The following is a 72,089-nucleotide window of genomic DNA, read 5'->3' as shown; positions in this document are numbered from 1 at the left end:
TGGCTGGAGGCACATTATGCAGTCACAGAATAAATATGTAACTGTCAGCCAGTACAGGCCCCAAAAATTAGGCAATAGGCATTCAACTGACAGCAAAGAACTTTGGATTCTGTGGTTGGAGGTACATTAGGCAGTCACAGGATAAATATGTAACTGTAGGCTAGTACAGGCCCCAAAAATTTGTCATTCACCTGACATAAAAGGCCTTTTATGCTGCTTTAAATACATCATGCAAGGACCATTCTTTGTTCTGTGTAGTGGCGGATATGTGTGGGCTGGCATGAGGAAATTCAATTACACATGGTCATCACAGGTGTTGAATTCCTCCGAGATCCATGCCTCATTCATTTAAAAAAAATGTGAGGTAGTCCACACTGTCGTGATCTTGGCGAGTGCTCTTTTCGTTTATGATCCCCCCTGCTGCACTGAACGTCCTTTCGGACAGGACACTCAACGAGGGGCAAGTCAAGAGTTCCTTGGCAATTTGTGCCAGCTCTGGCCACAGGTCAAGTCTGCACACCCAGCAGTCCAGGGGTTCCTCGCTTCTCAGAGCGTCCACATCGGCTGTTAACCGGATGTAGTCGGACCCCTGTCGGTCTAGGAATTCCCTGAGGATGGATCCGGAGGGTGGCCGTCGATGGGTTGGCTGCAAGAATGATCTTATATCCGAAGTGCCCAATACATCTTCAACCCTCCCTCTTTTTGCAGGCGTGATAATTGGTACCCGCACCTGTTTGGGCTCGTCTGCTGTCTGAAAAATAGCAAAGTTTGGACCAAACACGGTTCGGCCCAAACTGGTTCACACATCCTTAATTCTTATCAGTAAGATAAGAATTAAACACTAATGAGTGTTTATAAGGTCAGAGATCAGAGATAAGGAGTCGTCAGCTGAGCTTCCCGATGGAACAGAGTGAAAATTCAGATCCTGCTGCTATAGAAAGACAGTGGTTTAACATTTCTAATAAAGACCAATTGAAAAAAAATATATTTTTAGCCCAAAAAGAGTACAATACAATAATACTAAAATTGTCCCCAAAGGTGTACATAGCCTTTAACCTTTAGAGGACCCTGAGATTTTCCATTTTTGTTTTTCACTCCCTGCCTTACCATAGTCCTTTTTAATTTTTTCATTCACATAGCCTTATAATGGCTTAATTTTTGTGGGACAAGTTGTACTTTCTAATGGCACCATTTACGGTTGCATATCATGCAGTGGGAAGCGAAAAGAAAAATCCAAATGGGGTAGAAATGGGAGAAAACGCAATTCTGACAACGTTTTTGTTTTTTTTACAGATCAGTACCGTTACAACGATACCACACCTGTATAATTTTTCTTGCATTTTAATACTGAAAAAAAAATTAAACCTTTGAGAAAAAAATAAATACATTTTATCACCATAATCTCACCCCTATGACCTCTCCAGATGGCAACCAAAATGGTCGTAAAATGTGACCTACAATTGCTAAATGGCGACAAGACTTTGTAGTCTTGTCAGCATTTGCGCCTAGACCTCTGCCGCTTTCACATTACTGACATGGCTGAGAGCAGCGCGTGCCATGTTCTTCTCAACAGCACAGGGGAGAAGGAAGCAGTCCCTCCCCCCTGTACTGCTGCTGCCACCAATTGGCTGATAGCAGGGAGGAGGAGGGGAGGGGCTATGGCCACTGCGCCACCAATGAATATCGTTTATGCTTAATACAAACGCAGGCTGGACATATCCCATACCCGGCACCCAGCCTCTATGTCTGCACGCTGCGATCCGCTGCTATTAACCCCCCAGGTGCGGCATCTGAGGGGGTTAATGGCGGCGGATCGCAGCGCACAGTCATAGAGGCTGGGTGCCGGGTATGGGATATGGCCGGCACCCGCAGCCTGCGTTTGTATTAAAGAGGACCTTTCATTACAATAAAAAATCTAAACTAAGTATGCGGACATGGAGAGCAGCGCCCAGGGATCTCCCTGCACTTACTATTATCCCGGGGCGCCGCTCCGTTCTCCCGGTATAGGCTCCGGTATCTTCAGATTTTCGGCTCAACTGGGAGGAGCCTGCTCTGGTTCTCCTGGGTGTCTCCTTCTCCCGGGCTGGAGTGCTGGCCAATCGCAGCACTCAGCTCATAGCCTGGGAGAAAAAAAAACTCTCTTTATGCTGTCTATTAGACAGGATTAGTATATCTACCCCATCATCTCAATTACAACACTGCACCTGACAAAAAAAACATAAAACATGGCTTGTTATAGCAATACTCTTGTAGATTGCATTTATCTTTCTAACTAGTGATGTATTGAAAAATTCAGTTTGGCTGCTTCGCGGAATTTTACAAAAAGCTTGGTTTGTGACTAATTACTTTGTCTCTCAGTGTATTTCTTTGTAAGTAGTTGGTATAAAGACAGGGAGCTGCAATTGCACCGCTCCCCATCATTGTACCACTCAGATGCCGCATTCACAACTGATAGCGGCATCTGACATTGATATTACAGTGTAAAATTTTAAAAAAATTATAAAATCATACTTACCTCAACTGTTTGATAGCGACGAGCTGGCCACCGCCATCTTGATTGAAGATCTAACACAAAATCTCGCTCGGCATGGGATTTTGCGGGGATCTTCAATCAAGATGGCGGGGGCAGGCTCTTCACGTTCAAACAGATAAGGTTAGTATCTTTTTTATTTTTTACTGCCACGAAGCTCAAGGAAATTTGCGGAGAAACGATTTTCCCCAAAATTCGGATCGTAGTCCACTTTGTGAACTTTGATTTACTGAACACAATTTTTAATCTGTAGCAGTATATTTTTTATACAATATTGCATATTAAACTTTATAAATACATAATGTGTTGCCTTTGAATGATATAAACAACTAAAGCCTAATTATTATAAATTATACAAATGCATAGGACATGCAAATTAATAAACTAACATGTGAGGAAGAAGTAAAAACAACAAAAAAAATATTTAGCATATGTCATAAATTCAGTCTTGGGAGTAACTGCTAATTAAAAAGTTAGAGGTACTAAGTGTTTTTCTTAATGAGTGAACTAATTAATTATACCCTTGGGAGTAATTTTTGAATATAAAAGTGTTGCTTTAAATTCCATAGATAATTTATTGGCCTTTTGGCTAATTAACAGTTTAATTTTTTTATTCCACAAAATAGTAATTTACATTTTCTATTGCTTGCATAACAGTTCACAGAAAAATTCTCTTGAGTGACAAGAGATAGACGTTGATGTTCTGATTTGTATTGTTAATAGCCAAATTCTCTGAAGTCATTATATTTTAATACATTTTCATTAACGGCACTACAAATATTTCTCCCCTAAGTCATACAAGGAACAAAAAAGATGTTACTAACCCCGATAAATATTATTTATAGTAGTGTGTGATCATTTTTGCTGCTCCATCCCCAAGATTCTAAAAACTCAGAACTTTAGATGATCATGCAGTGACCCACTGGATCACTGCGACAAGAATTGTTTGCCAAAAGTTAAATGTTTTGATTTGTTGTCAAAGTTTTTATTTCTTCATGCACTATGTTCACCTAATGGTTATGTATAGGCAATAAGGGGATCACACTAGCAGTCTTAGCCTAGTTTCCCGAGTGATGAGCTGGACCCATCCCATGGTTGAAGAGTGTCGTCATCAAATCTTGAAGCAACACGTTCATGTGTGATCTCCTGAGAAGTAGGTCTGGAAAGAAGCCTGGCACAGGAAATTGTTATTCCTGTGTCTCAAACTCCTGTAGAGATGACTAGAGCAGCAGTGCTCTCTATCGGCCGCTTTTTTAACTAAAAATATGTACGAGAGGGTGGATTTCTGAAATGTGATGGGCAAGGAGCCCAATACAAGGACTTACGGTCGGGTTTATGTTTGTCACATTTAGGCCCCTTTCACACGAGCATGATGGATTAGGTCCGGATGCGTTCAGGGTGCGTTCAGTGAAATTCACACCTTTTTGCAAGCAAGTTCAGTCAGTTTTGTCTGTGATTGCGTTCAGTTCAGGGCCGTTTCTTGGGGCGGGCGGGCCGGGGTGCTGTCAGAAGGGGGGCGCCGGCAGGGCACAGCAGGAGATGAGCGCTGCGCTTCCATTGTGGAAGCGCTCACTCATCTCCAAAGTCATCTCATCTGTATCGCCGCTATGTCTAATGCGGCAGGGCAGGGAGAGGTGTGTCCCCTCCCTGTTCTTCTGATAGGCTGCCGGCCTAGTGCTGGCAGCCTATCAGAGGCCGGTGCAGGCGGCGCGATGACGTCATTGCGCCGCCTGAGCCAGCTAGTGACACAGGCCGGAAGAGGCTGCATCGCATCCTGGAGGAGGTAAGTATAAGTTTATTTTTATTTTTTATATGTATAAATGACAATCCTGGCACATAAGGGGGTCTGCTGGGCTGGCACAGACATAAGGGGGGCTGCTGGCACAGACATAAGGGGGGATACTGGCTACTGGCACATAAGGTGGGCTTCTGGCACATAAGGGGGGCTGCTGGCACATAAGGGGGGCTGCTGGCACATAAGAGGGTCTACTGGCTACTGTCACATAAGGGGGGCTTCTGGCACAGACAAAAGGGGGGCTGCTGGAACATAAGGGGGGCTACTGGCTACTGGCACATAATGGGGGCTGCTGGCACAGACATAAGGGGGGCTACTGGCACATAAGGGGGGCTACTGGCACATGAGGGGGGCTACTGACACTTGATAGGGGGCTACTGACACTTGATAGGGGGGCACTCAGGCTACTGGCACATGATTGTGGGGGGCTCTTATTACTGGCACATGATTGGGGGGCATCTATGGGGGCACATTTTACTGGCACATGATATGGGGGCACATCTTACTGGTACATGATTGGGGGGTGTTGCGGAGCTTCAAGGTATACCCTCAATATCTTCACTTAAATCCCCTTGTAGCTGAAGAAGCAGGTCAATATCCAAGAGACACACAGTTTGGGAGTCAACTGACTTTACTAGGCATGCGCACCTGGTTTCAAACCTCCAACAGCCTCATTTACATACAATACATAGATTACTATGGTACAAGGAAAGGTGGGGTCAGACAATAGCAAGGGCTGATGGGAGGTTGAGGGGGGACACTGCAGCTAGTTTAAACTGGTCTCCCAGTGTCGCTGAGACAACACCCTGCTGGGGAAACAATGGGACAGAAAAAGGGGGGAGGGGAAGAGGTACAGACAAGAAAGACATCCTATAAGTGGCTAGGTTTGCCACATGGGGCATCTATTGGGGCACTTTTTACTGGCACATTATTGGGTGGCACTATAGGGACATCTACAGAGGCTAAAAAGAAGGGGTATTTTATATGGGGGCATTTTATACTGGGACACATTATGGTGGGTACTATGGGGAAGGCGGGAGAGGAGCACTATGGGGGTCATCTACGGGGGCACTGAGAAGGGGTATTTTATATTGGCACATTATGGAAACATTAGCTCAATTGGGGGCATTTCAAGAGGGTATGTTTTGCACATTATAAGGAGAATTATTACTACTGGGGGGGCATTATGGTGGGCTTTATTACTCCCCCATGGTATGACCCCCTAGTAGCAGCACTAGCCTCTCTCTGCTCTGCTATCCCTCTGCCCCTTAATCCTTATTATGAAATCTTTCTCATTAGGACAAAACACATCAGCTCTGCCGAGCCCCCGGCCAAGTGGTGAAGTGGTGTCCGAGATCCCCAAGGGCCAAGCCAAGTAATTGTAAGTTTTCATGTGAAATATGTTTATGTTATACACACATAGCATACATAACATACACTGTGCCACACAATATACAGTATACCTCTACACTGTGTAAGGGTTAGGCTCGATTCACACGTTCGCAAAATGGATCAGCATGCGTTCTGCAATTTTGGGACTAATATAGGGGCAGGGAGTTTTTTTGACACTCGCCCGAGAGAAATTCTACCTGGAAACTGCACTGGTTCAGTTGTTCAGTTTTTTTTCCGCGCGGGTGCAATGCGTTTTGATGCATTTTTCACACGCGTGATAAAAAACTGAAGGTTCACAAACAACATCTCTTAGCAACCATCAGTGAGAAATGCATCGCACCCGTACCTGATTCCAGATGCAATGAGTTTTTCACGCAGCCCCATTCACTTCTATGAGGCCAGAGCTGTGTGAAAAACTCTGAATATAGAACATGCTGTGATTTTTCACGCAACGTAGAAGTGATGCGTGAAAAACAACACATATGTACATAGACCCATTGAAGGATTCAGTGCGGGTGCAATACGTTCACGTCACGCATTGCATCTGCGAGGAAAACTCGCTCATGTGAAAGGGGTCTTAGAGCCATAAGTGGCCACTTAATCCCAAACCATCATCTGTTTTGTTCCTATGATGACCTTCATCAGTGACAGGTTTCTGTAATAGATAACGTACTATGCTAGTTACCCAGAAGAAAAATAGTAAGTAAAAAGACAATGGAATAAATGAAAAATAAAATAAAATAATAGAGTCAATGATTCATAAAGTGTAGCCCAGGATTGTATTTCAAATGATCTCCTGTATTCCATGGAGCAGTCATAAGAATATCTCTTTAATGAAGCCTAGAGCAACCAGTGATATTCGCCATGAGTAATATCATATATGTTGATCATATAAATTAGTTATATAAATACCTGTGGCTTAGTGGCAGGAGGTTCAGATAAAACCTTGATATATCAAAAGTAATGAGGCATCTGTGGCTGAAAGTTGCCATAGATCGGCTTAACTGAGAGATTATACCTAAGGGAAAGAGGGCGTCGATTTATAACCATTGAGGCCATGCAGGATTCAGACAATAAGGTATTGCACATTTATGGCAATTAAATTTTACTTCTTGTGGAAAGGATATGAGATACATTTTGAGATGGATTGGTCATCTGGATCTAAAATATGCAACTCACAGTCTGGGAATTGCAGAAAGTATTAATGAGAACAGAATTGCATGCCTATGGTTATTTGTGAAGATTGCAAGTGTACCTGGACTGAGACTAGAGAAGATTGCTACCATCTTTGTAGCTGCGTATACACAGCTATTGGGAAAATACTATACTGCAAAGCACTTTAGAACTGTGCTTATTGCTACTATTGGTACTACTACTACTCCCATCTGCCCCTGCGTTGCAACCATTTGGCTAGGGATCACCAATAGGCAGGAGCCCCCAGAAAGTCCAGGGTGTGCCCTGAGGGAACAATGGGTGCACTTAACAGGCCCAAGGAACACTGGAGTTAGGACAGCCGCCGTGAACCACTACCACTCCTATCAGTGCCACAACTACTTCTTCCCTCCTCCCGGCTCTCTTCCTGTGGGTAGCTGCAATCATAATTATTATAAATACTCTGCAATGTTCCACAATCAGGGAATACAAAGTATATGCAAAATGTTAGATCTTATGTGGAAACATAATAGGGCCTTTATAGTCATGATACTGGGGGCAAACCTGTACTTAAAAGTGACAAAAATGCTTGAAATTTGCAGTCATTTTTTTGTAAAGTGTTCCACGTGACATCACTTCTAGTCTGTATATATGTACAGATTAAGGTTAGGGGAATGGTATGTTTATACGGTACGTGGAGAGAGTGCCTGCAGAGTGTACTGCAGAGTGAATTTGATACAAGTACCATTCATCAGCTATGTACAGCTCAGAAGTGCTGACAGCAGAATGCAGGAGAAGGGAGGATAATGGGTAAGGGTGGGTTCACAGTTAATTTACAACTGACCCCTTGGCAAAAGCAACGGCGTAATCCCAAGGAATTTATTTATTTACAATTAGACAATTGACTACTAAACGCCTTTGTTTTGTTTTTGCCTCCTTTGGATTAAAGCTTAACTTTTATTAGTAATTTTTATTAGCAGCTTGTAATATAACATTGTTCATAAGACTAGTTTAAAAATATCAGCAGGTGGTGCAGTATAGTTTTATTTTTTATATTTCATCTAGTAGATTTTCCCCTCTTATATACAAGACAAAACTGCTTAGATGATGTTATTTTTGAGCTGGAAAGTAAAACATTGTACCAAAGATTCTTAGCTTGGGGTTGCCGAAAAAAAGACACAAAGCTTACAATAGAGCTAAAAATACTGAGAGAAATACTCTTTTACAAAACACATATAAAAAATAAAATAAAATAATAATCCGTTGTATTGGTACTTACAATGTACAACATGAAAGAGTCTAGAGAAGCATGCAGTGTCATTGGCATGTCCTGTAGGCAGACAAAGAACTGAAGGAGGTAATTTCAAATAACCCCACTATTACATATAGGAGGGGTAAGAATTTAAAAGAAATGTTAGCGCATAGTCATTTCCAACAAATAAGGAGCACAGGAACATGGTTATCCACTAAATGGTCATATCCCTGTGGAGAATGCTCTGTTCCTCTATGACACCCACAAAAGAATTTTCAAATCCTATTGATGGACAAAAATAACAAATAAAGGATTCTATAAACTGTAAATCTACCGGAGTGGTGTATATAATCAGATGCAGTGGCGTAACTAGAGTGTTATGGGCCCCAGTGCAAACATTTTTACAAAGAAGCGGCAGATTTTCTTACTAAGGGCTCTTTCCCGTGCGGCTAGTCCACTGCGTGACCGAGTGCCAAGCCCCATTCCTGACAGCAGAGACATGGAGCAGTAACATGATTGATAATGCTCCGTGCCTCTCTGTGACCTTTTTACTACAAAATCACAGTGAGATAAAGTTGTCACTGTGATTTTGTAGCAAAACGATCACAGAGAGGCACAGAGCATTATCAATCATGTTACTGCTCCATATCTCTGCTGTCCGGTGCGGGGCTTGGCTCTCTTTCACACAGCGGATTAGCCACACGGGATCCGCTCGTGTTAAAGAGCCCTAAGCCCAATGCATGGCTACACTCACCAAGTCCTAATAAAATCTGGTCCTACCTCATCCAGGGTGTCGCTGGCGTCGGCGTGATGTCCACTGGATCCAAAACAAGGTCCCTGTGGTGATAGAGAAAAAAAAATAAAAAATCACATAAGGAAGGGATGGTGACTGTCCCTATGAAACTACCAGCAGGGGGCGCTGTGCTGGCCTGGTAGACTGAGCTATGCCAATGTATAGCAGGGTAATTTAGGACATTTCCCCTAAGTGCTTCCACACAGTACTAATGCCCACCTTGTGGCCTTTCGCAGTAATTAAGCTCACCTTGTGGTCCCTTCACAAAAGTTATGTCCTTCTTGTGGCCCCTCACAGCAGTTATGCCCCTCACAGTGGATATGGCCAGATATGTGGCCCCTCACAGTGGATATGGCCAGATATGTGGCCCCTCACAGTGGATATGGCCAGATATGTGGCCCCTCACAGTGGATATGGCCAGATATGTGGCCCCTCACAGTGGATATGGCCAGATATGTGGCCCCTCACAGTGGATATGGCCAGATATGTGGCCCCTCACAGTGGATATGACCAGATATGTGCCCCCCTACAGTGGTTATGCTAGATTATGTGCCCCCCCTCACAGTAGTTATGCCTTCATATGTGCCATCTCATAGTTATCAATAAACTAAACAGTCAATAGATCGGGACAAAAATCCCTTTAGGGGTCTCTACTAAATAGTGTGACAAAATTAAAATTAAATATCTTTATTATGACTCAATTAAAATTATAAGAGTGAAAAGAAAAACTATGTCTTAAAATTGTCAGTGACAGTGAGGTTGAATATTTTATTTTAGTAGCTGCCAGTAATTACTAGCGGCAACTAAGGGATTCGTGGTATCCAATTGCACTACACTTGAGTACGGGTATTATTAACCCCTGTAACCTCTACAAATTATTACTTTTGTGTGAATTGGTAGACCTCAAATGGTTACATAGATATATTAGACCCTGCTATTTGCTGAGCTGCATACGGTCCATAAGCGTGTGGGTTTATTTATTGGCACTGTGAGGGTGGCCACATATGCTTCGTTATCTAGTTGTGTATGATCTATATTTTACGCTTATGGACCGTATGCAGCTCAGCAAATAGCAGGGTCTAATATATCAATTTAACCATTTGAGGTCTACCAATTCACACAAAAAAGTAATAATTTGTAGAGGTTACAGGGGTTAATAATACTCGTACTCAAGTATAGTGCAATTGGATGCCACAAATCCCTTAGTTGCCGCTAGTAATTACTGTCAGCTACTAAATCAAAATATTCAACCTCACTGTCACTGACAATTTTAAGACATAGTTTCTTTTCACTCATAGTTTTAATTGAGTCATAATAAAGATATTTAATTTTAATTTTGTCACACTATTTAGTAGAGACCCCTAAAAGGATTTTTGTCCCGGTCTATTGACCGTTTAGTTTATTGATTTAAACATCCCGAGGGTCTCTAAGAGGGCCCCCAATAAGATTTTTATCTCATAGTTATGCCTTTATATGTGCCCCCCTCACAGTAGGTATGCCAGATATGTGCCCCCCTACAGTGGTTATGCCAGATTATGTGCCCCTCACATTAGATTGGCCCACATATGTGCCCCTCACAGTGGTTATGCGGTTATGCCAGATTATGTGCCCTCCCCCTCACAGTAGTTGATATATGTGCCCCCCTCACAGTAGTTATGGCAGATTAGGTGCCCCCTCAATAGAGATGCCCAATTTTTGTGCCCCCAAACACTTTGCAGAGTCCTGGTGTTAATTTACACCGCAGGAATTCCTTGTGTTATTTCACATAGGAAATGTCCACAGAACTCAAAAAACACATCACCTGGCAATCCACAGCAGGCTTTAGGGTGCCTGGCGTCCAGCTGGCAGCTCTCACGTGGCTCTCATGCAGCTCCCAGAAACACAGAGCCTTCACAGCTTCACTTTCACTTGGAGGAACATACCATACCACACCCAGCTGAGCTGCTGGCTAGGCTTTTAAACCCCAGCCCAAAACCTGACCTGGACATGGGGAACAGCCACCCACCCTGCTCTTTGGCTGCTCCCAATAAGAACTGACCCGGATTGGCTTTACAGCCACACTAAGTAAAACAGTGTCAGCGAGCACTAGCTGCCGCTGACACACAAAATTTCCGGTTCTTATCTCACCGAGGCCAGGAACCTTGGTGACACGTACCTTCCATCAATGACGGACCCCTGCGCCTTCCTACATACCTCCCCCTTTGTTCAACCCTGAGGGGGTGAACACACGCCAGACAGTGTACTCGGAATAGGGCATCCGCGTTTCCCTGTAGCCGGCCTGCCATGTGTTCTACTGTGAACTTAAAGTTTTGCAGAGACAAGAACCACCTGGTGACCCGAGCATTCCACTCCTTAGCCTGGCTCATCCACTTGAGAGGGGAGTGATCGTTCACCAGACGGAACTTCCTCCCCAACAGATAATAGCGGAGAGACTCGAGTGCCCACATGATGGCCAGGCACTCTCTCTCCACTATACTGTACCGGGTCTCAGCTGGAGTGAGCTTATGGCTAAGGAAGACAAGGGGATGCTCTTCCACATTAACTTCCTGAGACAGCACCGCACCGAGGCCCACTTTGGAGGCATCAGTCTGTACCACAAATTCCTTCTTGAAGTCGGGCGTCACCAAAACCGGGGACCCACACAGGGCCGACTTTAAAGCGGAGAAAGCCTCTTCCGCCTGGTCATTCCAGCAGACTATTGAGGACTTCCGTCCCTTTAAGAGCCCTGTCAACGAAGGCGCTATAGTGGCAAAATGGGGGACAAACCTCATGTAATAGCCCACCATTCCCAGGAACGACTTTACTTGTCTAGAGGTGGCAGGTCAGGGCCAATTCCGTATCGCCTCTATTTTGCTCACTTTGGGTTTAATGACTCCACGCCCAATGACATACCCAAGGTATTTAGTCTCCTCTAACCCTATCGCACATTTCTTTGGGTTAGCTGTTAGTCCCGCCCTTTGAAGGGAGTCCACTACGGCCTGTACTTTGGGCAGGTGACTTTCCCAGTTTGTACTGTGAATGATAATGTCGTCCAGGTAAGCCGAGGAGTACCGCCAATGTTGACGAAGTACAATATCCATTAGACGTTGGAAAGTGGCGGGGGCGCCATGCAGGCCAAAGGGTAACACCTTATACTGGTACAGCCCCTCTGGTGTAATGAAGGCAGTTTTCTCTTTGGCAGCCTCCATCAAGGGTACCTTCCAGTACCCTTTGGTGAGGTCCAGAACAGAAAAATACCTGGCTTGACCTAATTTCTCAATTAGTTCATCCACTCGAAGCATTGGATATGCATCGAACTTTGATATTTCGTTTAATTTCCCGAAAATTGTTACAAAATTGTAACGTCCCGTCCGGCTTAGGAAATAAGACTATAGGACTGGCCCACTCACTTTTAGACTCCTCAATGACATCCAGCCGCAACATGAGTTGCACTTCCTCCGAGATGGCTTTTCACCGAGCTTCGGGTACTCGGTATGGCTTTAGCCGGATCTTTGCCTGAGGCTCAGTGACAATGTCATGTTGGATTATGGAAGTGCGTACAGGGAGGTCTGAGAACACATCCGTGTTCCGACTAACAATCTCCCTGGTTTCCTGAGCCTGTTTAGAGAAGAGGCTGTCAGCAATTTTTATTGTGGCAACCGCTTCCCTTGCATCAGACATAGGAGCCGGAAACTCTTGTCCAAGAAAGCCCGGCCGCGGACTGTCTTCCATACAGGTTACCCTATCCTTCCAAGGTTTTAGCAAATTAAGATGGCAAATCTTCTCCGGCTTTCGCCTCCCCGGCTGGTGTACCTTGTAATTTGCCTCTCCAATTTTTTCACGTACCTCGTAGGGCCCATGCCACCTGGCTAGGAACTTACTGTCCACCAGAACCAAAACCCGGTTTAAAGTTCCGGACCTGAGCCTGCCGATTATTGATCCGACTCTGGGCTCTCTGAGCGGCCTCCATGTTCCCTGACAAGAGGCAAAACGGTCTCTATCCTCTGTTGCATCTTGGTAACATATTACAGGATGCTTTTATGTGGAGTGGGTTGTTGTTCCCACGCCTCTTTGCCTACGTCCAACAAGCAACGAGGATGTCTGCCATATAGCAATTCGAAGGGCAAGAACCCAGTAGAGGCCTGGGGCACCTCTCACACTGCGAACATGAGATAAGGCAGAAGAAGATCCCAATCCTTTCCATCTTTGGTCACCACCCTTTTTAACATAGTTTTTAGAGTTTTGTTAAACCTTTCAACCAGTCCGTCTGTTTGTGGATGATACACAGACATCCGTAACTGTTTAATACCTTTGACATGAAAGGGGTCCCCTGGTCAGTCAGGACCATTTTAGGTAGCCCCACTCGGGAGAACATCTCCATTAGCTCTTTAGCTATAAGTTTTGCCGATGTATGTCACAGTGGCACTGCCTCTGGGTACCGAGTAGCGTAATCAAGGACAACCAAAATGTGTTGGTGTCCCCTAGCGGAATTCGGTGCAGGACCTACCAGGTCCATAGTGATTCGCTCAAACGGTACCTTGATGATTGAGAGGGGTACCAAGGGACTGCAAAAAAGGTGCTGGGGGCTAGTTGCCTGGCAGGTCGGGCAAGACTTACAGAACTCGTCCACCTCTTTAAACACACTGGGTCAGTAAAACCGTTGTAGTATCCGGTCCTGTGTTTTCTGCATTCCCAGATGACCCCCGAGAACATGCTGGTGGGCTAACTCTAACACGAGTTTGCGATAAGCCTGGGGCACCACCAACTGTTCAACGGAATTATCTCACAGCTGATTTACCCGATACAACATATCCTGATGGACCACAAAATAGGGGAACACCGACTCTGCCCCTGGTTGTTGTGGTTCACCATTTATTATTAGTACATTTTCCCAGGCTCGGGACAAGGTTGGATTCCGGTGTCGTGCGGTACCAAAATTATCCCCGGAGACATTGAGGACTGCCAGCTCAGGCCCCGGCGGCAAGTCCTCCATGTCTCCCACCATTACACTCAGCGGGGTTGTCTTCTCCTCTTCCACCGAAGTGGCGGTCACCCCTACCGCTGGACCTTCGGACTCAGGTTCCTAGGTTCTGGTCTCCCCCCTGAGCCGGGCCACTCTGCTAGGGTTACATCTGTCTCATGTGTATAAGTCACTCTCTGAACAGGCCACAGTGCCATGAAACCCAGGAAGTCTCTCCCTACTATAAGTTCAAAGTGGTGGGTTGAAACAGCCAACTCGTGGATCCACCTGCCGGAAACCGTAGACCGAGACACCATAGCAGTAGGGTAGTCTTTTAAGTCCCCATGGATACACATGTCTCTGACCTTACGGCTGGTGTACTCAGAGGAGCGTACCAGGGAAGCCCTTATCAGGGTCACCAGACTTCCTGAGTCTAACAGAGCCTCCGCTGGTGTGTCTCCCACCTTAACCTGGCACAGGTGGTTCAGAGACTCCGGAGCACCCACTGCGCACAGTTTAATGGCATATAATGATTGACGGAAGCCATAGTTCGTGTCCATGGGTTTCCCTTGATGTAGACAGTCTGCTGGAACATGGCCTGGCTCCCGACACCGCCAGCAGATTATTGGAGCGGGGTCCACAGTGGTTAGATCCCGGGCGGGTTTGGTGGTGACCGGTTGCTGGGTCCGGGTTGGAGAGTTACGGGATCTGACTGCCCCCCTCCTAACAGAACCCCCCTGTAAGTTTCGGGTAGCCTCATAGCGCTCCAACAGGTCGACCATCTCCAGCGCATTACCTAGGGAGACCTGGCTAGGGGGTGGCAGAGCCTTCCAGAACCTGTCTGCTAACAACCGTTCCAACATAGCAGTGGGGCTCAACATGTCAGGTTGTAGCCACTTTTGCAACAGGTTAAGCAGGTCATAATACTGGGGTCTCCCGTGCTCTGCCGGGTTGAACCCCCACTGATGCCCCCTCTGGGCCCGGACCAGCACATTTACCCCCAGTCTTGCCAAAATCTCCCCCTTTACCTTTGGGTAGTCGGCAGCTTGATCGTCCAGCAAGTCGAAAAACACCCGCTGGGACTCTGGCGTCAGAAAAGGATCGATGACCTCAGCCCACTGGTCTTAGGGCAGCTTTTCCCTGGTGGCCACTTTTTCATACATTGCCAGGTAGGTCTCGACGTCGTCTGCGGGGGTCATTTTAGGGATCGCTGCACGTACTGCTTTCCGGCATCGTGGACTCTTGGGGTTGCTCCTGCTGTCTGCAAAGCCATTACATGTTGTAGCAGCAACGGGTTGGTCTCCTGCTGCTGCTTATTAGCCTCACGTTTCTGCAGGTTAGCCTCCACGAGGGCCTTTATAACAGCCTCCATTTTGTCACGTGACACCGGTTTGAATCTAGCCGGTTTGATAAATTACATACAACCGTGTGCAAATCAAAAATATTTCATCGTTCATGCCAGCCTCACTGTGCTTGCCCGCTCCAAGCCACCAATTGTAGAGATTTGCTCTGGTAGGCAGGGTAAGCGGTCGCAGTACAGAGGCAAGAACACGGTAGTAAAGCAAAAAGTTCAGTGTTTATTCACACAAAAGGAAAAAAGTAACACAAACACTTTGCAGAGTCCTGGTGTTAATTCACACCGCAGGAATTCCTCGTGTTATTTCACACAACAAATGTCCACAGAACTAAAAAAACACATCACCTGGCAATCCACAGCAGGCTTTAGGGTGCCTGGCTTCCAGCTGGCAGCTCTCATGCGGCTTCCAGAAACACAGAGCCTTCACAGCTCCACTTTCACTTGGAGGAACATACCATACCACACCCAGCTGAGCTGCTGGCTGGGCTTTTAAACCCCAGCCCAAAACCTGGCTTGGATGTGGGGAACAGCCAACCTGCTCTTTGGCTGCTCCCAATAAGAACCGGCCCAGATTGGCTTTACAGCCACACTAAGTAAAACAGTGTCAGCGAGCACTAGCTGCCGCTGACACACAAAATTTCCGGTTCTTATCTCACTGAGGCCAGGAACCTCGGTGACACGTACCTTCCGTCAATGACAGGACCCCTGCGCCTTTCTACAATATGTGTCATTTCTGTAATCTGTCACCACAGAAAAAGAAGTTAATAACTTTGACAATATGTAGTATATATAAAAGTAACAATTAAAGAAAAAAGATCAGAAAAGGAAAAGAGACAGGGACCACCAATAAGAACAAGATATGTATTACCCATTGATCAACCCCTTTTGGAAAATGAAAATAATAAAAATAGCTATATATGATATTTAAGAAGAAATATATGGGAGCAATGAGAAATAAGATCTAGTAATTAGGGACAATTGATTCCAGTGTAAATAAAACAAAGATGATAAAAAAATAAAATATAAAGTAAGAATGAAGCCCCACTATTTGAGTTTTTTTTTAAATCTTTGTAAACAGTAATAAAATGAAAAGAAATTAAAATAGAAGCAAAAATGAATATATATCCTCCTCTCCCTTCTCTTCTGCCCCCCTTGAAAAAACTATATGTAGCCAAATATAAATAATATTATAATATATAGCATAAATAGATATTATTAATATCTCAAAATAATTGCATATATAAGAACTAAATATGTTGGAAATAAAGAGTTGGAAATAAAATATAAAGGAGAGATATAATTATAGAGGGGAGAAAACACTGAGGCCTGAGAGACATTGCCAAGAATAGTAAAAGCTGCCAAAGACAAAGTCAGAACGGATCGAAGAAACATCCACATCATAGGAGCGGGCGGAGAAGTAAGGAGAGGTAGTCAGAACGATTATGTCTGTTTTTTAGGCTCAGTAAGGGACGCAGTCATTATGAAATAACAGAGTAGAGGACGCTATATAATTATAGTGCAGGTACAATAGGAATGGTGGGAGCGCGCACCAACCGGTATCTACCTAATGCTGCACATCTATATTCCCCAGTGGAGAAATATATAACAGGGGAAAATCTACTAGATGAAATATAAAAGATAAAACTATACTGCGCCACCTGCTGATATTTTTAAACTAGTCTTATGAACAATATTACATTTTCTTTTAAAAGAAATGACTAATAAAAGTTAAGCTTTAATCCAAAGGAGGTAAAAGCAAAACAAAGGCATTTAGTAGTCAATTGACTAAGTGTAAATAAATAAATAGGGTGGGTTCACTTCACGCTTTATGCCTCCATTTGACGTATAGGTTACAAAAAAAGGATATAACGCAGTACACCACGTTCTTGTATTCTGCACATTCCAGTAAAAAAGTATACTTTTTTTTTACAATGGAACTGTATTATGAACTATACCACTGTATGGCATCAGTCTGAGGCATGGGAAAAACATGATGTGAATCCAGCCTAACACTGAAGAGTTGGTCAGGAGTTGAGGTCAGTGTTGAGGCAGCTTGTGAAGGGGTGCTAAAAAGACAGGAGGTGTGGATAGTGTCTGCTAACTGATGTCACATGATATGTAATGCAGATTGGGGGCATTACGAATTATTTAAATGACATATCCTAAGGGGGAAAAAGGAAGTGGTCAAGGTTTAGACACTGTATGTAATACAGTAGAATCCTTGGGGTCACATGATTAGATGACATTGTGACGCAAAGAAGAGAAAGCTGTTTCTAGTTGTGTCGAGAAGCAAACAGCTTCAGAACTTCCAGGCTATGGGCCATGGTACCAGAATACAGGGAAGGCTATGAATTTTTAAATCAAGTTATGTTGGTCAAATGCAGTATTGTTTTTCTTTCCAGACTCGTTGACCTTTTTTACACAATTGAACAAAGTGGGTGAGATTTCTCTTTCCCCCTCCTTCCCCCCTTACTCTCTTTTAGTTTAGTTATGTTAATGACGTTATTTATATAAATTTTTATATTTATATATAAATGTCTGACAGATGTCTAGTACTGTATTTATTGTGTTTACTGTATTTGTTGCATGTATTATTATTTATTTATTATTTTTCATTTTGCTCTCTCCACTTACTCATATATTATTGCTGTTAATATGTACACAGATAAAATGTCTTTATGTGGGTAAGTAACTTAACTGGCTAAGTGATATAAAACAGAAGGTAGTTATTAATGTTACACACTCAGATTGTGTCACTGTCACTAATGGGGTACAACAGGGGTCAGTACTGGGCCCTATTCTCGTCAAAAAAATTATTAATGATCTTGTAGAAGGCTTGCACAGTAAAATATAAATTTTTGCAATGACTGTGTAAAATAATTAACACAGAAGAGGACAGTACACTGCTACAGATGGATCTGGATAGATTGTAGGCTTGGTCAGAGAAGTGACAAATGAAGTTTCACATTGACAAATGTAAGGTTAAGAAAATGGGAAGGAATAATGCAAGTCACCAGTACATACTAAATGGTAAAACACTAGGTAACACTGACATGGAAAAGGACCTAGGAATTTTAGTGAACAGCAAACTAAGGCTACTTTCACACTAGCGTTAATATTTTCCGGTATTGAGCTACATCATAGAGTCTCAATACAGTAAAAAAAACACCTCCGTTTTGTCCCCATTCATTTTCAATGGGGACAAAACGTAACTGAACATAATGGAATGCTCCAAAATTTATTCCATTCCGTTCTCATACCGTAGAAAAAAAACGCAGTATGCTGCGGTTTGCTTTCCATCCTGGGATGCGGAGCAAAATGGATCTGAGATAACCCACAATGTAAGTCAATGGGGACGGATCTGGTTTTCTCTGACACAATCTGACACAATAGCAAATGGATCCGTCCCCCATTGAGTTTCAGGCAGCTGCTGCCAAGGCCAAGAAGATAATGGGTTGTGTTGTGGAAATTTTATTATGCGGACATTTTATCTGTGTGTGTGTTTTTATAGATTGTCATCTGTCTCCCTGTGTCGGATTTAGCCAAAAGAACGCTTTGGGTTGAATCGGGACCAATGGTAAAACCATCAGTATGAAAACCTTCTCATGGGCTTGGAGATGTGTTCTTAGTGTGTAGGGGGGCGTTTGCCGGTTTGTGAGCACTAAGCGCAATGCACTGGACTTCTTCCCTTCAAATATCTATACACATTAGAGAAGTGAAGTCTGCATAACGAGAGATACATATTATACCTCTGCTGCGGCTTCGCTATCCCTTTCTGGATACATATCTGCTTTTAAGACATGCATATCTGCCTTGTCGGTATACTCGTACTGTATACTGACAATAGCCATAGCAATGTCTTGCGGATAATCTCAAACCTATAAGAACCAGTAGAATGATCTTCATTAGATACTGGTCACTTTTGAGCAGTATTGAATGAGGTCCATGCTGACAGTGAGGGGGGGGTGGGCGGCCACCTGGCTGGTAAGACAATAGACATGACTCATCCTTCCTTATACAGGGATGGGGTGTGTGCATTGTCTGTCCAGCCACATTGATTAAGGGTAATCAATGTGGCTGGACAGACAATGCACACACCCCATCCCTGTATAAGGAAGGATGAGTCATGTCTATTGTCTTACCAGCCAGGTGGCCGCCCACCCCCCCCCCCCCCTCATTGTCAGCATGGACCTCATTCAATACTGCTCAAAAGTGACCAGTATCTAATGAAGATCATTCTACTGGTTCTTATAGGTTTGAGATTATCCGCAAGACATTGCTATGGCTATTGTCAGTATACAGTACGAGTATACCGTAAGGACCCTGTCCTTTGACATGTCATCACTTCCTGTATCCTTGGGGCCCACAGCCCCTTTTACACCTTTTGTAAGTAAATAAAAGAAACAGACTGGGCAGGGAGGAGAGGAGTTGCTCAGAATTTCAAGCAAGATGGTAACACCTGGGTCTGGCTCTGACTGCGGCTAACGGAATAGGGATTTACCTTTTTCCATACACAAACTTTGATGCGAGCTGATTACAACTATTAATATTTCTACAACAGTTGTATCAAAAGAGGCAGAGATGCCCTTGATGAGAACATAGTCCTGCCACTTTCCAAATCACTAATCAGACTACACATGGAGGAGTACTGTGTACAGTTCTGGGATCCTGTGAACAAGGCAGACGTACAGTCAGGTCCATAAATATTGGGACATCAACACAATTCTAAAATTTTTGGCTCTATACACCACCACAATGGATTTGAAATGAAACAGTAGAGGCCTGGCAGAGCATCACCAGGGATAAAACCCAGCGTCTAGTAATGTCTATGCGTTTCAGACTTCAGGCTGTAATTGACTGCAAAGGATTTGCAACCAAGTATTAAAAATTGAAAGTTTGATTTATGATTAATATTCTGTCCCATTACTTTTGGTTCCTTAACAAGTGGGAGGCACATATGCAAACTGTTGTAATTCCTACACCGTTCACCTGATTTGAATGTAAATACCTTCAAATTAAAGCTGACAGTCGGCAGTTAAAGCACATCTTGTTTGTTTCATTTCAAATCCATTGTGGTGGTGTATAGAGCCAAAAATGTTAGAATTGTGTTGATGTCCCAATATTTATGGACCTGGCTGTGGCATAGCTGGAGAGGGTTCAGAGAAGGGCAACTAAAGTAATAACTGGAATAAGTGGACTACAGTACCATAAAAGATTATCAAAATTAGGGTTATTCACTTTAGAAAAAAAGACTACTTAGGGGAGCACTAATAACTATGTATAAATATATCAGGGGTCAGTACAGAGATCTCTCCCATCATCTATTTATCCCCAGGACTGTGACTGTGATGAGGGGACATCCTCTGCGTCTGGAGGAAAGAAGGTTTGTACACAAACATAGAAGAGGATTCTTTACGGTAAGAGAAGGACTTTTTTCCCCCTAAAGTGAGTAAAATTGGCTTCTATCTCACAGTTTTGTTTTGTTTTTGCCTTGCTCTGGATTAATTGCAGGATAACAGGCTGAACTGGATGGACAGATGTCTTTTTCAGCCTGCATTTACTAATCTGAAATATGTCTAAAGACTTAGACTTTTCCACGCTCATGCCAGGTCTAAAATTGTGGGCGTAGTGTGGTAGGGGAAGGGACAGGTCGGCAGGCACATCTCATTTACCATTTTCTAGGCCTGTTTTAGGCGTAGAAAAAAGTCTAAATGTAAGACAGCTTGGAAGCTGTGTTACATTTATAACTGCCACTGGATGTGCCGAAGTTATGGAGAGACCGGCTTCTCTTCATAATTTTGGTGATCCATCGCCAGCTATGGGCCTTTATTAAGACCGACATCTAAAACTTTGCTCTTAATAAATGTGCCCCTATGTTACTATGTTACTAGAAGTTCTCTCCTTTGATTGCTAAACATATGGGCACCAGTTGTATTATCCAATATAGATATTATCCCTCTTTAGACATGTATGTGTGATATAGATGCTCCATTTACCCATGCTTCCATTGATTGCTGTGTCATCACATAAGTGCACAGGAGTGTCTCTCTTTAATAACTACATTGCAGCTGCTTTCCTGGAGCCTGTAACGTTTTGTCTCATTACGGTGAGTGACATCATGCTGTCACTGCGTGACAACACATGAGCGGACGTGTGTGCTCTACATTTATGCCGACGCGGAATTACTTATGATATATCCAGGCTTTCCCTGAACCTCCTGCCACTAAGCCACAGGTATTTATATAACTAATTTATATGATAAGATACATATATGATATTACTTATGGCGAATATCACTGGTTGCTCTAGGCTTCATTAAAGAGATATTCTTATGACTGCTTCATGGAATACAGATCATTTGGTATAAAATCCTGGGCTACACTTTATGAATCATTGACTCTTTATGTTTTATTTTTCATTGGTTCTATTATCTTTTTACCTACAATTTTTCATCTGGGTAACTAGCATAGTACGTTATCTATTACAGAAACCTGACACTTATGAAGGTCATTATAGAAACGAAACGGCGGTTGGGATTAAGTGGCCAATTATGGATCTAAATGTGACAAACACAAGCTCCATCATAAGTCCTTGTATTAGGCTCCTTGCCCATCACATTTGGTAAATCCACCCTACATATTTTTAGTTAAAAATGTGGTCGATAGAGAACACTGCTGCTCTACTCATCTCTACAGGACTTCGGGACATAGCAGAGTACAGCACTTGACCATTTTGGAATTTCCAAAAGAGATGATTGGAGCCGCAGTGTTTATGCCCAAACTGCCATTCCATTAGTTTTAGGGGTTCCTAATGGTTATAGGGTCTCCATTCTCGTGACTGATGAGGGTCATAGCGGTAGGACCCCCACCGATCTAATAGTAATCCCCTAAACTGTGGATAGAGGATAAACTGTCATGACAGGAAAACCTCTTTAAAGAGAATGTGTCACCAAACTTTTTTCTGCCAGTTAAATCCAGATACTGACATATATCCTTTTTTATAATCTGTTTTTATTTTCGGAGTGTCAATTTTTATTATTTTTTCCTGAACATGTTTATGGGGGCTGCCATCTTGCCCAAGCTGTTTGTAACAGCATTTAGAGATATTTTAGATGGTCATAGAAACAATGGAAGAGAGGGAACCTCACTGAATTCTGTGAGAGAGTTCTCTAGCCATGCTCTGTGACCTGTGCAAAGGTCAGGAGGGAGTAAATAAACTTTGACAATTACCTATTGCAAATGGTGGGTCTGGTGTTATCTATATTTAGAGGTGATACGTGTCTTTCTAATCTTACCTTTAACGATAGATACATGAAGTAATGTGATCTGTACAGACCAGGCAGTGGCTCCAATTATTAGGCTTAGTGATGCTTGTGAAAACTATAGAATTTTATGGCTGTTGTTTAATATAAATGTTAACATGGAAAATTAAAAATAACATCATCAAAAAGACTTTAAAAATATGTTTAACATGAAATTATTATTTTAACAATAGATCATTTTCTGATGACACATTTGCTTTCAATTCTTTTATTCTATCAAATATGTGATGCCGTAACTGGAGCATAGTACAGTATGTATTGTAAGAAGGTACAAGGAATCATCGTGGATGATAGGTACGTGTCACCGAGGTTCCTGCCCTCAGTGGAGTAAGAGCCGGTTTTTCTGTGTCAGCAGCAGTTGCTGTTTGACACCTTAATACTTAGTATGGCTGTATAGCTTTTCCGAGATGGATCTTACTGGGAATAGATTACTGAGAGTAGTGATTTTTCCTATGGACTTTCCATTGTGTGTGAACTAACACCAAGACTTCAAAGTGACTTTTTGTTTTTGCTTTGTGTAAATAAACACAGAAGTTTGATTTAAGAACTGGTAATTTGCCTCTGTACTGTGTCCGCACACGATGTCTACCAGAGTGAATCCCCACAATTGGTGGAGGATGCGGTCAAAAGCAGTGAGGCTGGCATGAATGCCACTATTTTTGGGTTCTGCATTTTTCCAGGCACGGTTGTATGTCGTACATTAAACCAGCTGTATTACAACCAGTGCCCCACCACAAAATGGAGGCTGTTGTGATGGCCCTCATGGAGGCTAATCTGCAGCAGCAAGAGACAAACCTGCATAAATGTGAGGCTAATAAGCAGCATCAGGACACTAACCAGTTGCTGCTACAACATGTGATGGCTTTGTACACAGCAGGAGCAACCTCGAATGTCCGCGATGCCCGGAAAGCAGTTTGCGATTCCAAAGATGACTCCCGCAGACGACATCAAAACCTACTTGGTGATGTACAAGAAAGTGGCCATCAGAGAGCAGCTACCCTGAGACCAGTGGGCTGAGATCATCCCTGCGTTCCTGGCATCCGATTCCCAGTGAGTGTATTTCGACTTGCTGGATGATCAAGGGGCCAACTACCAAAATGTAAAGGGTGAGATTTTGGCAAGACTGGGGGTAAATGTGTTGGTCCGGGCCCAGCGGATACATCAGTGGGGGTTTAAGCCGGCAGAGACTGCAAGACCCCAGTATTATGACTTATTCCACCTCTTGAAAAAGTGGATACAGCCTGATGTGTTGAGTCCCACGGCTATAATGGATAGACTATTGGCTGATATGTTCTGGAGGGCTCTGCCACCCCCTCTCCAGCATTGGATCGGCCAGGTGTCTTCTGGCAAAGCCCTGGAAATGGTAGACCTGGCAGCGCGCTACGAGGCTACTAAGAATCTTACGGGGGGTTCTTTTGGGAGGGGGCAGTCAAATCTCCATAAACCTCTATCCCAGACTCAGTGACTTGTACTAACCAAACCCACCTGGGATGTACCCCCTGCGAACCTGGCTCTGATAGTCTGCTGGTGGTGTCAGGAGCCTGACCATGCATGGCTGAATATCCACATCAGGTGGAACCCATGGATTCTAACTATAGCTACCGTCAGTTGTTATATGCCAGGACGCTGTGTGCAGCAGGTACCCCAGAAACTCTAAACCACTTGTGCCAAGTGGAAGTGGGAGACACTCCAGTGGAGGCTCTGCTGGACTCAGGGAGTCTGGTGTCCCTAGTAAGGGCTCCCCTGGTACGGTCCACGGGGTATACTGCCCGGAAAGTCATGTGCATCCATGGAGACTTAAAAGACTATCCCACTACCCTGGTGTCTCTAACCACAGGGGCAGGCAGGTAGACTAACAAAGTGGCAGTTGCCACAAATTTACACTATGAACTTATAATAGGGAGAGACTTCACGGCACTGTGGCCTGCTATGAGAGTGACTGATACCTATGAGACAGGGGTAACCCCAGCAGAGTGGCCTGGCTCCAGGGGGAGGCCAGAACCCTGGGAACCCGGGGTTGAAGGGCCAGCGGTAGAGGTGACTGCCACTTCGGTGGAAGAGGGGGGACAACCCCACTGAATGGAATGGTGGGAGATGCCACCAGGGAATAAGCTGGCCAACCTTAATGTCTCTTCGGATAATTTTGGCACTGCACAACACCGAGACCCAACCCTATCCTGAGCTTGGGGAAATGTATTAATAGTAGATGGTGAATCACAACAACCAGGGGCAGAGTCGATGTTTCCCTGTTTTGTGGTTCATCAGGATATGTTGTATCGAGTAAACCAACTGCAGGGTGAACATATTGAACAGTTAGTGGTGTTCCAGGCTTATCGTAAACTGGTGTTAGAGTTAGCCCACAAACATGTTCTCGGGGGCATCTGGGAATGCAGAAAACACAGGACCAGAAACTACAATGGTATTACTGGCCCAGTGTGTATAGAGAGGTGGAAAAATTCTGTAAGTCTTGCCTGACCTGCCAGGCAACTAGCCCCCAGCACCTTTTCCGCAGTCCCTTGGTACCTCTCTCGATCATCTAGGTGACGTTTGAGTGAATCGCGATGGACCTCGTAGGCCCAGTACCGAAGTCCACTAGAGGACACCAACACATTCTGGTTGTCCTAGATTACGCCACTCAGTACCCAGAGGCGGTGCCACTGTGACATACATCAGCTAAACTGATAGCTAAGAAGTTAATGGAAATGTTCTCTCCAGTGGGGCTACCTAAAGAGGCTCTGACTGACCAGGGGACCCCTTTTATGTCTAAGGTCATGAGGGAGCTCTGTAAGATGCTGCACACCAAACAGTTACGGACATCCGTTTACCATCCGCAAACAGACAGTCTGGTTGAAAGGTTTAATAAAACATTAAAAACCATGTTAAAAACTGTGGTGTCTAAAGATAGGAAGGACTGGGACCTTCTTCTGTCCTATCTCATGTTCGCTGTGCAAAAGGTACCCCAGGTCTCTACTGGGTTCCCGCCCTTCAAATTTCTATATGACAGACATCCTCGCGGTATGTTAGATGTAGCCAAAGAGGTGTGGGAACAGCAACCCACTTCACATAGAAGTATTCTTAAGTATGTTACCAAGATGCAACAGCAAATAGAGATCGTTTTGCCTCTTGTTAGATTGCATATGGAGGCCGCTCAGCAAGCCCAGAGTAGGATCTATAAACGGCAGGCTCAGGTCCGAATCTTTAACCTGGGTGATCGGGTTTTGGTTCTGGTGCCGACCGTGGACAGTAATTTCCTGGCCAGGTGGCAGGGGCCCTACAAGGTACTTGAAAAAATTAGAGAGGTAAATTGCAAGGTACACCAGCCAGGGAGTCTACTCAAAGATAGGGAAACCTGTACTGAAGACAGCCCACAGCCAGGTTTTCTAGGGGCAGCAGTTTCAGCCCCTCTGTCTGAAGCAAGGGAAGCGGATGCCACAGTAAGAACTGCTGACAGCCTCTCCTCTAATCAGGAGTTTGTTAGTCGAAACAGGGATGTGTTTTTGGATCTCCCTGGACACACTTCCACAATTCGGCATGACATTGTCACTGAGCCTCGGGAAAAAGTCAGGTTAAAACAATACCGGGTACCCAAGGCTGGGCGACAAGCCATCTCAGAGGAAGTACAGATGATGCTGAGGCTAGACGTCATTGAGGAGTCTAAAAGTGAGTGCTAATCCTATAGTATAGTGCTAATAACTAAGCCGGACGGGACACTGTAACAATTTTCGTAAACTGAACAACATTTCCAAATTCGATGCGTATCCCATGCCCCGGGTGGATGAGCTTATCGAGAGGTTAGGGCAAGCACAGTATTTTTCTGTTTTGGACCTCACCAAAGGGTACTGGCAGGTGACTTTAACGGAGGCTGCCAAAGAGAAAACTGCCTTCATCACACCTGAAGGGTTGTATCAGTACAAGGTGCTACCCTCTGGTCTGCATGATGCCCCTGCCACTTTTCAATGACTTAATGACATTGTGCTGCATCCACAGCATCAATATGCTTCGGCTTACCTTGACGATATTGTCATCCACAGCATCAATTGGGAAAGTCTCCTACCCAATGTACAGGCTATAGTGGACTCCTGTCATGGATGTAGTAGAGGAGAACACCAAAAGACAACAAGAAAGAAGGGAAAATACACTAGGCCTCACCACTAGGGAAGGAAAAGGTTCACCACCTATAAAACCCTGCTCCTGGCCCTAACTCCTATCCGTATGGGCAACTCTCGATGGTAGAGATGCCCATACAAGGTAACTTAGAAAACCCTGGTGGCCTTCCAATGCCCTAATGGTAATGAAAGGGCAGAGACTACCCGCTACTTCCCTGGTGAAGGAACCAGCATCTCGCTGAGGCCTAGTAAACAACAAAGGTGGGGGGAATACAAAATACAAAAAATGGAACAATTAACTTCTGAGGCTGATGGATGATGGATGAATAGGACTTCAACTAGAACCACACTCCAGCTCTTCCAAAAACCAAATGAAGCTATCCAGAGCATGGAGTGATGGGTAAAGTCAGACTAAATAGGGGGAGGTAAAGGTCACATGATCCACACCTGAACAGGTGGTGTGGACATACAAACAACACACAGACAAAGTGAAACCAAAACCAAAAGGGGCTGTCAGATCACTAATGTGCAGATAATCTTTCAGACCTTCTAAAACCTGTCACCGGTGTGACAGTACCTTCCCCTTCTACGTGTGACCTCTGGGCACCCAGGACTGACCTTATCAGGATGAGCTCTGTGGAATGCTCTTACCAGACGACTAGCATCAACATCGGTCGCTGGAACCCACATCCTCTACACTGGTACGTACCCTCTCCAATGAACGAGATACTGGAGGGATGTGCGGAGAACTCGGGAGTCCACAATCCTGCTGATCTGAAATTCTAAATTGCCGTCCACCATGACAGGAGTGGGAGGCAAGGAGGACGGTTCAACAGGTTTAACACATTGCTTTAACAACAATTTATGAAAAACTTTATGGATTTTCAATGCCTGAGGAAGTTCAAGACGAGAGGCTACATGGTTAACAATGGCAGTGATCTTATATGGACCAATAAATCTTGGTCCCAACTTCCAAGAAGGTACCTTAAGTTTAATGTTTCTTGTAGACAGCCACACAGAATCACCCACTCTCAGGTCCGGACCACTCATACGTTTGCTATCAGCCGCACGCTTATACCTGTTGCCCATCTTTTCCAGGTTATTTTGGATTTTCCGCCAAATAGAAGACAAAGAAGAAGAAAATCGTTCCTCCTCAGGAATGCCAGAATTATGAGCACCAGAAAATGTACCAAACTGTGGATGGAACCCATATGCCCCAAAAAACAGCGACTTATTAGTGGATTCCTGTCTACGGTTATTTGTAGCAAACTCAACTAACGACAAAAATGAAGACCACTCTTCCTGATTCTCTGAAACAAAACATCTCAAGTAAGTCTCCAGATTCTGATTAGTGCGTTCCGTCTGTCCGTTCAACTGAGGATGAAAAGCCGAAGAGAAGGACAATTGTACACCCAGACGAGTACAGAACGCTCTCCAGAATCTGAAAACAAACTGTGTCCCTCTATCGGACACCACATCAGAGGGAATGCCATGTAGTTTCACGATGTTGTCGACAAACACCTGCGCAAGAGTTTTAGCATTGGGTAGACTAGTTAATGCAATAAAGTGTGCCATTTTACTAAAACGACCGACAACCACCAGAATTACGGTCTTTCCCAAAGAATTCGGTAAATCCGTGATAAAATCCATGGACAAATGGGTCCAAGGTCTGGACGGGATGGGCAATAAAGGGGACTAGGGTCATTAGACTCAGCCCCCCCCCCCAGGAAAGCTACGTGACAAAGCATCCGCCTTGACGTTCTTAACCCCAGGGCGGTAAGTGACTAAGTTAAATCTGGTGAAAGAAAATGACCATCTGGCCTGCCTTGGGTTCAGTCGCTTAGCCGACTCCAAGTAGGCCAGATTCTTGTGATCCGTAATTACTGTAATAGGATGAATTGATCTTTCCAACCATTCCTCAAATAACAACTTAATGGCCAGCAATTCCCTATTCCACACATCATAATTATTTTCGGCAGTCGAGAGTTTTTTTTTGAGAAAAATGCCCATGGGCGCCATTTACTGGGTGAAGGAACCTGCGACAATATTGCTCCTACCCCTACCTCAGATGCGTCAACCTCAACAATAAATGGCTGAGACAAGTCCGGTTGCACCAGAATAGGGGCCGAAGCAAAACATTCTTTCAAAGCAGAAAAGGCCTGTAATGCCGCATCAGACGAGATAGAAATATCAGCACCCTTCCTAGTCATATATGTTAAAGGTTTAACCACTGATGAATAGTTCAAGATAAATTTACGGTAGTAGTTGGTAAACCCCAAAAACCGCATAAGCGCTTTCAGATTTTCGGGTCGATCCCAGTTCAACGCGGCACAGACCTTCTTGGGATCCATACGAAAACCTGAGGATGAGAGCAGGTAACCCAGAAATTGCACTTCCTGTGTACAGCAAATACACACTTTTCCATCTTAGCATACAACTTATTCTCTCTTAGGATCTGTAACACCTGTCTCACATGATCCTGATGAGTCTCCATATTAGGCAAATAAATTAGTATGTCATCAAGGTATACAACGACAAACCTCCCCACCAGATGATGAAAGATGTCATTGACAAAGTGTTGAAAAACTGCAGGAGCATTGGTTAACTCAAAGGGCATGACCAGGTTTTCAAAATGACCCTCAGGGGTAGTAAATGTGGTCTTCCACTCATCCTCCTCCTTGATCCTTGCCAGATTATATGCCCCCCTCAGATGCAATTTAGAGAACACCCTGGCACCGACAATCTGACTAAACAAATCTGGAATCAAAGGAAGGGGGTAAGGATCACGGACGGTAATACGATTTAGCTCACGGAAGTCCAGACATGGTCTCAGAGTACCAACCTTTTTCTTTACAAAGAAAAATCCAGCAGCCACTGGGGACTTGGATGGTCTAATATGTCCCTTTGCCAAACTCTCGGTGATATACTCTCGCATAGCCTTTATTTCGGGTTCTGAAAGATTTTACAACCGAGATTTGGGCAATTTAGCTCCGGGAATAAGATTGACGGGACAGTCATACTCCCGGTGCGGAGGCAACTCCTGATTACAACTCTCAGAAAACACATCAGAAAATTCAGAAATGAACGAGGGTACAGTTTTAGTGGTAACCATAGAGAACAATGCATTAAGACAGTGGTCCATGCAAAAATCACTCCAATCGAGAATCTGTCTCGTTTGCCAATCGATGTTAGGGTTATGTTTGCTTAACCGTGGTAAGCCCAACACCAACAGAGCAGGCAGACCCTCCAACACATAACAGGAGATAGATTCCTGATGCAAATCACCCACTCTTAAAGGGAACCTGTCATGTGGATATTTGATTATAATTTAACTAATTATATACAATCATTAACTACTAAAATGTACCTTACATGTATTCACTTACTGGTGTGACAGATGGTTACCTCATAATATACACACAAAGATGCCACATGCTAATGAGCTGATTCGAGTCCGGCGTGAGGTCATCGAGTCCAGTGTATATTTAATTCAGAGCTATAGCCACTCCCCTGGCCATCTGCTGCTGATTCCTATGGAAACAAACTGTCACTCAGCAGCAGGTGGGCGTGGAGAGTCAGGAGCTCATAAATATTCATGACTTATCATTATCAGCTGGAGCTTTTCAATACAAGATGTTGGCAGATTGACTGGGTCAATTAAAGAAAGTGACCCAGCATTTTGCTAAGCGAATCAGTCACTTATTTATGTTGTCCTTAGTTAGGACACCATAAAACTGATGACAGGTTCCCTTTAAATGAATGTTATTCACTACCTGCGACAGGCATTTTTGGGTGAGAAGTGCAGAGACAAATGAAAAGACAGAAATACTATTCTCTAATGCATTAGTAGTCAACCCGTGAATGCGTACAAACTGTCCATCAATCAAGTTAACTCCTGCCGATAAATGCTTTGATTTTCACAGTTTTGGACTCTAGCGCCACCTCGGCAGACAGGAGAAAACGGGTTACTACCAGTAAAAGACAAAAGTAGGTTTTCTTGCTCCCCACCCACACTACCAATAGTAATTTGGGGATTAAACTTTTTTTCTTTTTGTTTGCACCTTGATGCTGCAAGTAAGGACAAATATTCACAAAATGTCCCTTCTTGCCACAACAAAAGCAGACTCCTTTCACATGACCTATGCTTTTGCCAATAGTTCCAGGAGTAGCTCCTCCTAACTGCATAGGCTCATCACAAGGTACAACCACCCGTGTTTATCCACCATAAGTGTCAAAGGAAGCAGTACCCTCATTGGACAGTACGTCCCCTAGATCTCTCCCTCAGGCGTCTATCAAGACATACAGCAAGGGACATAGCTGCTTCCAGTGACTCAGGATTTTCATGAAAAGCCAATGCGTCCTGCAGTCTCTCAGAGAGACCCTGGCAGAATCGGCTACGGAGAGCAGAATCGTTCCACTCTGTATCCGTAGCCCATCTCCTAAATTCAGAGCAATAGGTCTCTCGCAAACCCGGTAACTTGGTCTCGGCCTGAGAGATCCAATCCGCGTCATCATAGATAAGACCCAAGGCTCTAAAGAATTCATCTACCGACCGGAGGGATGGTGATCCGGTCGGCAGAAAAAAAGCCCATTGCTCTTTAAGCAATGAAATAATCATACCCACACGTTGACACTCATCACCAGAAGAGTATGGACGCAGCCTAAATTATAATTTACATGACTCCCTGAACCGGATGAAATTGTCACTACCCCGGGAAAACCTGTCCGGGAGAGCTACCTTCAGTTCAGGGCAGGCCTGGAACCCACAACCGGAACCAGCAGCCTGTGGACTCTGAATCTGCAAAACCATTGCACGGAGGTCTGCTACCTTCAAAGTCAGATTCTGCAGCTGTTCGACCAGTGCAGTCATAGCATCCATAGCTGCACAAATCAGAGCAAAAAATGGCAGTATTGGCTCTCGATAATGTCATGGATGTAGTAGAACACCAAAAGACAACAAGAAGGAAGGGAAAAGACACTAGGCCTCACCACTAGGGAAGGAAAAGGGTCACCATCTATAAAACCCTGCTCCTGGCCCTAACTCCTATCCGTATGGGCACCTCTCGATGGTAGAGATGCCCATACACAGGAACCTAGAAAACTCTGGTGGCCCTCGGATGCCCTAATGGTAATGACAGGGCAGAGACTACCCGATCCTTCCCTGGTGAAGGAACCAGCGTCTCGCAAATGGAACAATTAACTTCTGAGGCTGATTGATGATGGATGAATAGGACTCCAACTAGAACCACACTCCAGCTCTTCCAAAAACCAAATGAAGCTATCCAGAGCAAGGAGTGATGGGTAAAGTCAGACTAAATAGGGGGAGGTAAAGGTCACATGATCCACACCTGAACAGGAGGTGTGGACATACAAGCAACACACAGACAAAGTGAAACCAAAACCAAAAGAGGCTGTCAGATCACTAATGTGCAGATAATCTTTCAGACCTTCTAAAACTTGTCACCAGTGTGACAACTCCCTTCGGAAGGCGGGACTAACCGCTAACCCAACAAAATGTGCAATAGGATTAGAGGAGACTAAATAACTGGGGTATGTCATTGGGCGCAGAGTGATCAAACCCCAAGTAAACAAAATAGAGGCAATAAGAAATTGACCCCGACCTGTCACCACTAAACAAGTAAAGTCATTCCTAGGTATGATAGGCTATTACATTAGATTTTTTCCCCCACTTTGCTACTGCTGTCACACCATTGACACGGTTATTAACCCCTTAAGGACACAGGGCGTACCGGTACGCCCTGTTTCCCGAGTCCTTAAGGACACAGGACGTACCGGTACGTCCTAACTTTAAATAGGCATTCCGGCGCCCCAAGGGTTAATTTGAACAGGATGCCGGCTGAAATCATTCAGCCGGCATCCTGTCACAACGCCAGGGGGGTCATGTGACCCCCCCGTGTCGGCGATCGCAGAAAACCGCAGGTCAATTCAGACCTGCGGTTTGCTGTGCTTTTTGCAGTTTCTGATCCCCGCGGATCAGAAACTTTAGAGTGCCTAAATTAGAGATGTCGCAGGCGGTGGGGGTGTTGCGGGAGGCGGGCGGTGCGGCAGGCGGGATCGCGATCCCCCGCCTGCCTCCCCTTGAATAATCGTTGGCATCTAGTGGGTTATACCAGGGTGCCAGCACATTGCTGACACCCTGGTATAAACGGCTGACATCTGTGCAGATGTCAGCCGTTTAACCCTTTCCATACCGCGGTCCGTACGGACCACTGTATTAAAAAGGTTAACTGTCATCGGTCAGGGAGCTCCCTCCCACTCCATCGGGGGGATGCTGTGCCTTTGCAGCCCCCCGATGGAGAGGGAGAGAGCCTCCAGGCAACCCCCGAAGCCCCGTCATCATCCGTCCCCGTCTGCGAAGTTGTGGCAGACGGGGAAGGTTCCCATGGCAACAGGACGCCATGGTGCTGTCCATGGTGCTGAACAGATCTATGCTAAAAGCATAGATCTGTTCAGTGTAAGTAAAATACAGTACAGAACCCTATAGGGTTCTGTACTGTATTATACAGACATCAGACCCACTGGATCTTCAAGAACCAAGTGGTTCTGGGTCAAATTTTTTTTTTTTTAAAGTGAAAAAAGTTAAGATAAAAAAAAACATTTATCACTGAATAAAAATTAAAAAAATAAAATACACTACACATATTAGGTATTGCCGCGTCCATAACGACCTGATCTATAAAACGGTCATGTTACTTTCCCCGCACGGTGAACGCCATAAAAATAAAAAAAATATAAAAAAAGAAAATTGAAATTTTGCCCACCTTACTTCCCAAAAAAGGTAATAAAAGTGATCAAAAAAGTTGCATTTACGCCAAAATAGTACCAATCAAACCGTCATCTCATCCCGCAAAAAATTAGACCCTACTCAAGATAATCGCCCAAAAACTGAAAAAACTATGGAAACACTAAAACATGATATTTTTTTTGTTTCAAAAATGAAATCATTGTGTAAAACGTACATAAATAAAAATAAAGTATACATATTAGGTATCGCCGCGTCCGTATCGACCGGCTCTATAAAAATATCACATGACCTAACCCCTCATTTTTTGCCATCTTACGTCACTAAAAGTGTAATAGCAAGTGATCAAAAAGTCATATGCACCCCAAAATGGTGCCAATCAAACCGTCATCTCATCCCGCAAAAAATGCCACGGTGTGCCTGCGTCATCTGCCTCATCTCCCTCTTGCTCCTCCGGCTGCTTCTGTTCCTTCACTCCTGTCACCAGTGTAGAAAAAACACCCATTTCGCTATACATTGTTTGTGCTCCAATATCCTCCTCCTCCAGTTCAGCCTCCACAGAGTTCATGTGGCAGTAAGATGTAGGTGCCACATCTCCAGTCCCCTGACCAGCCAGATTTACCAGCATCTGTTCCAGGATATGAAGCAGTGGAATGACATTGTTCATCTCATAGTCCTGGCGACTGACAAATAATGTGACATCCTCAAAGGGCAAGAGAAAAAGGAAGGTGTTACGCATAAGCTGCCAATGTGTCATGGTCCCTCCCATGACAGAGGTGAGAAGATTTGAGAGACTGGCAGCACATGAGGGTATCTGACAGTCTCTCTGTTTTCTCCTTGCAGTGTTGTTTGGTAATGACCACACCTCTTGTCAGGTGTAACTTGTGGTCATTACTGAGGCTCTATTTAGTTCTGACTCACACTTCTTACTATGCGGTTGATATTTCCTGCTAGAGTTGATTGAGCTGGTGTGTTGTTCCTTTGGATCTCCTGCATCTCCATTCTTCTTTAAGCTAAGTGCATTTTGTTGTTCGCTTGTGTTTGCTGTTGTCTAGGCCTTAAGGGAGACACTGGTTACTTCATCTGGGAAGAAACAAGTAGTCTCAATCCCTGCCACCACTCCTAGGGATTTCGAGGGTTTCCAGGGCTAAGGTTCCAGTGTAAGAGTATTTCCACCTTCAGGGTTTACTCATATTGGCAGGAGTCATGGAGAGGTCTAGGGATTCCTAGGAGGTCACCACCCCTTTCCCTTAGCTTTTAGACCTAGACTTCAGTCTATTTCCTTCTGTGTGTTCTCTGGTTATCTGTTATCTGGTGTTTCCCCCTCCCCATTGCCTGTGACACACTGGCTGACATCAAAGTTACACAGTGGAGTACTCCTGTCCGCTTGGATCATCAAGAAATCGTTTATGGCCTTTCTCTGTTTGTATAGTTGGTCCAACATATGGAGGGCAGAATTCCAACGGGTGGAAATGTCGCCTATCAGCCTAAAGCTCATGGTTCAGCCCTCCTTAAACCCATAGGGACACAGCCTTATTTCACCTTAAGGACCAGGCCATTTTTTGCAAATCTGACCACTGTCACTTTAAGTGCTGATAACTTTAAAACGCTTTGACTTATCCAGGCCGTTCTGAGATTGTTTTTTCGTCACATATTGTACTTCATGACACTGGCAAAATGAAGTTAAAAAAATTATTTTTTTTGCACAAAATAATACCTAATTTACCCCAAAAATTGCAAAAATTTGCAAATTTCAAAGTTTCAGTTTCTCTACTTCTGTGATACATAGTAATACCCCCAAAAATTGTGATGACTTATCATTCCCAAAATGCTACAAACATGAAGTATACATATGGGGAATGTAATTTTATTTTTTGGGGATGTTACAAGGCTTAGAAGTTTAGAAGCAAATTTTGAAAATTTTCTGAAATATTCAAAATCCCACTTTTTATGGACCAGTTCAGGTTTGAAGTCATATTGTGAGGCTTAGATAATAGAAACCTCCCAAAAATGACCCCATCTAAGAAAGTACACCCCTCAAGGTATTCAAAACTGATTTTACATAGGTCGTTAACCCTTTAGGTGTTGCACAAGAGTTATTGGCAAATGGGGATGAAATTTGAGAATTTAATTTTTTTGTCTAATTTTCCATTTTAAACCATTTTTTCCACTAACAAAGCAAGGGTTAACAGCCAAACAAGACTGTATCTTTATTGCCCTGACTCTGCCGTTTACAGAAACACCCAATATGTGGCCGTAAACTACTGTACGGCCACACAGCGGGGCGTAGAGTGAAAGGTGCGCCATTTGGTTTTTGGAGGGCTGATTTTTATGGACTGGTTTATTTACACCGTGTCCTGTTTCAACCCCCCTGATGCACCCCTGGAGTAGAAACTCCCTAAAAGTGACCCCATCTAAGAAAGTACACCACTCAAGGTATTCAAAACTGATTTTACATACGTCGTTAACCCTTTAGGTGTTGCACAAGAGTTATTGGCAAATGGGGATGAAATTTGAGAATTTCATTTTTTTTGTCTAATTTTCCATTTTAACCCATTTTTTCCACTAACAAAGCAAGGGTTAACAGCCAAACAAGACTGTATCTTTATTGCCCTGACTCTGCCGTTTACAGAAACACCCAATATGTGGCTGTAAACTACTGTACGGCCACACAGCGGGGCGTAGAGTGAAAGGTACGCCGTTTGGTTTTTGGAGGGCTGATTTTTATGGACTGGTTTATTTACACCGTGTCCTGTTTCAACCCCCCTGATGCACCCCTGGAGTATAAACTCCCTACAAGTGACCCCATTTTGGAAACTACGGGATAAGGTGGCATTTTTTGGGGGACTATTTTTAGGGTACATATGATTTTTGGTTGCTCTATATTACATTTTTGTGAGGCAAGGTTACCAAAAATTGAAATTCTGAAATTTCATCTCCATTTGCCATTAACTGTTGAGGAACACCTAAAGGGTTAATAAAGTTTGTATAATCAGTTTTGAATACCTTGAGGGGTGTCGTTTCTTAGATGGGGTCACTTTTAGGGAGTTTTTATTCTGGGGGCATCAGGGAGGCTTCAAAAGGGACATGGTGTCAATAAAAAAGGCCATCAAAATCGGCCTTCCAGAAACCATGTCGGTCCTTTCCTTTTGCGGCCTCCCTTTTACTGATACAGCAGTTTACGACCACAAATATGGCATTTCTGTAAACTGCAGTATCAGGGTAATAAATATAAACTTTTGTTTGGTTGTTAACCCTTGTTTTGTTACCGGAAAAAACGGATTGAAATGAAAAAGTGCCCAAAATTGCGTTTTTGGCACCGTTTTCTTTTTTTTTTTTTTTAACCGTGTTAATCTGGGGGGTTAGGTAATGGGATATTTTTATAGAGGAGATTCTTACGGACGCGGTAATACCTAATAAGTCTACTTTTTTTTTACAATTATTTAGGTTTTTGACTATATTATCCTTTTTGATACAAAAATAAATTTTTTGTATCTCTAAAGTCTAGGTGTCATTTTTTTATTTATTTTTTATCCGATTATCTTATGTGGGGGCTCATTTTTTGCGGGACGAGCTGACTTTTTTTTGGCACTTTTTGGGGGCTATATGACTTTTTGATCGCTTGCTATTAAACTTTTTGTTATGTAAGGTGACAAAAATAATCTTTTTTTGGACCTTTTTTTTTTTTCCTTGACCGTGTTAATCTGGGGGGTTAGGTCATGGGGTATTTTTATAGAGGAGATTATTACCGACGCGGCAATACCTAATATGTCTACTTTTAATAAATTATTTTAGTTTTTTTGGGTGTCTCAAGTCTGAGAACCAGTTTTTTTTTATCCGATGTCAGTCCTAAATTGGGATATAAATTTAGTACTCCATGGAAGTGTGATACTCCCTGAAGCAACCAATAATGCAGAGGCCCGGATGATCGGGGCACGTGTCACATTGAGTTGTGGTGTCCTTCCGTATCCCAATCCTGTGACACACTCTGCACCTTTTTTGGGTTTGTCCCTTCTTTCCAGTATGGGGGACCACACCTGGAATGTGTTGGCCAGGGACAATCCCGGCGCCTACAGTTCCCGAGGTACTCCGGCCTGCTCTTTCCCGGTCCGAAAAGATCAGGGCCTTGAGGACTGCCTCATAGAACTGGAGGAATGTCCCTGTGCTGCCAGCGCTTCGGGATAGTACAAAAGAGTTGTACATGGCAACCTGCACCAAGTAGACCGCAACTTTTTTGTACCATGTCCGGGTTTTGCGCATGGCGTTATATGGCTTGAGGACTTGATCAGAGAGATCAACTCCTCCCATATACCGATTGTAGGCGACGATACAATCGGGCTTGAGGACCTTGCCGCGGTACCTCACACAGGGACAGGGGTGATGCCGTTAACATGAATTGTGGACAGCATAAGGACATCCCTCTTGTCCTTATATCTGACCAGCAACAGGTTTCCAGTGGTAAGGGCATGGGTCTCACCCCTGGGGATAGGTACCTGGAGGGGGAGGGCAGGGAGGCCGCGTTGATTTTTCCGCACGGTCCCACAAGCGAACGTGGATCTGGCGGCAAGGGACTGGAACAAGGGTATACTGGTATAAAAGTTATCCACGTACAGGTGGTAACCCTTATCCAGCAGTGGGTGCATAAGGTCCCACACAAGTTTCCCGGTAACACCCAGAGTGGGGGGACATTCTGGGGGTTGAATCCAGGAATCTCGCCCCTCATATATACGAAATTTTTAAGTGTACCCTGATGTACTCTCACAAATTTTGTATGGCTTCACGCCATAGCTCGCCCGCTTGGAGGGCACATACTGGCGGAAAATGAGTCTCCCCTTGAACGCAATGAGAGACTCATCAACCGCGACCTCTCTTCCAGGTACATAGGCCTCCATGAATTTGGCCCCAAAGTGATCGATGACCGGCCGTATCTTATAAAGATGGTCATGGGCAGGATCACCTCGGGGGGGACATGCTGCATTATCGGAATAATGCAGACATTTCCGGATGGCCTCAAACCGGGAGCGTGTCATGGCCGTACTGTAAAGTGGGGTCTGGTATAGGACGTCCCCGCTCCTGTACAGCCTGACACTGGGTTTCTTGACCAGGCCCATATGCAGCACGAGGCCCCAAAATGTCCTCATTTCGGCTGCACTGACCGGCGTCCAGCCACCGGGCCTGGCCAAAAAGGAGCCCGGGTGTTGAGCGACGAACTTTTGGGCGTACACATTTGTCTGCTCCACCATCAGATTTACCAGTGGGTCACTGAAAAAATGACGAAAAAAGTCATATTCAGTGTAGCCCACTGTGGAAATCTGGATTCCTGATTGGCCTACAAAATCAGGAATCACGGGCTCGTATCGCTCTGGGCTACACCAGATAAGTTCACCGGCAGGGTGCTCCGGTGGATTTAACTGGTGGGCCGGCAAACCAGTACGAGCCCCAGAGCTGCTCGTACTAGGCTGGGCCACAGGGTCCCTAACATGGCGGTCCCCTTGCTCCGCCTGGCGGCGTCTCCGCCGCCTTGGGGGCTCATCATCATCGCTAGATGATGAGGAGGATGCGGATGACAACAGGAATGTGAGGGTCATCCTCATCCTCACTGGGACTCTCGGAGTCGGAGGCAAGCTGGGCGTATGCTTCCTCGGCCGAGAACGTCCGGCGGGCCATAGGGGAGTGTGTGTCTGCGTGTGTATGTGCGTGTGTGGAAATCTTTATTTTGTGTGCGTGTGTGTGGGGGCACGGGTGTTCACAAACTCACCCTAAAACTAACAGAAAAAAAAAAAAAAACTGACCAAAAAAAGGCCAAAAAATATGAAAAAAAAATTCAAAACCGCTGATCAACTGTCCGAAGTTGATCATCGATGGGGTATGCGATGCGCTAACAGTGGCCGGACGCTAAGAGTGCCGGCCACAGTCAGCGTACACAAAAAAAAAATCCTGCACCCCAAAAAAGTGGGGGGGGGGGAGGGGGGGCAAGTGGCAGCACCCCTGGGGGGGTCTAGGGTCACACAGCTGTGCTGTGGACCCCAGACACCCTAACTAGGGTGATGCAATGAAAAGTTCAAAAAACTAACTTTCCCTTTTTTTTTCCTGCCTAACCCAAACTTTCCCTATGCTGTCCCTATGTACCTGGTGGGGTGCTGGGGGCAGAGATCGGGTCCTGGGGGCACAGATCGGGTGATGCTGGCAGCGACGGCAGACATGTGCAGGCAGCTCCTCTCTCCTCCGGTTCCAGAACACAAAAGGAGGAGGAGAGGAGCGCCTGCCTCTTTTGAATCTGCACCCGGACCGCCCACTGACCAATCAGAAAGCGATCCTGAGTGGTGATGTCACCATCACCACTCAGGATCACTGGATGGTGATTGGTGGAGTGAAATCACACCACCATCACCATCCTGTTCCGGGTTATCGGGTCTTCAGAGACCCGAATAACCCGTAAACGCAGAAAACTGCAGGTCTGAATTGACCTGCGGTTTTCTGCGATCACCAACATGGGGGGGGGTTACAGGACCCCCCGGCGCATTTGCCCCAGGTGCCTGCTCAATGATTTGAGCAGGCACCGGGTTCCGATCACCGCCCGCCGAGCGGCGGTGATCGGAACCATTCATGACGTACCGGTACGTCATGTGTCCTTAAAGAGAGTCTTTCACCTAATCTGAGCGTTTTAGACCGCTCAGATCAGGTTATAGAGACTCTTTAACCCTCATTACGATCATACCTTTCTCTTATGTGTCCCTCGCCCAGATAATGAAAATAACACTTTTTAAACTTATGCAAATTACCTTCTGAAGGTGCCCAGGGGCGGCGTTACTGGGCGATGTGCCCAGAAAAACACACCTCCAGCCGGCGGACGTCACGAGCGGCACCAGAGGACGGCGGGCTGGGAACTGGCCCGCACCTGCGCACTGCTCTGCCCATTATGGGCAGATGAACAGCTTTTCATATTGCGCATGCGCCGGCCAACTAAAGACAGCCGGCCGGCGCATGCGCAATATGAAAGGATGTTCCTCTGCCCATAATGGGCAGAGCAGTGCGCAGGTGCGGGCCAGTTCCCAGCCCGCCGTCCTCTGGTGCCGCTCGTGACGTCCGCCGGCTGGAGGTGTGTTTTTCTGGGCACATCGCCCAGTAACGCCGCCCCTGGGCACCTTCAGAAGGTAATTTGCATAAGTTTAAAAAGTGTTATTTTCATTATCTGGGCGAGGGACACATAAGAGAAAGGTATGATCGTAATGAGGGTTAAAGAGTCTATAACCTGATCTGAGCGGTCTAAAACGCTCAGATTAGGTGAAAGACTCCCTTTAAGTACCAGGACATCATCACGTACCGGTACGTCATGTGTCCTTAAGAGGTTAATGCAGCGCCAACACCATATTCTTCCCGTTGTCGGTCACCATGGTTCCGATTTTCAGTTGTAGCGGAGAAAGCCAGGATTCGATTTCTTGATGAGCAGTTCCTCCGCTGTGTGATTCCATTCGCCCAGGCAAACGAGGTGCAGAACAGCGTGACACCGCCGTGACCTGCACCTGTGGTATGCTGGAGGAGCACTGTGAATTGTCCCTGCAGTGGAGGCTGAGGACATAGTGGAGGATGAGGAGCCAGAGGCAGACATTGTCGCAGGACCAATGGCGTGAGAACGTGGAGGCGGAAGCGGCATCACCTGGCCAAGTTGCTAATGTGGCTGGGCTGGAACCACATTTACCCAGGGCTGTAATTTTCTTACGTCACCACACAACAGCTAATAAGCCCTTTTTTCTCCTACTAATACACGCCAAAAAAGGCTTTAGAACATATAACTGCACCACTGAATAGCAAATAATAAAAAAAATGTTGCCACTAATACACGCCAAAAAGGGCTGTAAATTTCTCATATCACCACACGCCCAAAAAAAGCTTTGGAACATATAACTGACCCACTGAACGGCCAAAAAAAGCTTTAGTACAAGAACGGTTTGCTGGAATTACAGAGGTATCATCTAATGCACATCTGAAAGCAGCAGTATGATTGCAATTTGGATCCCCAGTCAGTGCAGCAAGGTGTAATAGGATTGTTCCTATTACCCAGGTTGTAAACTCCCCTATTGAACCCTGTTCTGCTTCAATACTGTGAAATAATTCCTCTCTATAATTCCCCTACACTTCTAATGCACTTTCCCTGAACTTCTATTCAGCAAAATAAAAGTTTTCAAGTCTTTCCTAGCACTTTTCCTAGTGCCTGCTGACGTCTCTCCCTGCACTAAGTACACAGGAAAATGGCTGAATCCAAGATGGCTGAGGCTATTTATAAGGCTATGACATCACAGGGCTGGCTGGCTGGCTGCTGCTTGGCTGCATGCATAGAATTGTGGGTGATCCCTCGTTCCCAGAGTTCATTGCTCCATATCCTAATATGCAGCAGCCATACCACTTAAGCGTGAGGAAATTCGGATTCGGTGTGAATCAAATTTTTTCAGAAATTCGGATCGAATTCCACTTCGTCAACTTCGAAACGCTCATCTCTAATTACAATATACTAAAAGAGCCAGGAGCCATATGGTTTGTAAAATAGCATGAGCTCTCGATATTATGTTATCATGATAAAACTCTTCAGTGATTTATAGTATATAGGATTCTTGACCCTTTGTGTTAACCCCTTCACTCACCATGTATATTAAAGGTGAGCAGTAGGGATGAGCGGACCCGTGGATGTTCTGGTTAGCCGACTTCGGCCGAACTTCAGCTTAAAGTTTGGGTTCAGTACCCGAACTCAAACCCAAATCGCATTTAGGTCAATTGGGACCTGAACTTTGGTGCACTAAAATGGCTGTAAAATTGTCATAGCAAGCAAAATGGGGGTAAGAGCAGGACAGTTAGATAGGGAAATGACTTAAAATAACATAGAATAGAAAAAAATTTAAAATAATAATCTTGAACTAGGAGGCGGAGGTCAAAGTGGAGTAGTGGTGGACGTGGCAGTGTAGGTGGAAGCGGCGGTGGAGGAGGTAGCCAACATTGTTTTTTTTTTTGTTTGTTTGTTTTTATTTAGTTTTTTATAATTTGGGAAGACCCCAAAACATTGGGAAATAAAAAAGAGAAAGTGTGCTGGAGTAAAACAATGGCTGGGTGCGGCCGGTATGCTTGTCTACTCAGCACAAGGTACAGACAAGTCCTGTGGGATTCATGCCTGGTTCATATTAATGAATGTGACCTTGTCCACGTTGGCTGTGAACAGCGGCTGCTCTTGTCTGTGATTACCCCCCCCTGCCGTGCAAAACACACGTTTGGGCAATACACTTGCTGTAGGGCAGGCCAGCACCTCCAAGGCATAAAGGGCAAGCTCAGGCCATGTGTCCAATTTGGAGACCCAGAAGTTGAATGGGGCAGACCCATCAGTCAGTACATGTTGGCATGTGCACACGTACTGTTCTTGTAGCGGGGATCCAGCAGGGCGGCCACCCAGTAATCAGCACTAGAATGTGGGCAACTCGCCGGTCGTTGCGCAGGCACTGCAGCATGTATCAAAGGAGCGTAAAGGACAGCTCTCCTCTTGTCTGATGATGTAAAGGTGCTCCAAACTAGTGTTGCACCCTGTTCACCGGATAAATAGATAAAGAAAAAAATTAATTGGCACTCTGATAGATGGAGTTGCACAGAATCAATATATTCATGTAAAATTGAGATAAAATTCATAAACATTCAATAGTAAAATATATTAAAAACAATGTATCCATGATTACAATATACTGAATAGGAAAGTGATAAAAATTGTAAGCCACAGTTGATCTATGATGATAAAAATATCACATAGACTGTGTAAGGTATCACTGTACTTGGGGGGGTCATTCTCACAAGAATCATCGTCCACCGCAGCTTTCTGGGCCAAACATTGCATTTATTGGGACATTTTTCATACGCGGAACAGTCCAGTTAATAATCACTGGGTGTGGTGAGGTTCCCACATACATCAAAACAAAACAAATACCTGCCCGGCTGGGCTCTCACTACACCTGTTAACGTGGCCCTGACTCAGCTACAGAACCCTGTTCACACAAGGAACCCACATGCGGCTTTTTCTCAGCCCATAGTTCCCCAGCATCTCTGGCTGTAATCAGTCCCGTACCTGTATGGGGAAGTGTGGCCCAACAGTCCTCTGGACTCCGGCCTTGTGACCCTTGAATCCCGGCGTCACAGCATTCCCAAAACTTCGGGCTGTCACAGAGCCTCTGCTCTGGGTCTTTGTATCTCTCCCCAGACTGACCTACTCGGAGGTGCTTTATGCCAGCCTGATTACAGCAGGACTCACCTGCGATCACCTTAGGTAGAAAGGAAAACACGTACTGGAAGGGTGTGGACTGGCAACTCCCTCTACCAAGCCTAGCCACCAGTTCAAGTAAAATCCAGCCCAGAAAATGTATACAAAAATGTCTCAGCAAACTATGCTTTGCTGAGACTACTGCCACTCTCTGGATTTTATCTGTCTCACCCATCTGAGGTACCTGAAGTGGGACAACACACCTTCCAGCACTGTTCACATTACCACATATCCCCCCCCCCCTCTGTTCAAACCTGTGGGGGTGAACACTTGTACCAACCGGATGCATGTGACAGGGCATCCGCATTATCTTGCCATCGCCCGGCTCAACCTTCCCCCTGGAAGATGTGGTCAGCATCAGAGGCTTCCCTTTATTTTGCCAGACCCATTGTCTACAAGGTTCCCGTGTCCATGTGACAGGCAGACCCTCTCTTTTTTAAAAAATCTTTCTCTCTCTCTTTGACTTCCACAGCTGCTTCAGCCAAGCATGCTTCTTACGACTCGCCTCTTTTTCTCTCTTTATTTTAACAGCAGATCGTACATTTCTTTTTCCTTTAATCTTAGAATTTCGATCTCGGCTTCTGGTATTACCTTCAAAATATATTTTTATGCAAACGACAGACTCTCTGTTTGACTTTGCTGGCTCTTGCAGATGCTTAGGTCTTTTCTTCTTGTCTTGGCGAAGCTCCGTCAGCAGAGCTGGCTTGCCCCCGCTTGCTTCTTTTTCAGCAGTGGTTTTCTCAGATGGTGCCTCAGTTTCAGGGTCTTCTGCCTCTTCACTGGCTCTCCCCACTTCGGATTTACCCTTGATCTCTGGAACATCCAAGGACTTCTCCCACTTCAAGACCTCGGCCATAGCTTCCTTGGCCTCTGTCTCTTTGGCGTCCTTCTTCACTTTATTAGCCTTCTCACCATTCAAGGACATGGCATCATATTCTTGCTTTCTTAACTCCTCCTCCCCTTTCGCATCAAGGTTGGAGGCACTGGGGACATCGGGGTCTTCACCAGACTCGTCATCTTCTGGCAATCCCTTTGGAGGTTCACCAAGGATATTGTTCCCCATCAGACCCCTGGCTTTCTGGAAGGCATTGACGGCAGAGGGGACACCCTTCATGCTTAGGACCTGGCTTACTGGAAGGCATTGACGGCAGAGGGGACACCCTTCATGCTCAGGCCCGGGCTGCTCACTGTCAGGAGCCTCTTGTCTTCTGTATCTACATCCGCCCCATCAACTGGTTCAGCCGATACCTTTTCCAGCTTCTCTGCCTTGGCCAGCACCCCAGCACCACAATTACCAGACACACTCTTACCAGGCTCTGACTTCTTGGCACCTTCCAGAGGATCTTCCTCTTCTGGTTTCTCATTTTCTTCCACCTGCTGTGCAGGAGCACGCTTGGGTTTCTCCAACTCATAGATGTCATCTTTTGAGCTCATGAGATCTTCCATCTCTGCTCTGAGTTGCTTGCTCAGCCTCTTTAATTCATTTCGCTAGTCAAGCACTTCTTCAAGGGCTCTAGCCAAGGAGAGGGCCTTGGACTCTTTCTCCCGAGCATCAGCCTCCGCTCGGTCACGTTCTTCGGCATACTGAGCCGATATGTATTTTTCTTCAGCCAGGAGCTGGCCAAACATCTGTTCCTTCTTAGTTTTTTGCACTAGCTTGTTGGAAGCGCCCCACTCTTGGGCCTCCTGTTCCAGAGGCTCTTTACTCTGTTCTGCTGCCGCAGCAGACGAAGGAGTACCACCATTCTCCTTTAGACACTTTGTGGGATTTCCACCCCGGGACTCTTCAAGCTCATTGTCGTGGTCTATTACAGACTTCCGTGTCTTTCTGGAGTCTTTCCTCTTCTCAGGGACACCAGGCAGTAGACCCTTCAGTTCACTCATCTTTAACTGGGTCTCTTCTTTTGACCTTTCTGCAGCCTTCTTCAATTTCTTTATGATGACAACTAGTCCCGTCTCTATCGTATCTAGGGACCGTGTGGAGGGAGAGAAATAATCTTCATGATTGCAGCTGTACTGACAGGTCAGGTCATCTACCGCTGCCTGAATATGGGTCTCAGACACTAGGCTGGCGTCTCCCCCCTCAACTCTAGTCACGTCAGCCACAACTATTGTCTGGTTGCTACCTGTAACTACATCAATTTGGCAAGACCTCAACATCGCAGCCTCTCTCTCGCTATCGGCAACGGCACATGCGTCACTTATATTACTTGTGTCATCATTATCAGTTCTGACCTCTAGGGGCACCGATGCCCTTATCCCCACATTGGACACTTCCTCAGCAACCATAAAACCCTGTGGGTACTGCATATCCACCTCTGGTACATGTGGTACACCCTCTGGGCTCACAACATTAACCAGCATTTTTGTATCACATATATTTTTACCAGGAGGGGGCACTTCTCTCCTGATCACATCCTGAAAGGGAAAAGGCATGTCATCATCATATACTTCACATGACCTCACATTTTTATTTTTCACTTCAACTGCATCACTGTTTTCAATGGTCCTTTCCCTTACATGTCCACTTAAAGGGACAGGTACAAGTTCTGCAGGAGTTTTTGCACTCTCTGCAGAAGTGTCTCCATTACTCCACAACTCCAAGCATAAGGGAAAATTACACCCCAACACTCCCTCATGCATGAGCATATCTGTAACATCAAGTTCATAAGTTCCTGTTCTCATTGGAGTCTCATGCTCAGTGAAAATCAGCGGATAGTCCTTATCCGCACGACTGTCCAGCACCTTTGTTATTTTACCAGTCTCAGGTTTCAATATTGTGCTGCTTCTTACCCAGGCTAGAATGGGATCCCGGATCCTTGTCATCCCAAAACTAGCTTTGGTCATGGGCAACTGAGGTAACACAGAAACCTTCTCCTCTGTAGATTTCTGCAAGGAAGCAATCACAACAGGCTTATCTGCCTGTTCAGACAGTTTTTTTTCTGTGTGACTTATTACCTACCGGCCCAGCAGGTATCAACTGCCGCCAGCTCACTGTCACTGTGTCTGTCACATAGTTAATAACAGGAACAGTCTTACCCTTCGTTGTCACGGGTTCAGCAGTCTCGGGAGAAGAGGACATCCCACGGACATCTCTACCGTGATCATCCTCCAAAATCCAGCTTCTGGAGACCTGCCCTTGACTCCTGGTACCATGATCACCTGCAGACTCCTTATTCCAACAGTTGCTACCGGAAACAACTTGGCCTGCAGTTAAGACTCTTCCTGGACGGTCATTCCAGCCGCACCCTTTAGAATCTTGTGCACAGTCGCAGAGAAGATATGTACTCATGAGAACTGCACCGCTCTCCACCTCTTTGTCTTCCTGAAGGTTGCCCATAGCAATGTCATATCTTTGCTTTTTATCAGGAGCTCCGCTCCACAACTGCCCAAACAATGGAAAGTCCTTGCCCAGCACAAATTCCACTTCCAATGTCTCACATTTTAACAGCTCCCATTGCACAGAGCCATACTCTGTCACAAAGGTCAGAGACACGGTGGCATCCGTCTCTGGCCCTCTCTCCAGAAAGTCCAGCAATTCAGGCCTGACCTGAGACACCTGCTGGCGGGCATCTAGAGTGACCCCCAGTGGGATTCCCCCAATCACTAGCTCGCAGTCCTTCTCCCACGGATGATACCAAGCCACAACCATTTTCACAGGTCATTTTTTTTATATTATATTTGGCCAACTTGCCCTTTAGATCACTGCATAGCAAAATAGTAAAAAAGAGTCCAGAACAGCACAAGCCATAGCTACACTGGACGAAAGAGGCTTCCGGCTGTTTAAGCATCACACTGCAACAAAGCAGCACTCAATAGCTCCTGCTCTTTGTCTTGTTGTTGCCCCTAGCAACCGACTGTTGCCCTTCTTCCACGGACAACTTGCCCGCATCCTCCACCATTTGTAAGGGATCGCTGTACTTGAGGGGTCATTCTCACAATAATCATCATCCACCGCAGCTTTCAGGGCCAAACAATGCATTTATTGGGACATTTTTCATACACGGAACAGTCCAGTCAATAAACACTGGGTGTGGTGAGGTTCCCACATAAATCAAAACAAAACAAATACCTGCCCGGCTTGGCTCTCACTACACCTGTTAACCACCTCCCGACCGCTGTACGCATATATGCGTCCGGGAGGTGGTTGCTTTATTCCTCCTGGACGCATATACGCGTCTTCTCGCGAGACGCGAGATTTCCTGTGAACGCGCGCACACAGGCGCGCGCGCTCACAGGAACAGAAGGTAAGCGAGTGGATCTCCAGCCTGCCAGCGGCGATACCCCTAACAGGTATATTAGACGCTGTTTTCATAACAGCGTCTAATATACCTCCTACCTGGTCCTCTGGTGGTCCCTTTTGTTAGGATCGACCACCAGAGGACTCAGATAGGTCAGTACAGTCCCACCAAACACCACACTACACTACACTACACTACAGCCCCCCCCCCCCCCGGTCACTTATTAACCCCTTATAAACCCCTGATCACCCCATATAAACTCCCTGATCACCCCCCTGTCATTGATCACCGCCCTGTCATTGATCACCGCCCTGTCAGGCTCCGTTCAGACGTCCGCATGATTTTTACGGATCCGATCCATGTATCCATGGATCCGTAAAAATCATGCGGACGTCTGAATGAAGCCTTACAGGGGGTGATCAATGACAGGCGGGTGATCACCCATATACACTCCCTGATCACCCCCTGTCATTGATCACCGCCCTGTCAGGCTCCATTCAGACGTCCGCATGATTTTTACGGATCCGATCCATGTATCCATGGATCCGTAAAAATCATGCGGACGTCTGAATGGAGCCTTACAGGGGGGGTGATCAGTGACAGGGGGGTGATCACCCTGATTACCCTGATCACCCCCTGTCATTGATAACCCCCCTGTAAGGCTCCATTCAGACGTCCGCATGCGTTCTGTGGATCCGATCCATGGATCCATGGATCCGTAAAAAATCATGCGGATGTCTGAATGGAGCCTTACAGGGGGGGTGATCAGTGACAGGGGGGTGATCACCCTGATTACCCTGATCACCCCCTGTCATTGATAACCCCCCTGTAAGGCTCCATTCAGACGTCCGCATGCGTTTTGTGGATCCGATCCATGTATCCATGGATCCGTAAAAAATCATGCGGATGTCTGAATGGAGCCTTAAAGGGGGGGTGATCAGTGACAGGGGGGTGATCACCCTGATTACCCTGATCACCCCGTCATTGATAACCCCCCTGTAAGGCTCCATTCAGACGTCCGCATGCGTTCTGTGGATCCGATCTATGGATCCATGGATCCGTAAAAAAATCATGCGGATGTCTGAATGGAGCCTTACAGGGGGGGTGATCAGTGACAGGGGGGTGATCACCCTGATTACCCTGATCACCCCCTGTCATTGATAACCCCCCTGTAAGGCTCCATTCAGACGTCTGCATGCGTTTTGTGGATCCGATCCATGTATCCATGGATCCGTAAAAAATCATGCGGATGTCTGAATGGAGCCTTACAGGGGGGGTGATCAGTGACAGGGGGGTGATCACCCTTATTACCCTGATCACCCCCTGTCATTGATAACCCCCCTGTAAGGCTCCATTCAGACGTCCGCATGCGTTCTGTGGATCCGATCCATGTATCCATGGATCCGTAAAAATCATGCGGACGTCTGAATGGAGCCTTACAGAGGGGGTGATCAGTGACAGGGGGGTGATCACCCTGATTACCCTGATCACCCCCTGTCATTGATAACCCCCCTGTAAGGCTCCATTCAGACGTCCGCATGCGTTCTGTGGATCTGATCCATGTATCCATGGATCCGTAAAAATCATGCGGACGTCTGAATGGAGCCTTACAGGGGGGTTATCAATGACAGGGGGGTGATCAGGGAGTCTATATGGGTGATCACCCCCCTGTCATTGATCACCCCCCTGTCATTGATCACTCCCCCCCTGGTAAGGCTCCATTCAGCCATTTTTTTTGGCACAAGTTAGTGGACATTTTTTGTTTGTTTTTTCTTACTAAGTCTCATATTCCACTAACTTGTGTCAAAAAATAAAATCTCACATGGACGCACCATACCCCTCACGGAATCCAAATGCGTAAACATTTTTAGACATTTATATTCCAGACTTCTCACGCTTTAGGGCCCCTAAAAAGCCAGGGCAGTATAAATACCCCACATGTGACCCCATTTCGGAAAGAAGACACCCCAAGGTATTCCGTGAGGGGCATATTGAGTCCATGAAAGATTGAAATTTTTGTCCTAAGTTAGCGGAAAGTGAGACTTTGTGAGAAAAAAAAAACAAAAAAAATCAATATCCGCTAACTTATGCAAAAAAAATGCCTAGCATTCTGCTAGCATTTCCTGCTGCTGCTGATGTATAGTCTTGTGTACATGCAGTCTTACCCTTAGGGCCTCGATGCGCTTAGCTGCTCTATGACATTGCCTGCCTACCTTTAAGTCTTCTGAAATAATGACCCCCTAAAACCCTTTCCTCAGATACTGAGGTTAGGACTGTATCACTGATTGTATATTCTGCTCTTGGGTTTTTAAGCCCCAGGTGCATTATCTTGCACTTATCAACATTAAATTTTAGTTGCCAGATTTTTGACCATTCCTCTAGTTTTCCTAAATCCTTTTCCATTTGGTGTATCCATCCAGGAACATCAACCCTGTTACAAATTTTTGTGTCATCAGCAAAAAAGACACACCTTACCATCGAGGCCTTCTGCAATTTCGCTGATAAAAATATTAAACAATATGGGACCCAGAACAGATCCCTGAGGTACCCCACTGGTAACAAGACCATGGTCTGAATATACTCCATTGACTACAACCCTCTGTTGTCTGTCCCTCAGCCATTGCCTATTCCATTCAACAATATGGGAGTCCAAGCACAATGACTGCAATTTATTGATAAGCCTTCTATGTGGGACATTATCAAAAGCCTTACTAAAGTCTAGATAAGCGATGTCTACTGCACCTCTGTCATCTATTATTTTAGTCACCCAATCAAAAAAATCAATAAGATTAGTTTGATATGATCTCCCTGAAGTAATCACATGCTGTTTTTCATCTTTCAATCCATGGGATTTTAGATGTTCCACAATCCTCTCCTTAAGTATGGTTTCCATTAATTTCCCCAATATTGATGTCAGGCTTACTGGCGTATAGTTGCCCTATTCCTCCCTACTACCTTTCTTGTGAATGGGCACAACATTTGCTAATTTCCAATCTTCTGGGACGACTCCTGTTACCAGTGATTGGTTAAATAAATCTGTGAATGGTTTTGCTAGTTCACCGCTAAGTTTTTTTAATAGCTTTGGGTGTATCCCATCAGGCCCCTGTGACTTTTTTGTATTCATTTTAGACAGCTGACTTAGAACCTCTTCCTCTGTAAAGACACATACATCAAAAGATTCATTAGTCTTCCTTTCGAACTGAGGTCCCTTTCCTTCATTTTCCTTTGTAAAAAAAACTGAACAGAAGTATTGATTGAGGCAGTCAGCTAGTTCTTTATCTTCGTCCATATACAGTACAGACCAAAAGTTTGGACACACCTTCTCATTCAAAGAGTTTTCTTTATTTTCATGACTATGAAAATTGTAGATTCACACTGAAGGCATCAAAACTATGAATTAACACATGTGGAATTATATACATAGCAAACAAGTGTGAAACAACTAAAAATATGTCATATTCTAGGTTCTTCAAAGTAGCCACCTTTTGCTTTGATTACTGCTTTCCACACTCTTGGCATTCTCTTGATGAGCTTCAAGAGGTAGTCCCCTGAAATGGTTTTCACTTCACAGGTGGGCCCTGTCAGGTTTAATAAGTGGGATTTCTTGCCTTATAGATGGGTTTGGGACCATCAGTGGCGTTGAGGAGAAGTCAGGTGAAAACACAGCTGATAGTCCTACTGAATAGACTGTTAGAATTTGTATTATGGCAAGAAAAAAGCAGCTAAGTAAAGAAAAACGAGTAGCAATCATTACTTTAAGAAATGAAGGTCAGTCAGTCATCCGAAAAATTGGGAAAACTTTAAAAGTAAGGGCTAATTGACCATGAAGGAGAGTGATGGGGTGCTGCGCCAGATGACCTGGCCTCCACAGTCACCGGACCTGAACCCAATCGAGATGGTTTGGGGTGAACTGGACCGCAGAGTGAAGGCAAAAGGGCCAACAAGTGCTAAGCATCTCTGGGAACTCCTTCAAGACTGTTGGAAGACCATTTCAGGGGACTACCTCTTGAAGCTCATCAAGAGAATGCCAAGAGTGTGCAAAGCAGAAATCAAAGCAAAAGGTGGCTACTTTGAAGAACCTAGAATATGACATATTATCAGTTGTTTCACACTTGTTTGTTATGTATATAATTCCACATGTGTTAATTCATAGTTTTGATGCCTTCATATTCATGAAAATAAAGAAAACTCTTTGAATGAGAATGTGTGTCCAAACTTTTGGTCTGTACTGTACATTCCTTCTTTTGTTTTTAATTTGGTAATTCCTTGTTTTAGTTTCCTTTTTTCATCCTGATTTTGGTTCCTTTATAATTACTAAATGCTATCTTTTTGTTTTTAATGATTTTGGCCACTTCTGCTAAGTACCACACTGGTCTCTTCCTATATTTGCTTTTACTGACAAGTCTAATGCAATTATCTGTTGCCTTCAATAGTGCCACTTTTAAGTAGTCCCATTTCTCCTGGACTCCATTGAAACTGTGCCAATCTGATAAGGACTCATATACCACTAATCTAATTTTAGAAAATTCAGTTTTTCTAAAATCTAAAACTTTTGTTTTTGTGTGGTGTGACTCAGTCACTGTACTTAAAGTAAACCACACTGACTGGTGATCACTAGATCCCAAGCTTTCCCCTACAATAATATCAGATACAAAATTCCCATTTGTGAATACTAAATCTAAAATGGCCTCCTTCCGGGTTTGCTCCTGAACTACTTGTTGTAGAGATAATCCCAGTAGGGAATTTAGAATATCTGTACTCCTGGCAGAACTAGCTATTTTGGTTTTCCAGTTTACATCAGGAAGATTAAAGTCTCCCATAATGATAACTTCCCCTTTCAATGTTATTTTAGCTATTTCCTCAACTAGTAGATCCTCTAATTCTTTGACTTGACTAGGTGGTCTATATATCTACACCTACACGAGTTACCTTATAATTATCAAGCTGCAAGTTAACCCAAACTGACTCTAAATTGGTCTTGTTAACTTATATTAAATTAGATTTTATGCTATCCTTCACATACAAGGCCACCCCTCCCCCTTTTCTTGCCTTCTCTGTCTTTCCTATATAGAGAGAACCCTGGTATTGTTATATCCCAGTCATTACTCCCATTGAACCATGTCACAGTAACATCCACTAAATCTATATTCTCAGATGCCATTATAGACTCAAGTTCATTGATCTTATTCCCTAAACTGCGAGCATTTGTAGACAAGACTCTGAGCTTGTCATTTCTTAACCTATGTGCTACTGGCATCTTCTGGCATAGTTCCGGGGGGCAGTCGGACTGCTGGATTATCACTATTTTACCCCCCTTTCCTAGTTTAAATGCTCCTTAGCAAATACTTTGAACTGTTCACTGAGGACATTGGTTCCCTTGAGAGAAAGATCCAAACTATCTTTCTTTTTCAGTTCTTTTCCATTCCAACAAGAACTAACATGAGACACAAAGCCAAACCCTTGGTTCAGACAACATTCACCAAGCCATACATTGAATTCCTTAATGTGCATCTTCCTGCCATGCTGAAGGTTATGAACCAACAAAACTGCAGAGAATGAAACAGTTGATGCAATCTCCCGTATATCATTTCCAAGTGTGTGAAAAGCTTCCTTCACCTTTGAAACCTCATTGCAAGCCAGATCATTTGTCCCAAGATGGACAATAACATCCACCTCCCTTTCCTGCTTTGCTTGCCTAACAATATTAAGGATACGTTGTCTATCCCTGCTAGCGGTAGCACCAGGGAGACATCTCACAAAACCATTTTCCTCAAACTTCACACTTCTTATGATAGAATCGCCCACCAACAGCTGCTTACTATCAGTCCTCACCTTATCCTTTTTGTCTTTGGTTGCAGTGTTGCATACTTTAGGTATGGGAGATGATTGTTCCTCACTCATTGTGCCTGAGCCATCCTCCATGTGGCTCTTGCGCTCTGAAACTGCTGCAAATTAATTATGTAGATCCACAGACTGTGGGACATGTCTTCTATCAACAACTCTCAGTCTACCAGAACCTGCAGTAACTCATCTGCCATTTCTAGGGGGCCTCTGTGGCAGTGGCATTACAACATTCCCAGCCTGAGTTTGTTTAACAGTTAATTTACAAATCTCAGATTTCAAAAATGCAATTTCCTGTTGCATTACGGAGAAAATTGCATTGCATTCCCTGTCACATATGCAGTGTACATGTATCTCACATCAAAAATGGGTATATGTCACCCATCAAACTAACAGATGGATTAACTATATTAATTTCCCTGTCATGTATGCAGTGCAGGTGTACCTCACATCAAAAATAGGAATATGTCACCGCCCGAACTAACAAATGGATTAACTATATTAATTTTCCTCATCAAAATCATAAATCACAGCAGAAGGTTTCTTTCATTAATTTTATTTGCAATGGAATGCGGCGTAAATGTACGAATGTTTTCGGCCGTGTCTGGCCTTCGTCAGGCACTACAAAGGTTACAATAGGATATTTTCAGTAAAAAATATAGTATAAGTTCAATTACATCCGTGTATATCAATACATATTCATAGTATATTTCTATATAACAAAAATCACCGTCCTCTGATCATCCATTCATTTTCATATCTGGTGCAATGGTAGAATACCTATTTGTTTGTTAAGGAATGGGAGATATTCCACAGTTCACAAACACTCACTGAAATCAAATCTAATAGTACTCTCAGACATGTTGTACGCCATTCGATCAATTTGTTTGTCTGTCACAGATGTATACCAAAAATCATCAATTTTGGAGTAATCAGCATGGTAATGACCTTCCTAAACAATAATCCTCTTTAAGAAATAGAGTTAATGGTATAGCTAATGGTTGCTTACCTGTGCCGCTGGAGGTGGATGAGATGCATATAGGGTGCAAAGATGGGGGCCTATGGCCGCCGAGATGTGCATAGGTGCATAGATGCCATGCCGGTACCTGCTCTTTTGAAGGAGCTGTGGGACCTGCATGCAGTGGTGTGGTAGGCGGGGTTTGCAGGCAGGAAGGGGCGGATGTAAAAGTAAGTGAAACGCACTGCTCATATCGCGGTGCGTTGAACCAGCCGGAAGGAGGTAGCTCACAGGACCTAGGTCTGGCTTGCGTTCCACAGGCGAGAAGTGTGGATCAGTCGAATCTAATCAATGAATCGCTGTGCTTTCCAAAAGGAGGAAATTATAAGAATTGGCTGATATGACAGAAATTATAGAAAAAATAGGAAAGTTAGAAGGCAGAAAAATTATAACAAAAAAGATAGACAGAGGTGCCAATGAGCAGGCTTATAGATATAAGATAAGTACCAAAAGGATACCCCCTGCGGCACTGGGTATGACATATTCATGGAGCCTGAAGGGAGTTAAAGAGAAATGATATTAGAACATTATTGATCAGGATGAAATATCATAAACATTATGATAATAGAGCATCATGGTCTGATGGTGAGGAGGACCAGAAGTACAGTATAGGTATATTATTGCATTTATAGTCCGTTATTCCAAAGAAATCCATATAGTTATCATCCGGAAGAAAAATTAGGTAATCCGAGCTTTTAGGTGAAAGCCGGTACCTCATATTCCCTATTTAGTCCTTTCGGCATCAGAGTTTGCAAGGTATGGATCCAGAACGCCTCCCTATGTTTCAGCGTCTTGGATCGGTCACCGCCTCTCCTGGGATGTTGGAATATATTCAATTATTTGGAATTTTAATTGAGAGATCCTATGTTGCGCCTCATTGAAGTGGTGTGGGAGTGGAAGTAATAGATTTTGTCTGCGTATTGTCGTCTTGTGCTGGCAAATTCTGTCTCTTAATTGATTGAGTAGTTTCCCCCACATACATAAGGCCACAAGGGCATTTGATAGTGTACACTACTAAATCGGTGTCACAGGTGAAATAGCCTTGGATTTTGATGGGTTTACCCATATGGGGGGTGAGAAATAGTTGATCTTCTTTGTACGTTTGTGCACTGTGCACAGTGTAGACACGGGAAAGTTTGTCTTGGTGAAAGCTTGGATGGTCCTATATCTGCCCTAACAAGAAAATATCTGAAGGTTTTAGGCCTTTGGTTGCATGGGAGTAGAGAATTTTTAAATTTGTCTACTTCATCAAAAGGGCATTGCAGTAGTACATAAACTACTAATTAATAAACGGCAAGATAATGAGATTATTTCCCTCAGCATCGACCTATTAAAAATCATCCTTCAGAACAATTTATTTTTATTTCAGGATACAATTTACATGCAGATACAGGGGACAGCCATGGGGTCCAATGTGGCCCCCCCATACACCAATTGTTACATGGCAGACGTGGAGGAATCATACATCTACAACAACTCACTCTTCCAACAATACAGTCGCCTATGGAAACGCTACATGTTCTGTATCTGGTAGGGACCCTTTGAGAAACTTACACAATTTCACGAATATCTTAACAATATCTACCCAGAATTAAACTTCACCTTACATTATGACAAAACAGAAATTAGCTTTCTGGACACAATGATACACTTAGACTCCACTGGACATCTCACTACTGACCTTTTCCGTAAACCTACTGATATAAATAACTTATTACACTTTACTAGCTTCCATCCTTCCACCACAATGAAAGCACTTCCAGGTTCTCAACTTAGATGTGTACAATCCATAGTTACTGACCCCATCATAAGAAGGAAACGAGAAACAGAAATTAAGAATAGGTTCCGAGAAAGAGGTTACCCTCAAGATACACTGAGAACCCCAGACACCACAAACAAACGTATTCCGGTAGTAAAGCGCATTCCCTTTGTCCATAAGTTCCATCCAAGTACTAGGAAGGTAGTCAACATAATTAAATCTCACTGGCCCCTCCTCCATAAAGCATATCCCGAAGTAGACAGATTTAAAAATCCTATACTCCCATGCAACCAAAGGCCTAAAAACCTCAGATATTTTCTTGTTAGGGCAGATATAGGACCATCCAAGCTTTCACCAAGACAAACTTTCTTACATACACAGAAAACGGGCACTTTTCTGTGTTTACACTGTGAACAGTGCACAAACGTACAAAGAGGATCAACTATTTCTCACCCCCATACGGGTAAACCCATCAAAATCCAAGGCTATTTCACCTGTGACACCGATTTCGTCATACCCAGTGCCGCAGGGGGTATCCTTTTGGTACTTATCTTATATCTATAAGCCTGCTCATTGGCACCTCTGTCTATCTTTCTGTTATAATTTTTCTGCCTTTTAACTTTCCTATTGTTTCTATAATTTCTGTCATTTCAGCCAATTCTTATAATTTCCTCCTTTTGGAATGCACAGCGATTCATTGGTTACATTCGACTGATCCACACTTCTCGCCTGTGGAACGCAAGCCGGACATAGGTCCTGTGAGCTACCTCCTTCCGGCTGGTGGAATGCACCGCGATACAAGGGTTGCGTTCCACTTACCTTCACTTCCGCTCTTTGGAGCGCGAACCTGCCTGCACACGCCATGGTACCGGCATGGCGTCTATGCACCTATGCACATCTCGGCGGCCATAGGCCCCCATCTTTGCACCCTATATGCATCTTATCTACCTCCAGCGGCACAGGTAAGCAACCATTAGCTATACCATTAACTCTATTTCTTAAAGAGGATTATTGCTTAGGAAGGTCATTACCATGCTGATTACTCCAAAATTGATGATTCTTGGTATACATCTGTGACAGACAAACAAATTGATCGAATGACGTACAACATGTCTGAGAGTACTATTAGATTTGATTTCAGTGAATGTAATACCCTGAAAACTGACCAGATATAAAGAGTGTTTATGAACTGTGGAATATCTCCCATTCCTTAACAAACAAATAGATATTATACCATTGCACCAGATACGAAAATTAATGGATGATCAGAGGACGGCGATTTTTGTTATATAGAAAAATAATATGAATATGTATTGATATACACGGATGTAATTGAACTTATACTATATTTTTTTACTGAAAATATCCTATTGTAACCTTTGTCGTGCCTGACGAAGACCAGACACGGCCAAAAACGTTCACACATTTACGCCGCATTCCATTGCAAATAAAATTTATGAAAGAAACCTTCTGCTGTGATTTATGATTTTGATGACGACGGGGCTGGGAACCCTATCTACAGTACAAAGAGGCAGGTAGCCACAAAGTTTGGGAAAAAATATATAAATTTTCCTGTCATATATGCAGTGCACCTGTATCTCACACCAAAAATGGGTATATGTCACAGGTAGGGATGAGCGAACTCGAACTGTATAGTTCGGGTTCGTACCGAATTTTGGGGTGTCCGTGACACGGACCCGAACCCGGACATTTTCGTAAAAGTCCGGGTTCGGGTTCGGTGTTCGTCGCTTTCTTCGCGCTTTTGTGACGCTTTCTTGGCGCTTTTTGAAAGGCTGCAAAGCAGCCAATCAACAAGCGTCATACTACTTGCCCCAAGAGGCCATCACAGCCATGCCTACTATTGGCATGGCTGTGATTGGCCAGAGCACCATGTGACCCAGCCTCTATTTAAGCTGGAGTCACATAGCGCCGCCCGTCACTCTGCTCTGATTAGCGTAGGGAGAGGTTGCGGCTGCGACAGTAGGGCGAGATTAGGCAGATTAACTCCTCCAAAGGACTTGATTAACTGATCGATCTGCAGCTGTGGATCATTGAGCTGCTGATCCTCAATTGCTCACTGTTTTTAGGCTGCCCAGACCGTTTGTCAGTCACATTTTTCTGGGGTGATCGGCGGCCATTTTGTGTCTTGTGGTGCGCCAGCACAAGCTGCGACCAAGTGCATTTAACCCTCAATGGTGTGGTTGTTTTTTGGCTAAAGCCTACATCAGGGTGAAGCTGTCACACCAAGTGCATTTAACCAGCAATAGTCTGTTCATTTTTTGGCCATATACAAAATCAGGGGCAAGCTGCGCCTGTCACCAAGTGCATTTAACCCTCAATGGTGTGGTTGTTTTTTGGCTAAAGCCTACATCAGGGTGAAGCTGTCACACCAAGTGCATTTAACCAGCAATAGTCTGTTCATTTTTTGGCCATATACTAAATCAGGGGCAAGCTGCGCCTGTCACCAAGTGCATTTAACCCTCAATGGTGTGGCTGTTTTTTGGCTAAAGCCTACATCAGGGTGAAGCTGTCACACCAAGTGCATTTAACCAGCAATAGTCTGTTTATTTTTTGGCCATATCCCAGTCTAATTCTGTCACTAAATCCATACCGGTCACCCAGCGCCTAAATACTAGGCCTCAAATTTATATCCCGCTAAATCTGTCCTTAGTGCTGTAGCTGGGCGAGTTATTTAGTGTCCGTTCAAGCACATTTCTTGTTCTGGGTTGAAATACAATTCCCAATTTAGCAATTTCATAATTTAGTGGTTTCTGCTATATCAGAGCTATTTGAAATCTATCCCTAAAAGGGTATATAATATTCAAGGTGCACATTGGGTCATTCAGAATAACTTCACACACACCCGCTACTGTGTATTTCCAAGTCTAATTCTGGCACTAAACCCATACCTGTCACCCAGCGCCTAAATACTAGGCCTCAAATTTATATCCCGCTAAATCTGTCCTTAGTGCTGTAGCTGGGCGAGTTATTTAGTGTCCGTTCAAGCACATTTCTTGTTCTGGGTTGAAATACAATTCCCAATTTAGCAATTTCATAATTTAGTGGTTTCTGCTATATCAGAGCTATTTGAAATCTATCCCTAAAAGGGTATATAATATTCAAGGTGCACATTGGGTCATTCAGAATAACTTCACACACACCCGCTACTGTGTATTTCCAAGTCTAATTCTGGCACTAAACCCATACCTGTCACCCAGCGCCTAAATACTAGGCCTCAAATTTATATCCCGCTAAATCTGTCCTTAGTGCTGTAGCTGGGCGAGTTATTTAGTGTCCGTTCAAGCACATTTCTTGTTCTGGGTTGAAATACAATTCCCAATTTAGCAATTTCATAATTTAGTGGTTTCTGCTATATCAGAGCTATTTGAAATCTATCCCTAAAAGGGTATATAATATTCAAGGTGCACATTGGGTCATTCAGAATAACTTCACACACACCCGCTACTGTGTATTTCCAAGTCTAATTCTGGCACTAAACCCATACCTGTCACCCAGCGCCTAAATACTAGGCCTCAAATTTATATCCCGCTAAATCTGTCCCTAGTGCTGTAGCTGGGCGAGTTATTTAGTGTCCGTTCAAGCACATTTCTTGTTCTGGGTTGAAATACAATTCCCAATTTAGCAATTTCATAATTTAGTGGTTTCTGCTATATCAGAGCTATTTGAAATCTATCCCTAAAAGGGTATATAATATTCAAGGTGCACATAGGGTCATTCAGAATAACTTCACACACCCGCTACTGTGCATTTCCAAATCTAATTCTGTCACTAAACCCATACCTGTCACCCAGCGCCTAAATACTAGGCCTCAAATTTATATCCCGCTAAATCTCTCGTTACCGCTGTCCTGTTGTGGCTGGGAAAGTTATTTAGTGTCCGTCAAAGCACATTTTTTGTTCTGGGTTGAAATACAATTCCCAATTTAGCAATTTCATAATTTAGTCGTTTCTGCTATATCAGAGCTATTTGAAATCTATCCCTAAAAGGGTAGATCATATTGAAGGTGCACATAGGGTCATTCAGAATAACTTCACACACACGCTTCTGTGCATTTCCAAGTCTAATTCTGTCACTAAATCCATACCGGTCACCCAGCGCCTAAATACTAGGCCTCAAATTTATATCCCGCTGAATTTGAATACAATACATTGGGCCAAATAATATATTTGTTGTTGTGGTGAACCATAACAATGAGAAAAACATCTAGTAAGGGACGCGGACGTGGACATGGTCGTGGTGGTGTTAGTGGACCCTCTGGTGCTGGGAGAGGACGTGGCCGTTCTGCCACATCCACACGTCCTAGTGTACCAACTACCTCAGGTCCCAGTAGCCGCCAGAATTTACAGCGATATATGGTGGGGCCCAATGCCGTTCTAAGGATGGTAAGGCCTGAGCAGGTACAGGCATTAGTCAATTGGGTGGCCGACAGTGGATCCAGCACGTTCACATTATCTCCCACCCAGTCTTCTGCAGAAAGCGCACAGATGGCGCCTGAAAACCAACCCCATCAGTCTGTCACATCACCCCCATGCATACCAGGGAAACTGTCTCAGCCTCAAGTTATGCAGCAGTCTCTTATGCTGTTTGAAGACTCCGCTGGCAGGGTTTCCCAAGGGCATCCACCTAGCCCTTCCCCAGCGGTGAAAGACATAGAATGCACTGACGCACAACCACTTATGTTTCCTGATGATGAGGACATGGGAATACCACCTCAGCATGTCTCTGATGATGACGAAACACAGGTGCCAACTGCTGCGTCTTTCTGCAGTGTGCAGACTGAACAGGAGGTCAGGGATCAAGACTGGGTGGAAGACGATGCAGGGGACGATGAGGTCCTAGACCCCACATGGAATGAAGGTCGTGCCACTGACTTTCACAGTTCGGAGGAAGAGGCAGTGGTGAGACCGAGCCAACAGCGTAGCAAAAGAGGGAGCAGTGGGCAAAAGCAGAACACCCGCCGCCAAGAGACTCCGCCTGCTACTGACCGCCGCCATCTGGGACCGAGCACCCCAAAGGCAGCTTCAAGGAGTTCCCTGGCATGGCACTTCTTCAAACAATGTGCTGACGACAAGACCCGAGTGGTTTGCACGCTGTGCCATCAGAGCCTGAAGCGAGGCATTAACGTTCTGAACCTGAGCACAACCTGCATGACCAGGCACCTGCATGCAAAGCATGAACTGCAGTGGAGTAAACACCTTAAAACCAAGGAAGTCACTCAGGCTCCCCCTGCTACCTCTTCTGCTGCTGCCGCCTCGGCCTATTCTGCTGCTGCCGCCTCGGCCTCTTCCTCCGCCTCTGGAGGAACGTTGGCACCTGCCGCCCAGCAAACAGGGGATGTACCACCAACACCACCACCACCACCTCCGTCACCAAGCGTCTCAACCATGTCACACGCCAGCGTTCAGCTCTCCATCTCACAAACATTTGATAGAAAGCGTAAATTCCCACCTAGCCACCCTCGATCCCTGGCCCTGAATGCCAGCATTTCTAAACTACTGGCCTATGAAATGCTGTCATTTAGGCTGGTGGACACAGACAGCTTCAAACAGCTCATGTCGCTTGCTGTCCCACAGTATGTTGTTCCCAGCCGGCACTACTTCTCCAAGAGAGCCGTGCCTTCCCTGCACAACCAAGTATCCGATAAAATCAAGTGTGCACTGCGCAACGCCATCTGTGGCAAGGTCCACCTAACCACAGATACGTGGACCAGTAAGCACGGCCAGGGACGCTATATCTCCCTAACTGCACACTGGGTAAATGTAGTGGCAGCTGGGCCCCAGGCGGAGAGCTGTTTGGCGCACGTCCTTCCGCCGCCAAGGATCGCAGGGCAACATTCTTTGCCTCCTGTTGCCACCTCCTCCTTCTCGGCTTCCTCCTCCTCTTCTTCCACCTGCTCATCCAGTCAGCCACACACCTTCACCACCAACTTCAGCACAGCCCGGGGTAAACGTCAGCAGGCCATTCTGAAACTCATATGTTTGGGGGACAGGCCCCACACCGCACAGGAGTTGTGGCGGGGTATAGAACAACAGACCGACGAGTGGTTGCTGCCGGTGAGCCTCAAGCCCGGCCTGGTGGTGTGTGATAATGGGCGAAATCTCGTTGCAGCTCTGGGACTAGCCAATTTGACGCACATCCCTTGCTTGGCGCATGTGCTGAATTTGGTGGTGCAGAAGTTCATTCACAACTACCCCGACATGTCAGAGCTGCTGCATAAAGTGCGGGCCGTCTGTTCGCGCTTCCGGCGTTCACATCCTGCTGCTGCTCGCCTGTCTGCGCTACAGCGTAACTTCGGCCTTCCCGCTCACCGCCTCATATGCGACGTGCCCACCAGGTGGAACTCCACCTTGCACATGCTGGACAGACTGTGCGAGCAGCAGCAGGCCATAGTGGAGTTTCAGCTGCAGCACGCACGGGTCAGTCGCACTACAGAACAGCACCACTTCACCACCAATGACTGGGCCTCCATGCGAGACCTGTGTGCCCTGTTGCGCTGTTTCGAGTACTCCACCAACATGGCCAGTGGCGATGACACCGTTATCAGCGTTACAATACCACTTCTATGTCTCCTTGAGAAAACACTTAGGGCGATGATGGAAGAGGAGGTGGCCCAGGAGGAGGAGGAGGAGGAGGAAGAGGGGTCATTTTTAGCACTTTCAGGCCAGTCTCTTCGAAGTGACTCAGAGGGAGGTTTTTGGCAACAGCAGAGGCCAGGTACAAATGTGGCCAGCCAGGGCCCACTACTGGAGGACGAGGAGGACGAGGATGAGGAGGAGGTGGAGGAGGATGAGGATGAAGCATGGTCACAGCGGGGTGGCACCCAACGCAGCTCGGGTCCATCACTGGTGCGTGGCTGGGGGGAAAGGCAGGACGATGACGATACGCCTCCCACAGAGGACAGCTTGTCCTTACCCCTGGGCAGCCTGGCACACATGAGCGACTACATGCTGCAGTGCCTGCGCAACGACAGCAGAGTTGCCCACATTTTAACCTGTGCGGACTACTGGGTTGCCACCCTGCTGGATCCACGCTACAAAGACAATGTGCCCACCTTACTTCCTGCACTGGAGCGTGATAGGAAGATGCGCGAGTACAAGCGCACGTTGGTAGACGCGCTACTGAGAGCATTCCCAAATGTCACAGGGGAACAAGTGGAAGCCCAAGGCCAAGGCAGAGGAGGAGCAAGAGGTCGCCAAGGCAGCTGTGTCACGGCCAGCTCCTCTGAGGGCAGGGTTAGCATGGCAGAGATGTGGAAAACTTTTGTCAACACGCCACAGCTAACTGCACCACCACCTGATACGCAACGTGTTAGCAGGAGGCAACATTTCACTAACATGGTGGAACAGTACGTGTGCACACCCCTCCACGTACTGACTGATGGTTCGGCCCCATTCAACTTCTGGGTCTCTAAATTGTCCACGTGGCCAGAGCTAGCCTTTTATGCCTTGGAGGTGCTGGCCTGCCCGGCAGCCAGCGTTTTGTCTGAACGTGTATTCAGCACGGCAGGGGGCGTCATTACAGACAAACGCAGCCGCCTGTCTACAGCCAATGTGGACAAGCTGACGTTCATAAAAATGAACCAGGCATGGATCCCACAGGACCTGTCCGTCCCTTGTCCAGATTAGACATTAACTACCTCCCCATAACCATATATTATTGGACTCCAGGGCACTTCCTCATTCAATCCTATTTTTATTTTCATTTTACCATTATATTGCGAGGCTACCCAAAGTTGAATGAACCTCTCCTCTGCCTGTGTGCTAGGCCTAAATATATGCCAATGGACTGTTGCAGTGGTGGGTGACGTGAAGCCTCATTCTCTGCTATGACATGCAGACTAATTCTCTGCTGACATGAAGACAGATTCTCTGTTACGGGACCTCCCTCCTCTGCCTGGGTGCTGGGCCTAAATATATGCCAATGGACTGTTGCAGTGGTGGGTGACGTGAAGCCTGATTCTCTGCTATGACATGCAGACTAATTCTCTGCTGACATGAAGACAGATTCTCTGTTACGGGACCTCTCTCCTCTGCCTGTGTGTGTGCTGGGCCTAAATATATGCCAATGGACTGTTGCAGTGGTGGCTGACGTGAAGCCTCATTCTCTGCTATGACATGCAGACTAATTCTCTGCTGACATGAAGCCAGATTGTCTGTTACGGGACCTCTCTCCTCTGCCTGTGTGTGTGCTGGGCCTAAATATATGCCAATGGACTGTTGCAGTGGTGGCTGACGTGAAGCCTCATTCTCTGCTATGACATGCAGACTAATTCTCTGCTGACATGAAGACAGATTCTCTGTTACGGGACCTCTCTCCTCTGCCTGTGTGTGTGCTGGGCCTAAATATATGCCAATGGACTGTTGCAGTGGTGGCTGACGTGAAGCCTCATTCTCTGCTATGACATGCAGACTAATTCTCTGCTGACATGAAGCCAGATTGTCTGTTACGGGACCTCTCTCCTCTGCCTGTGTGTGTGCTGGGCCTAAATATATGCCAATGGACTGTTGCAGTGGTGGCTGACGTGAAGCCTCATTCTCTGCTATGACATGCAGACTAATTCTCTGCTGACATGAAGACAGATTCTCTGTTACGGGACCTCCCTCCTCTGCCTGGGTGCTGGGCCTAAATATATGCCAATGGACTGTTGCAGTGGTGGCTGACGTGAAGCCTCATTCTCTGCTATGACATGCAGACTAATTCTCTGCTGACATGAAGACAGATTCTCTGTTACGGGACCTCCCTCCTCTGCCTGGGTGCTGGGCCTAAATATATGCCAATGGACTGTTGCAGTGGTGGGTGACGTGAAGCCTCATTCTCTGCTATGACATGCAGACTGATTCTCTGCTGACATGAAGCCAGATTGTCTGTTACGGGACCTCCCTCCTCTGCCTGGGTGCTGGGCCTAAATATATGCCAATGGACTGTTGCAGTGGTGGCTGACGTGAAGCCTCATTCTCTGCTATGACATGCAGACTGATTCTCTGCTGACATGAAGCCAGATTGTCTGTTACGGGACCTCTCTCCTCTGCCTGTGTGCTAGGCCTAAATATATGCCAATGGACTGTTGCAGTGGTGGCTGACGTGAAGCCTCATTCTCTGCTATGACATGCAGACTGATTCTCTGCTGACATGAAGCCAGATCGTCTGTTACGGGACCTCTCTGCTCTGCCTGTGTGCTAGGCCTAAATATATGCCAATGGACTGTTGCAGTGGTGGGTGACGTGAAGCCTCATTCTCTGCTATGACATGCAGACTGATTCTCTGCTGTCATGAAGCCAGATTGTCTGTTACGGGACCTCTCTGCTCTGCCTGTGTGCTAGGCCTAAATATATGCCAATGGACTGTTGCAGTGGTGGGTGACGTGAAGCCTCATTCTCTGCTATGACATGCAGACTGATTCTCTGCTGACATGAAGACAGATTCTCTGTTACGGGACCTCTCTCCTCTGCCTGTGTGTGTGCTGGGCCTAAATATATGCCAATGGACTGTTGCAGTGGTGGCTGACGTGAAGCCTCATTCTCTGCTATGACATGCAGACTAATTCTCTGCTGACATGAAGCCAGATTGTCTGTTACGGGACCTCTCTCCTCTGCCTGTGTGTGTGCTGGGCCTAAATATATGCCAATGGACTGTTGCAGTGGTGGCTGACGTGAAGCCTCATTCTCTGCTATGACATGCAGACTAATTCTCTGCTGACATGAAGACAGATTCTCTGTTACGGGACCTCTCTCCTCTGCCTGTGTGTGTGCTGGGCCTAAATATATGCCAATGGACTGTTGCAGTGGTGGCTGACGTGAAGCCTCATTCTCTGCTATGACATGCAGACTAATTCTCTGCTGACATGAAGCCAGATTGTCTGTTACGGGACCTCTCTCCTCTGCCTGTGTGTGTGCTGGGCCTAAATATATGCCAATGGACTGTTGCAGTGGTGGCTGACGTGAAGCCTCATTCTCTGCTATGACATGCAGACTAATTCTCTGCTGACATGAAGACAGATTCTCTGTTACGGGACCTCCCTCCTCTGCCTGGGTGCTGGGCCTAAATATATGCCAATGGACTGTTGCAGTGGTGGCTGACGTGAAGCCTCATTCTCTGCTATGACATGCAGACTAATTCTCTGCTGACATGAAGACAGATTCTCTGTTACGGGACCTCTCTCCTCTGCCTGGGTGCCGGGGCCTAAATATCTGAGAATGGACTGTTCCAGTGGTGGGTGACGGGAAGCCAGATTCTCTGCTATGGAACCTCTCTCCAATTGATTTTGGTTAATTTTTATTTATTTAATTTTTATTTTAATTCATTTCCCTATCCACATTTGTTTGCAGGGGATTTACCTACATGTTGCTGCCTTTTGCAGCCCTCTAGCTCTTTCCTGGGCTGTTTTACAGCCTTTTTAGTGCCGAAAAGTTCGGGTCCCCATTGACTTCAATGGGGTTCGGGTTCGGGACGAAGTTCGGATCGGGTTCGGATCCCGAACCCGAACATTTCCGGGATGTTCGGCCGAACTTCTCGAACCCGAACATCCAGGTGTTCGCTCAACTCTAGTCACAGGCTGAAATTACAGTCAGGTTAACTATATTAATTTCCCTGTCATGTCTAAAGTGCACATGTATCTCACACTAAAAATGGGTATATGTCACCCACCGAACTAACAGACGGATTAAGAGCACTTTCACACTAGCGTTTTTTTTTCCGGTATCGAGTTCCATCACAGGAGCTCAATACCGGAAAAAGACTGATCAGTTTTATCCTAATGCATTCTGAATGGAGAGCAATCTGTTCAGGATGCATCAGGATGTCTTCAGTTCAGTCACTCTTAAGTATTTTGGATGGAGAAAATACTGCAGCATGCTGCAGTTTTCTCTACGGCCAAAAATACTGAACACTTGCCAGAATGCAGGATTCGGCATTAATTTACATTGAAGTGTATTAGTGCTGGAACCGCCATTAAGTGTTCAGGCAAAATGGATCCAGCTTTCCGGTCTGCGCATGCGCAGACCTTTAAAAATGCAAAAATAATAATACCGGATCCGTTCTTCCGGATGACACCAGAGAGACGGATCCAGTATTTCAATGCATTTGTCAGACGAATCCGCATCCAGATCCGTCTGACAAAAGCCATCAGTTTGCGTCCGGATTGCCGGATCCGGCGACGGAACTGCCTGTCGGAATCCTCTGCCCCAAGTGTAAAACTACCCTAACTATATTAATCTCCCTGTCACGTATGCAGTGCAGGTGTACCTCACACCAAAAATGGGTATATGTCACCCACTGAGCTAACAGATTAACTATATTAACTTCCCTGTCACATATGCAGTGCACGTGTATCTCACACCAAAATAGGGTATACTCAAACTTTTCCGGAAAAGTTCGGGTCCGGGTACCCGAACTCGCAAAGTTCATTACGGACCCAAACTTTACAATTCAGGTTCGCTCAGCACTAGTGAGCAGGTATTGTATACATAGTGGCTGCTGTTGTATAAAGCTGACAGAAATATTGCAATGTATTGTATAAGTGATCAAGCAATCACAGGTTCAAGTCCCCTCTGAGGAGTAAAGAAAAACATAAAAAAGGTTTAAATAATTTGAAAAAGTACAAGACAACCCAAAATATTATAAAATCACCATATTTTTCAAGTGATCATATAAAATAAAAACAGAAAAGAAATACACATAATTGGTATTGCTGCATCCGTAAATAGCAACCGATATCAATACCAGTAATTGGATATGTGTGTCACTGAACAAATCGCCTACATTTATACACACATATAATGTAAGTTCAATCTTTATTCTTTAAAAAGAAAATATAATAAATACATATTAAATCCAAAATACATACAGTGGAAGCCGTGCAGGACAGTACTGCGACAAATATACGTCCACGATCCCTCCAATAACAATGGCTCCTATAATTCGTTTAGCACAGTCAAGTAGGAGATTATAAGCCACAATCTTAGTACAGATATTGTGTAATAAAACACATATAAAAATATAAATAGCTTAAATATCTCATGTCTTGACCTCATGCCACATCATATAGCCATACCCATTTAATACCAATGAATATTAACTAAACACAGTCTCCACAAGGCATACTCCAAGTACATACAACCAGCACCATGTTATAACATTCTGTGCAAAATCCTAAATGCAAAAATATCAAATGGAAAATGGTAGGCATGGAAAAAGCTAATTCTGACCCGGAGTAAAGGAGGAATGATGGCACCAACCCAATGCACGTATCGTCTCGCTTCTTCAGGGGGCAAGTAAGAAGCAAGGCGATACGCGCGTCGGGTTGGTGCCATCATTCCTCCTTTACTCCAGGTCAGTATTTGCTTTTTCGATGCCTACCATTTTCCATTTGATATTTTTGCAGAATTCAGAATGCATCAGTTTGGCTCTGTTCCGCCTCCATTCCGCTCTGGAGACAGACACCAAACCGCTGCTTGCATCGTTTTGGTGTCCGCCTGACGATGCAGTGCCAAACAGATCCGTTCTGACTTACAATGTAAGACAATGGGGACGGATCCGTTTTCACTTACACAATATGGAGCAATTGAAAACGGATCCATCCCCAATTGACTTTCAATGTAAGTAAGGACGGATCCGTTTTGACTTAGACTTTTTTTTTTTTTTAAATAGGACCAGGAACCAGAGGCATGCAAGTTTTTATTCCTATTTTAGGAATTGCATTCTATTTATAAATCATAGAAAAACCCTTTAATGTAATCCGTTTTAAATTCAGCATTCAAGTGCTGCAAAACAGCATTGCTAGGGTGTGTAATCAAATTTTAATAAACTAGCTGGGAACAGAATACAATTGATTAATAAAGGTATAAAATTGTAACTTACTATTTATAAGTATATTTTATGTAGGAGTTTACACATACACACAAATAACTGGTTATATAGCACAATGAAGTACATCGCAATACATCTCAACCTACAATGAACAAATGTTATAACTTCATGCCTTAAGCTGTAGCACCATGCAGTGGTCAATTCTGAGATATGCACCCTACCTAAATTTATATGCCTGATCTCAAATTATATTGAAACAACGTGACATGACGTTCAGATGAATCCCAGAAGCTATAAAAAATAAATAAAAAATCATTCAAAGTTAGAGACGTTTTGTAATATAATACACTTATTTTTAGTCAATAAAGCCTAACTACAATTCAGGTACGACTGACAACAAGCCTAATATTTCACCCTTCTCAAGTAATGCTCACCAGGGGGCAGGAAGGAATGTGGAGTTGTTTTGTAGAGGCCTCATACTTGAAATCTATCATAAGGGTCTGTGGGTCTGCCTGTCATAAAAATAACAGAATATGGACGCCATGGTTCTCTTTTCCTAAAATACTAGTGAGTAATACAGTACTGTTTTGCTCTGTAAGTGAGGCTTCTATGGTTCCTGCAACTACGTGCGAAACTGGTTGTATTAAGATATGCAGAAAAATATACTGCACTCCAAAAGGTAGTTTGGATTATTGTCAAGAGACTCTGTAGAAAAAAAATATATATAAATAAAAAAAATACAGAAATATATCAAACTACAAAATAAAACAAAATAATAAAAATTCTATTTAATTCAAATTTACCCTATTTACACACTTAAAAGGGGCTGTCCTTTCAATGCTACATTAATATGGAAAAATGTCTCAAACCTGCCTCCCATTGTTTTTCACATGAGAAACAGCACTGAGACTGCAGGGAATGGCCACACACTGATCAATCCCATTGAATCGGGCTAATCAGAGTGCAGACCCGCAGCAGAAGCCACAACGGAAACTCAAGGCTCAGGCTCAGATTTCTATATATATATTCTACATATATATGAGTGATTTTTTTCTGTGATTTCTATAAGTGTGCCAAAACCTGGTACAGTTTAAAAACACTGAAAAGGTGCAAATCTTTCCATTAGGCCTCATGCACATGACCGTTCCGTTTTTTGCGATCCGCAAATTGAGAACCCACAAAACATTGAAGCTGTCCATGTGCCTTCCGCAATATGCGGAACGGAACAGGCGGCCTATTGTAGAAATGCCTATTCTTTTCCGCAAAACGGACAAGAATAGGACATGTTATATTTTTTTTGCGGAGCTACGGAACGGAGCAACTTTTGCGCCCTCATTTAAGTGAATGGGTCTGCACCCGAGCCGCAAAAACTGCGGCTCGGATGCGGACCAGAACAACGGTCGTGTGCATGTGGCCTTATACCTTATATGTGTAGCTTCCATTCTTAATGTTGGCTTGCAATCACAGATGGAAATCACTGACCAAACACTCACCAAATCACTGAAGTGTGAACTAGGAAGCAATGGCAAAGCTTTAGTGTACTGGTTAGCTAACGTCCTGCTGACCTCACATCCTTTCTCTTGGACTGGAAAAGATGAGTAGAGGATTATGCAATAGTCTCCATATTACTTTTGTTTCAGAGACTGATTTGGCCATGGTCACCAAACTGATTGCCAGTAAATATCTGCTGTGTGTCTTAGCTTTAGCCAAAAGGAATATAGGCTATTTTCCTGGGTAACTAGTCTGAGATTGGGAAAGAGTGTGTGTAGCCATACTACTGCAGCTCAGATATTGTGCAGGCTGAAGTAGGAATCTTAATCCTAATTGTTCAGCATCTTATTCACACTTTGCACTGATCAAAGACATGGTTGGAGAAAGGGGATAGAGAAGAACATAATGGGAACAGTGTTCAGCTGCCACTTAAAAAAAAAAAAAACAGTAGAGAATGCATAAAAAATAAATTAAAGAAGTAATACTCTCCACACTTATCCCTACCACTTCAGTTTCAACATTTGCTGGGTTCCTCACTCGTCTCTACTTTCTGATCCCTCTTCACATGGAAATGTAGTGCAGCAATAGTTACCCACTAAGCCCAGTGACTGGCTGCAATGGTCATGTGTCTGTTTCAAGAGGGATAAGGAAGTAAGGAATGATGGGGGACCTGGGAAGCATTAGGGGATTGGTGGTGTGTATGACTTATTTTATTACTTTAGATCATTCTGGGCAGTTTTGTGAAATTTAAAGTACCTGGACAACCTCTTTCAACTTCAATATCTCCAAATATTTAAGATATGATTTTATTTATAGAATTGGTACAAGTTTAATCCAGTCGGCCCATCATACAAAAAAAAATAAAAAATTTAAAAACATTTTTGACAGGGTTTTTCACATGTGCATTTTGGTGCATTTGTTGCTGAACAAATGCCAGTGCAAACTTTTAGTTGAAAGCCTGTGAGAGTCATGAAATACAGGATGCAGAAGTGTTTTGTTTATTTTTTCTAGTGGTGCTTTTTCAGTGTAGTGGAACATTTGAGTCTAGAGGTCTGGTTTATCATACATTTTCATCAGTTTTCTGGTGTGAAAAATTCAAAAACTCCATGTTTGTGACTTTTTCAACACCACCTGCACAAAACATTTTGCAAGTGGTGTTTCTCTGCTGCCTTCGCCACTTTCCTGAAAAGGGGGCATAGCAAGGGCAGAGAGGGGGGCAGGCCAGA

The sequence above is a fragment of the Bufo gargarizans genome, chromosome 3 (assembly GCF_014858855.1).
Source record: "Bufo gargarizans isolate SCDJY-AF-19 chromosome 3, ASM1485885v1, whole genome shotgun sequence".
NCBI lineage: Eukaryota > Metazoa > Chordata > Amphibia > Anura > Bufonidae > Bufo > Bufo gargarizans.
Note: the sequence above shows the minus strand (reverse complement) of the source record.